At 34.2% G+C, this 72,089-nt stretch overlaps 5 protein-coding genes across 6 annotated transcripts; 1 reads left to right on the forward strand and 4 right to left on the reverse strand.

Annotated features, from left to right (window-relative positions):
• The first annotated feature begins 6,456 nt into the window (after positions 1–6,456).
• LOC133173869 (apolipoprotein D-like) lies at positions 6,457–8,296 on the forward strand. Its single transcript, XM_061308940.1, has 4 exons — positions 6,457–6,480; positions 6,933–7,203; positions 7,750–7,814; positions 8,057–8,296. Exons 1-4 carry the CDS (start codon positions 6,457–6,459, stop codon positions 8,273–8,275), a joined length of 579 nt encoding a protein of 192 aa, XP_061164924.1. The 3' UTR covers positions 8,276–8,296.
• Positions 8,297–8,771: 475 nt separating this feature from the next.
• Positions 8,772–22,191, reverse strand: LOC133173870 (low-density lipoprotein receptor-related protein 4-like). The gene is made up of 18 exons (XM_061308941.1): positions 22,155–22,191; positions 21,994–22,049; positions 21,360–21,437; positions 21,155–21,278; positions 18,185–18,368; positions 17,876–18,054; positions 17,428–17,667; positions 16,526–16,694; positions 14,696–14,823; positions 14,443–14,599; positions 14,249–14,358; positions 13,955–14,138; positions 13,548–13,726; positions 13,066–13,305; positions 12,156–12,324; positions 9,467–9,594; positions 9,232–9,388; positions 8,772–9,049 (listed from the first exon to the last, which is right to left on the reverse strand). Exons 1-18 carry the CDS (start codon positions 22,189–22,191, stop codon positions 8,947–8,949), a joined length of 2,622 nt encoding a protein of 873 aa, XP_061164925.1. The 3' UTR covers positions 8,772–8,946.
• Positions 22,192–22,626: 435 nt separating this feature from the next.
• Positions 22,627–31,925, reverse strand: LOC133172943 (heat shock 70 kDa protein 12A-like). The gene is made up of 5 exons (XM_061307796.1): positions 31,849–31,925; positions 26,453–26,773; positions 24,611–24,829; positions 24,001–24,157; positions 22,627–23,896 (listed from the first exon to the last, which is right to left on the reverse strand). The coding sequence occupies exons 2-5, from the start codon at positions 26,756–26,758 to the stop codon at positions 22,788–22,790; spliced, it is 1,791 nt and encodes a 596-aa protein (XP_061163780.1). The 5' UTR covers positions 26,759–26,773; positions 31,849–31,925; the 3' UTR covers positions 22,627–22,787.
• Positions 31,926–36,684: 4,759 nt separating this feature from the next.
• LOC133173075 (uncharacterized) lies at positions 36,685–38,924 on the reverse strand. Its single transcript, XM_061307992.1, has 4 exons — positions 38,767–38,924; positions 37,590–37,852; positions 37,405–37,502; positions 36,685–37,229 (listed from the first exon to the last, which is right to left on the reverse strand). The coding sequence occupies exons 2-4, from the start codon at positions 37,840–37,842 to the stop codon at positions 37,095–37,097; spliced, it is 486 nt and encodes a 161-aa protein (XP_061163976.1). The 5' UTR covers positions 37,843–37,852; positions 38,767–38,924; the 3' UTR covers positions 36,685–37,094.
• Positions 38,925–45,108: 6,184 nt separating this feature from the next.
• Positions 45,109–71,995, reverse strand: LOC133173277 (carbonic anhydrase-related protein 10-like). Of its 2 annotated transcripts, none has more exons than XM_061308263.1 (11): positions 71,780–71,995; positions 67,432–67,476; positions 67,114–67,247; positions 65,966–66,151; positions 62,502–62,597; positions 61,540–61,609; positions 61,302–61,456; positions 60,972–61,091; positions 49,516–49,555; positions 48,686–48,783; positions 45,109–45,388 (listed from the first exon to the last, which is right to left on the reverse strand). In XM_061308263.1, exons 1-10 carry the CDS (start codon positions 71,847–71,849, stop codon positions 48,758–48,760), a joined length of 942 nt encoding a protein of 313 aa, XP_061164247.1. In that variant the 5' UTR covers positions 71,850–71,995; the 3' UTR covers positions 45,109–45,388; positions 48,686–48,757. The 2 variants fall into 2 exon arrangements, with proteins under 2 accessions (XP_061164247.1, XP_061164248.1); XM_061308264.1 differs by lacking the exon at positions 45,109–45,388 and adding an exon at positions 47,779–48,023.
• Between the last annotated feature and the right edge of the window lie 94 nt (positions 71,996–72,089).

Genomic DNA, 72,089 nt, shown 5'->3' on the forward strand with positions numbered 1-72,089 from the left:
GATTGCAGATCCACGTTGCCTCGTCTGATGTCATGTCATGTGCAGTGAGCATGTAAGTTAATTATATATGTCTGAAGATTTTTATAATTTTAAAATTGAATTACATGCTGATTTTCATTGATTTATGGGAATTCTCACGGGAATTGTAGATCTGTTATCAATATATTTCGTCTGCATTCCCGCGACTTGTCAACATTTGAATAGGATATAATTATTATTTTCCTGTGTTCGTCAGTTTTATGAATAATAATTCACAAAAATAGCATTTTTGTATATGATTACAACAAATTTTATTTCTAACTAGCCTAATTTGTTTAAGACACAACAATCATCAAGTTATTAGAAAAGTAAGGTGTTCCGCTTGGGTACAAATCAAACTGAAAAAATAACTTGATATTGTATGTGGAAATATCAATAATATTGAAACATACGATTGTCTAATAAATTGAGCAAAATGAAACATAATTGTTCAAAAACTATTCATATTATTGTTTTTTTCCTTTTCTGTATTTTTAGGATAAAAAAAAATGTTTTTTTATTTATGTCTAATACACTATAGTATAAGATGTTATACATGTGGTAGAATCTATTAAAATATTTTCATTCATTTAAGTCAATAAATGAAATGCAGATGAGATTAGTTGTTTAATCTTATAATCAATTTCCATTAATTAAAAAAAATAATCTAAAGGATGTTCATGTTGAATTCTTAGGAGAAAAACAACCCTGCTTTACCCTAGACTAGAAAAAAGATTGGAGGTCAGAATGCAGGATGATTGAGCAAGGGGTGTTGGCAGATGGACTATTGAGGTACATGTATAAGAAATATGGACACAACTTTATCTAACTATCATGTAATGCAGCATCTGTGGTGCTATGTAAAATATATTACTTTTTTTAAATTGTAGGTCAACAAGGCCAAGAACCTAGGGATCAACATCTCCAACAACCTATCGTGGAACCACCATATCAATAGTGTTTGTAAGAAGGCCAACAGCACCACTGCCTTCTTATGGAGAAACCTCTCATCCTGTAAAAGCAACATCAAGGACGATGTTATAAGACCTTGGTCAGACTCCAGGTAGAATATGCATCCACCGTCTGGGACCCTCACACAAAGAAAAACATTGACAAATTAGAAGTAGTGCAAAGAAGGGCAGCTAGGTTCGTGACTAATAACTACACCACCACCAGTAGTGTCACAAGAATGATCGACAGGCTAGAATGGGAGAGTTTACACCAACGCAGAATCAAAGCAAAGGCTATCATGATGTACTGTGTTGTCCATTCCTTTATTGCCATAGACCTGCCTCCCCAATTCAGCCAAACAGGAGCAGCCACAAGAGGACACCAACACTGGTACAGGATCCCATTCTGCCGCACCAACATCTACAAGGAGTCATTCTTTCCTACTACCATCAGGATATAGAACCAGCTACCTGAAGACACCATCACGACCATGTCCCTGGATTCCTTTAAGACCAGGATCCAGGGATATAAAGCACCTTAAAGGAAGCAGGACATGTTTTTATCAGTTTTTAAATTGTAAAAAGATGCATGGACTCCCCCTCCCGCACACGTTTTTAATCAAAGTGAGAAAATGTCACAGCAGCAGCCCTTCACTCCAAAGAAAGAAGAAAAACAAAAAAACTTGGACTTTCGCCAGGTGGACACATGTTCAGCAAGAAATTCTCACAACAAATGAATGATGGATGTCTGTGGAAAAGAGATTTTCTCAGAATATATCATGTCAGAAGCAGGAATAATATATTTATCTGATCAGAGAAAATGTTTTGTAGAAATATGGAAGTCAATGCATGCTATCAAAATCACTGCTGCTTGTTGCATGATTCCATTCTTGATTTTTTTCGCAAAGTTTCAGTCAAAAGTAGTTTTATTTATAATCATATAATGTTTAATTATTTGACTTCCCTTATTAGCTCACCTGAGCTGAAAGCTCAAGTGAGCTTTTCTGATCACATTTTGTCTGTAGTCCATCTGTCTGTCTGTCTGTCTAGCTTTCCGTCTGTCCGTCCGTCTGTAAACTTTTCACATTTTCACCTTCTTCTCCAGAACCACTGGGCCAATTTCAACCAAACTTGCCACAAAGCATCCTTGGGTAAAGGGGGTTCAAGTTTGTTCAAATGAAGGGCCACGCCCTCTTCCAAGGGGAGATAATTAAGAATTGGTGAAAATTTGGTGTCATCGTTTAAAAATCTTCTTCTCAAGAACCATTGAGCCAGAAAAGTTTATACTTATGTGAAACCTTCATTACATAGTGTAGATTCAAATTTGTTGAAATTGTGACCCCCGGGGCTGGGGTGGGGCCACAATGGGGGATCAAAGTTTTACATAGGAATATATAAGGAAAATCTTTAAAAATCTCCTTCTCAAGAACAACAAAGCCACAATTAGACATATTGATATGGAATCATGTTCAAGTAGTGTAGATTCAAATTTGTTCAAATCATGACCCCCAGGGGTAGGGTGGGGCTACAATGGGGGATCAAATTTTTACATAGGAATATATAGGAAAATTCTTTAAAAATCTTTTCAAGAACAACAAAGCCACGATTAGTCATATTGATATGGAATCATCCCTAAATATTGTAGATTCAAGCTTGTTCAAGGCATCCTCCAGTAGTAGGGTGGGGCCATAATGGGGGATCAAAGTTTTACAAAAGAACATATACAGGAAATATCTTTAAAAATCTTCTTCAATCTCAAGAACAACAAAGCCATGATCAGTCATATTGATATGGAAGCATCCTCAGGTAGTGTACATTCAAGTTTGTTCAAATCATGACCTCCCCCCCCCCCCCCCCCCCCCAGGGAAGGGTTTTAGACATATTTAAAATTCTGTTTTAAAGAACAGCAAAATCATGATTAGTTATGTTAAGATAGAAGCATCCTCAGAAGGTTTATATTCAATTTCATTCTAAACATGGCACCTTGGGGTATGGTATGCCTAGAACAGGCGATCAAAGCTTCATATATGAATATATAGGAGAAATATAGGAGAAGAAATCTGCTGATGAAGAACAGCAGGGCCATATTGACTCAGGTGAGCGTTGTGGCTTATGGGCCTCTTGTTTTAAAATGTATTGGAAGTTTGTGGAAAAAAATCCCAAGTACCTGGTACAGTGCATCCTTTGTAGAATGTGATTACTTTACAAAATCTTTGGTTCAAATTTGAAATCTTACTCCTATAGTGAATTTTTCAAGCATTATCTTTCATCAAAACAAGTTATTGACACTGATAAATAAATGTGTATTACAAATTCTCAAAAAGAAATTTCATCCTTGAATAAGTATTTTGCATCTAAATGTGAAATTAAGTTTTATAGCTACATGAATATCATTGTAACAAAGTTCAAAGGATGTGATGTCAAAGAGCATTTGATTGTCACTCATGATGGCTTTTTTGTTATCTTAAAACTCCAACAAAAATTATGCAATATATGATCACATTGAGGAGTTATATTTATTTGTGCTGATCAAACTATATACTTATACTCATAAATTATGTGTAGGTATTTATTGATTTCAAAACTTGTTCGACAAATGTGAAATATCCAATAATATAATACCAGGGATCTATATATGTAGATAACTACATATACATGTATTGGCATGTATTAGTCCCTCTGATTTTGAATTTTTTATATACTGTATTAAGTATTGAATGTCTAGATTCATATGACATGTTCACTGTACATGTATATTGATTTCATGTTTATCTCATAAATAATGTATTGAAATCTTTTCTACTCTATGAAAATTTTAAGTATGATTTTTCTCATAATTTTTTTGGAAGGTTTATTTATTATTCCTGTTATATTGAAGGTTAAGTTGCTTTGAATTTGTCCTGTGCATGTGAAGAATGTATGTGACAATTTTTTGTAATTGCCACCAGAAAGTTGATGTATTTTATAAAATTGTCACACATAACTTGTTCATCAGAATAAAATGACAGAGGAAATTCGAAATGAATATTTTAAATATCATTGGTGTAAAATACCATAAAAATGAAATGTATAGCTGGTAGAAATGAATGTATATATGTCAATATTACAACAAATTGCTATATTTTTGGGGATTAAAAATCTTACTTATAGATTTTAAAAACCCTCTGTAAATTGAAGATTTCTGGAAGTGTAGAGTTAATTCGGGCTAATTTTGTTCTATAATTTGCCTGATTACCATATCTTTTTTACCTTGTAAATTAATCTTGAACCTTTGAATATTCCTCAGACAAAAAACTAAATATTTGACATTATATGGTCAGTTGTAAAAATTGAGATGAAATTTCATGTGAATTCATGAAAACAGAGAATTTTGAAAAAAATATCGAGGAAATTCGGACTAAATGTATTTGTTGAATATAAAGGATTTCATGTTTTCTTTTCACCAGCTCATTTCATATTAATTAGAGATCAAAAATAATGAACAACTTTAATTTTATGGTGAAAATATTTTTTTCAGTTATCAAAATTTATTCATGTGCACAAATTTCAAAACTTCCCTGTGTAAATGTACTATTTTTAGGACCTATTTTCAAATGACCTTGACCGAAAATCGAGGCTGATGACACCAAAGTTTTTGGATGTTAAAATAGTGTGAACAATCTGAATATTGGGTTTTCAGAAAATCAAGATTCTACCATTATAAGAAATATGAGAAGAATCCATCCTTAAAAAAAATCCCACAAAAAATGAAAATATTAAAAAAATAAACAGGTGTGCTACACACGCCTCACTTATACGTCCGTTATCGTCTAAAATTGATCTCCATTCGGCAAACTGGCGCGTCGACTGCAAAGAAAAACTTTTGTTCTGTGGGTTTTGGAAAAAATATAGCTTGTTTTAAAAGCTGTATGGCTATAGAAGAAAACAAAATAGCTCCACAAAAGATGTCGTTTTAACATAATATATTTTTAATGTCCTACAATATGTATAGAGAGACAGAGAGCATTCCGATTTATTTATGAAAATGAAGGTTATGAAAATATTAAAACTTCAAAAGACAGATTCTTTAAATTAATTAAGAGATGAATTTAATTTTTGAGAATTCATGAGGACATGAATTACGACGTATCACACCGACATATTTCATGAAGCGCGTTAGAGCTTCATGATAAATATGCAGGCGTGAAGCGTTGTAGTTAATGTACCTCATGAATTCTCACAAATTAAATTCATACCTTATATAATTATATAAATTTACATTATTTTCCTGATGACTTGCCACAAATTTTTGCCATTCAACGATCATTTTTTTAAAAAAAGTTTGCATTATTTTTTTTTATTTCAATCACATAACAAAGGAAATGTTCTTACTCATCCCACAGTAGTTCATGAGAAACTGAACTTTTTCTAATTTGCAAAGAATGTTAAGGAAAAACATTTAGAAATGTAAATATTGCGTTAACGATTGCGTATTGTGCCATCTGGTGAGAGATTGAGAATAGTGAAGCAGATTCGGAAAGAACGGAATAGATATCTCGTTGACAGAAGAGTCGGAATGGTGGAAAGGATGATTGCACTTAAGGACATGCGAAATTTGCGACAAAATAAACTTTCAAAACAAGCACATTTTTCTTTTCATTGCAAGAATGGTCAACATCCAATCTACAACTTTATGTAATTACGTTTAATAAAAGTGTGTATTTACGAAGTCCGAATCTGTTTTCAAAGGCAGGGGTCATTACAATTTCTTGAATCTCCGTTCGATAATGAGGACGCCCACTTTTTTTACTGACTTTATACATAGTCATCAGCGCATGTTTGTCTATTGTTCTACTTTTAACAGTAGTTGTATATTTGCATAAATAATAATGTGTCAAAAGGAGATTAATAGGCAAACATGCGCTCAAGGTTAAAAAGAGAAAAAAACTGCTTCTTTTACAATGTCTCTCTGTGTTGTAACCAAGGATTGTGACATGTTGAATATTATAATTCACCACGTGATTTCTTACCTCGGGTAACTTTGTGAATACTAAATTCCGTCACGTGGCTTAATTCATTTTATGATTTAAATTTGGTTCCAAATAGACAGGATTCTTTCATAAACCAACAAAAGTGAAATAAAGTTTAGATATAAAAGCAACAGAAGCAACCGAAAAAGACCCCAAAACAGTGCAGTCATCCTTTGCGATCTTTTAGCTTTAAGTTTTTTACTCTTTTAATGAGCTAACACTTTAAAATAAGAAATCACATGATATTGATATCTAAGCAATATCGATTACTGAAAAAAAAGTTGCATACCATTTTTTTTTATTTTCAGAAGACAGAGACATCTCCTTATATAACATTTTGTCGAAGAAGGTTTGACTTTCTTAGTTTGGCCTGTTTATATAACACTGATAACGAATTCTAAAATAACGTGAGCTCACATGTGAGAAATAGACTGTATATAAATCGGTATCAAATACTTATTCCAATAAACGGAACAAAAATGAAGGCAATGTTTCTAGTGCAGGTAAGTATCTTTTTAATAAAGATAATAATTACAAAAATTGGTTAAAAGAAGTTCAAACTGGTTGCCAGTTTGAATGCATCTTTATGCACAGAATAAAGCAAAGTCAAAGGTGATAAGATAGTTATAATAAAACGATTCATATCCATAAGTGAGATGAAAAATTATTCCGTGTTTTGTTTTAAAAAATGTTTTCACCATTTAAAAAAACCTTTAGTATTAGTAAAATTAATCTAGTCATTATTTTGATGTAAATATACGCAATCTGCTTGTTTGTTCTCTCAAAGGTAGTGTCCTGATAGAACATGACAAGATGAATACACGTACATTAAATATTAAATTTTGTTAATTTAAAATCCTTCAAAGCAAAGTCCCTAAAAACTGAAATAATAGAAATTTATCGCATGTATTTTATTTCTCTTGAAGCGATAAATTAAACTGTTTACTTTTTAAAGGTTTTCTTTCTGGGGCTTTGCAATGCATTTATACTGGGTGCCAATTCCTGCAAGTCCCCACCAGTGGCCACTGGATTCCAGAATGAGAGATATAACGGTCTGTGGTATGAGGTATCTAAGGCACAGACCGCTGGCGGGGGGTTCTTTGAGAAAGACTGCGTATGCACGACAATAGACGTACAACCTGTTCCCTCCTCTACAGCCGGGGACTCCAAAGCCATCAACAGCTGTAGAAAACTGGCACCGAGTGGGGATTTTATGAACGCTACAGGTTTGTATCTCTCCCATCTCATAACAGCAAAACAGGGGGTGCTGCATTTCCCCTTTTTAAAGTATCTCATCTTTAGTTTCTGCTACACCTACAGTGTATTTAGCTTTAAATAGATAAAATGTGCTCATTTCCGACCTCTCTGTGTATACAATTGCGCATTTCTTACACGAATATCTTTTTCAACTCCATTGCTGAATAACTGAAGATTGGTCTCGAAAAAGTGGTTGATCCTTTCAGAAGAGGAGTTGTATTTGCAATCATTTCCAAAGTATTAAGCAATAAAACAATTTCAATTTGACTAGCAAACCAAAGTTGCTGTTGACAACGACATTTCCACTGACTACATGTAACTAGTAGAACGAACGAACTATTTTCATACCTATAAGAGAATCGGAGCCTTTGACATCGCACTTAAAGCATATTGTTAGAAAGTTTATTTTAGAGATGTTAAAATACATATGATGTTCAGATTGCTTCATTCTGTGAAAAAATTAAAGTCTATTTTACTAAGTTATTTATTTAATTTTAATCTGACTGTTGTTACAGGAACACTGTCAAACGAGGGACCACTGGGTCACTGGAAAGAAGGGTTCTTCCCCGGAGCACCTAAAGTAAGTTTGACTTGTGTTGGGCTTTTAAATCATATTGCAAGGACGGAAATTTCAAAATATTTGGTTTAAAATTAACGTACACCATATATGAATAAAATCTGTTCATAACATGAAACTTTCTCACATAACCCGTCTTGTTTATTCCACTGAATATATTTCTAGATTTATTAATGACATTTAAAACTAAAACACTACTAGGGAATTTTAAAAAAAGTTCACATGCACTGTTTTCTTGATTTCAGGCAGATTACACTATTATATACCTAACAGATAACGTAGCTGTAGAGTATGACTGCAGCTCCTTTTTGGGCCTCATTACAAACTACTGCATCCACATCCTGTCACGAACCCCTACCATCACCCCCGACGGGGAGAACGCCGCCATTAAATACGCAGAGAGTTTAGGATTAAACACTCAAAATTTACCTTACCATAAAACTTTACAATCAGGGTGCTGGTGATTTCAAAATCTGGAAACACCACTTATACGTTTACAATTACCAAACGTTTGGTTATTTTAGCGAATTGTAAATCCAGCATACCCTTTTTTATACCTTACATTTGTAAGTAAGTTACAAAAAGCAAGATAGTTCGAAAAAGTGTCATCTTTGTTTTCCTCGACATCCTCACTATTGCAGCTCACATTTAATACAAAAAATTAATTACTGTTAATGAAGATATTGTTATGGTGACAATTTTTCGCTTGGTATTTTTTTTTATTGCAAAATGTAGACCTAAATTTTTTCTTTTATATATTGCCTATTTTTTTTTCTTGAAAGATCACTCTGCATGGATGTTAATTTGGTGGTTTTTTCTCTTTCAAATTAGCACTAGATGATCGCTAAAATTGCCAGGTGTTCGGCATAAAAATACTCATTTTCTATATTTCTGTATTTTATAATCTTTGAAATGATTAGAACTGAAGTTTAAGATGACTGTACATAAATAAATAGAAACGAAGTTTATAGACTTTAATATATGTAAAATATTATGTCGACATACATTCATTTTAATATTTAATAAAATCATCAATACATATCATTTATTTTGATATAGTTATATTTCTTGAAAAAAATCCATTCATCGAACAGAACAATGCCTGGAAAAGCGACTAGTGCAGTGTTATTGTAGATTATCCCCCTTGATGATAGAGTGCAACACCATTCAATTTACCAAAGGATGGGGGCCCGACAGGGGTTTCACCTGTTCCGTCCTTTAACAATCGTTCAACTCCACTAAAATTGTGAAAAAAAGTTGTTTTCATTATACATGTACATGATTGCAATGCATACTCAGTAGTGAGCTATTCCATTCAGTTTTCAGTTTAAAAATTCTTCAGATCGCTGTATATGTTTCTGGTAAACTTGGCAATGTTGCATTTTAATCTTGACTGTTAACAATATTTTATCATACTTACTCTTTGGTCCAGTCGGACACATAAATATACTGAGAGTCCACGTCGATTCCGAAGAAATGAGCCCCAGCATCCTGGAAAATGAGTTGTCGGTTCTGGCCATTCGTGTCCATCTTCTCTATCTTGTTTGTGCCAGCATCGCACAAAAATAACTTGTTGGCTGAAAAACACGGGCACATTCATTCTTTTTTCAAATCATGGATGAATGCAAGGATTTTGATAGGAAAATAAAACTCACTGGTTGCGTCATATACTAGTCCATTAGGATATTTCAGTCCGCTGTCGACCAAAGTTTGTCGATTAGATCCGTCGTAGTTAGCCTTTTCAATCTTTGGATGAGCTCCCCAATCCGTCCAGTAAACAACTCTATATAAGAAAAAAAACATGATGTGTTTGTGAAACACTGATGCCCCCGTATGGCAGCTTATGGCGAAGGTTAAGGTTTCTCAAATGCAAGTCTAAATCCAGGCCAAAAGATAAAAAATGTTAAATTTGAAAGCCCTAGCTGCAACTGTTCAAAAGTTATGGCGAAGGTTAAAGTTTTTTAAAAGTAAGTAAAACATCAAGGTCAAGATCAAAGTTGTTGGTATCCAAAGGAAGGTCTTGTCACAAGGATTACATATGTAAAGTTTGAAACCCCTAGCACCAACCATTCAAAAGTTATGGCCAAGGTTAAAGTTTTTCGAAAGTAGGTCAAACTCCTATGTCAAGGTCAAAGGGTCAAAGTGGTTGGTATCCAAAGGAAGGTCTTGTCACAAGGATTACATATGTGAAGTATGAAAGCCCTAGCACCAACCATTCAAAATTATGGCCAAGGTTAATGTTTATCGAAAGTAGGTCAAACTCCTGTGTCAAGGTCAAAGTGGTTGGTATCCAAAGGAAGGTGATGTCACAAGGATTACATATATGAAGTATGAAAGCCCTAGCATCAACCATTCAAAAGTTATGGCCAAAGTTAAAGTTTTTCAAAAGTAGGTCAAACTCCTAGGTCAAGGTCAAAAGGTCAAAGTGGTTGGTATTCAAAGAAAGGTCTTGTCACAAGGATTACATATGTGAAGTATGAAAGCCCTAGCTCTAACCGTTCAAAAGTTATGGCCAAGGTTAAAGTTTTTCGAAAGTAGGTCAAACTCCTAGGTCAAGGTCAAAAGGTCAAAGTTGTTGGTATCCAAAGGAAGGCCTTGTCACAAAAAATATACATGTAAAGTTTGAAACCCCATGCACCAACTGTTCAGAAGTTATGGCCAAGGTTAAAGTCTCATAAAATTTTGCAAAAGTGGGTCAAACTCCAAGGTCAAGGTCAAAATAATGATATCCAATTGCAAAGAAAGGTCTTGTCACAAGAAATACACATGTGAAATATGAAAGTCATAGCTCCAACCATTCAAAAGTTATGGACAAGGTTAAAGTTGACAACAGACAGACAAACAGATACAGACAAACAGGACAAAAATCTTTCGATCCCGGGGCATAAAAAGGATAGAAAAACATCTTGTGTGCTCCTCAACTTGACCTATTCAAATACAGCATTTAATTTACAGAAGACTAATTCTTGATGTCTAGCTTGCATGTTATAGCTTTTGATTTTGATTCAGAAATATTAAACTAGTTACTAATAATATAGTTCTGTCCTGTCCAATACGATAATTGCAATATATGAGATTATCTCCTTGGGGTCAAATCTTTTAACTGAAAAAGTTGCAAATAGTCCTCAAGATTCAAAATACTCTGATTAGAAAAGCAAATATGCCTTTAATTTTACGCAGATGAACTATCAAAACCAGTGCTACCCTTTCTTCCTGCACCTCATATTTTAAAATTTTCTCTTAAACGTATACTTTCTTTGCAACTAATTTACACTTTTTATCACTTTCACCTTGCATTATCAAATGAAACTGCTTCACAGCCATGAGGCATTCTAGAGTACAAAACAAAATTTGAATTAAATTGGATCACGCAAAGGTATGATCCGGGTGGGGTTTTTTTTCATGAAGCATTCCGGTTTCTGAAATTGTCTAAATTATCTTGGTTCAGGCTCAGACTCTTTGGACGTGTGTGATCTTTGTTTTGTGAACTGCGTTACAAAGTTATGAGCACAGATTATTTTCTTAGTTCTATATTTATCATACTCTATGAATTTATTCTTGCCATGGTCCAATATTCATCACAGAGCGTGTTATGCAAGCTTCAATTATACCTGTTATGGTCGTTTAAATGACAAGAATCTCAAATAACAGTTTTACTTTAAATTCATTCGTGGAGCACATGACTTAGTTGTCATAGGTGTTTGGTCAGTAACCCAAAGGTCACTGGTTCAAGCCCCGCTGATGTGGGCACTTGATGAGTCCTTAGAAAGGCACTTTATTTGCATTTTCTTAGTCCACCCAGCTGCAATGGGTACCGGTGTAAAGACGAAGAATGCTAAGGGGTCATTTTTCGATGATCTCCCGGTCATATTTCAACGGGGGTCATCATTCGTCTTTACACCGGCTTACGCTGCGGGGTTAACCTGCGATGGACTGGTGTCCCATCTAGAGGGAGTCAACGACTCTCATCACTACAGCAACATAGAAACCGGATTTAAACCGGAGCCTCATGGCTCGGAGAAAGATTTTATCTTAAAATTCATTCCCGCAAAGTTAAACATACAGATACTTTTCCTACATCAGCTTCAGCACCCTTTCATCTTAAAACTGAACACTAAAACATTAATATATATTTTGTATGGAACTATTTTTGCTGTAATTTCTACGCCTTTTGTATATGTGGTCCAGGAACTACATGTACTTTTGAGAGGAGAAACAGAAGGTGTAAGCATAGCGCGTCCTCAGGTGAGAGATTTCCTCTGGTCATGCAGTCCTACATGTAATGTGACATCTAATAAGTACTGAGTAATACAAAGCCAAAGTGTACACACAAAAAGCCCTCACTGATTGGCAACATCCAGGGTCACAGCTCGGGGTTCATCCAGATTTGTATTGGTAACATTAACCACATTTGAACCATCCAAGCCCATTTTCACTATGACGTCATTTCCGGTGTCGGTATAGAATAACAATCGGTTCTGTACATCTATAGTTAGACCATCTGGAACAGCAACTGCGAGGAAAAATACCGAAATTATATTTTTCAGTCAAGTTTTTTTTTATTTTACGCTAGCCATACACAATGGTTTGAATTTATAATAATAGTTGCGCTTGGAATTATACCGTTTCTTTTTTTGAGTTAACTTATGTAAACTTAAGAACTTAAGAGAGAATCTTACTTTAAATATTCTTCAATACCAGTAGTTCAAAATTGATATACTATTTTAAAATCGGACCGAAAATGTAAGAGGAGTTTTGTTATCGACGTACGGATACTTTACCATCGCCTATGCTCCTCTGGTCCACATAGAATAAAAATAAACAGACCTCTAAAACACCGATAGTCATCAGTCAGCGGTCATCACTGCACTCTTAATGTCATGGTTAGCAACATTTATAAAATAAATTTCTTTTTCAATCAACAATTAAACAGTAATTGTCTGCTCGAGATCCTCAACACAGAATTTCAATACATCGTGACATTAATGTTGAGAACATTTTTGCCAATGACCTCAAGTCTATAATATTTTGCATATATACCTTTTAAAAGCGTACAATTTCATCAACTTTTGAATACATTCCAGCGAAGGACTGTTAACAGGCACAAGTCCTTGATAATGTATAATTGTTCCATTATGACTTTGAAATAAAATTTGTAAACTCCTGACAGACAGACACCAAATCGACCATTTTGTGTCCAACGTGACACATAAATATGTATGATAGGTTTGACTACAATTGAAGAATAACCCACCAGAATTAAGCTGTTTAAGTATTTTTTCGTTGGTTCCATCTAAACTGGTGCTTTTAATGCGATGAAGGCCTACGTCTGTGTAGAAGACCGTGTGAGTCACCGGGTTGTAGTCTATTGCTATAGGAGTGTTCACAGAGTACTGCGGGATAGCAGAATAACTACCACTCTCCAAGTCCATTCTGTAAATCTCCTGGATATAAGAATCGGCCACCAACACAAAGTCTCGAATAGTGGCTGCATCTAAAATATCGATTGGAAAACAATATTGAGTACAAGATATACCGTAATACAGTCGCTGTACTCAATTGTAATAAATATAATACAATCATCGTCTTAGAATATATGAAATTTAAATGATACCGAACACCACTTTTCTCTTGTTAAGCGCACTTTTTGACAAGAAGCCCTTTAGCCTTAACGGTACTAGGATATCACGCATTAACGACACGAGTAACGTAAATGCCTGAACTGTGAAGACGCACTGAATGTACAGTTAACCCCTGCGTCCTCGTTATGGCGGCAGTTGTGAAGACCCCAGTCTCCAATCTTAGTGCACTGAGCGATGTGGGACTCCTCGCCTGTACAATTGACATCATCAAGGAAAATGATAACGGAGTTGTCTGTCCCATAGTAGGCTCGAGAAACGGCCTTCGCTCCGGTCCTGGTTAAATATTCAAGTGATAATTGAAAAGTATAATAGTATATATTATATATAGTGGCTGATCAAAAGTGCACATTTAATATCATAAAAGCATGCACAACAATACTAAGAAGACAGAGGAAGAGAACACAGTAGGCAAACTGAATACTGATAACCTAGTGTAACTCTCTCTACCATGCATGTTACAAAATGTCGTTAAACATGAAAGATAATCAAACCGAGGCCTACTTTCCAAATCCCAACATTTCACAGACGACCTTGGCCTCTCTTTCGTCCCACATGTCGTCACAAATTGTCCCCCATTCTCCGTTAATGTAAACCTCTACCAGGCCTTCGTAATGCTCCCCCTTACCCACGAGTCGAACAAAAATATGGCTTTCGTCTACTACAATGGGCGAGGGTGTAACCACACCTATAAATAAATTTAGTTATCTGATAAATGAATAATTATCCATGGTTGTTCTACAAGATATACGTTTTGCATCTGTGTTTCCGATGAAGTTTAAAAAAGAAGAATTTTACCTGGCATTCCGTATCCGTACTTGTGGACCCTAATGTCCGCTAACTGCCGGAAACCGGTAGGTCCGACATTGGTCTTACCAGTACCATCCTTATTGACTCTCATTACCGTACTGAAGAGCAAATTTACAATAAGTAAGCACGCTTACGTCATTTAGTATACTTAACTTTAATAGACAATAAATAAATATATTCACTGTTGGTTCCAGTCGGTGTAATAAAGGTACTGTTTATAAGGCGACAAAGCGAAGAAGTGAGCAGCTGTGTCGGTTAAAAGGACGGTACGGCTACTTCCGTCCGGCTGCATTGCTTCAATTTTATGCGTACCAGCATCCACGAAATAAAGCCTATTCTCTGTAAAGAAGAAAAAGATAGTAAGATACCACGATAACCATACTATAATTTCTATACTTTAAATAACCTGATTAAGCATCATAAATGAATATTTACCTTGATAATCATATGCTAGACCGTTTGGCCATTTCAAATTGGTTGTTGCGAGAGTTTGCCTGTTTCCTCCGTCATAATTGGCTTTCTCGATCTTTGGACTTTTCCCCCAGTCTGTCCAGTATATTGTTCTAAAAATCATGAAGTTACTGTCAAATACGAGCACAGGTTGCAAGTAACCATGATTCCTGCACGACAATTTTATGCTAGCGCTCTGAATAGTCTTTTTTACAGGAGTACACAGGCCCGAATTCACGGCAGGGCATTATTGATTGATTGTAATTGTATGTTGTTTTAAGTCCCGTTGAACAATTTCTCACTCATATAGAGACGTTACCATATACTGGCGAAGAGCTTCAAATTTAGACCTTTACTCGGCACTCAGGCCCATTGAGCTGTGAGAGTTTCTATTGCCAACGCCTACCGTGACACGGGACCTCGGTTTCTAAGGTCTTTCTCTTCAAAGTGCTGAAAGCTTGGCAGTGATAGTGAGCGGCGCAAGGCCGCTCGTCACTGCGAGCTCTTTAAGCAACGCCTTGGCGAGGAAAAATTCGAACTTTGCATATAGATCCAAATGATTTTTTTTGCAGTTACCTCGAGACCCACATGCATCGCATGTGGTCTCTCGCTGCTAACTTCGTTCGAGCAAAAACAACTAAAAATTCACAAATTTTATAAACTCACCTTAATTTAATGGATATTGCATACAGATACAATAGTAGAGTAAACGTTCTTTTTTAAACTTTTGCACTTTTCAAACTGCAGCAATCGAAACTTCTCGGGTCTTTCCGACAAGCGGATAAACAACCTCGAATGTGTTACGTAGGCGTCCATGACAACCTCCCTTTTCATAACTTTAAAATAAATGTAGGGAGACCTCTTATCTGTTGAGTTTGGAGCTCAACTTTATTGAATGTAAAGATATTACCTAAAATATACTACAGGAGTGACTTTTAACCCTGTCTTTCCAAGTCGCCCGCGTGGCGCAGTGGATAGAGCCTTTGCCCTAGAGTCGCGGAGTAAGGAGTTGATCCTTGCGTCGCGGGTTCGAATTCCACTGTGGGACGTGGAGACCGGTCCTTTGGATGAGACCGTATAAACTGATTCGCAGTAGGTGCTGGCACGAAAAAGATCCCTCACTGCTCAATGGCCCTAAGTGCCGAGTATAGGTCAAAATTTGCAGCTCTCCACCGGCAAGTGGTGGCGTCTCCATATTAGTGAAAAATTCTCGAGAGGGACCTTAAACAAAAAACAAACAAAAGCTGTCTTTCCAATGCTTTAATAAATAGGAAGCGACTCCATCTTGTATAAATTTTTAACATCCGATGATGTTAATACATTCGATGTTGTCTTTCCGACCTCTGACGGAAAGGTCTGAGATGATGCGATATGGAAATGCAGCTTCATGTAACATACGACGTCATGTGACGTCACAGTCTAGACGTTCCAAATGTCTCGTGCGGTTAGAGGGGGATCTTGAAATTAAGTAAACAACTGCGCTCACGCAAACGGTATCAACGTCAACATATTAGCAACTATTATAAAGATTTTTTTCTATATTTACATGGTCAACAGAATGCATGCAAACATTGAAATTTTTGTTTATTCTTTTGTCCTCCCTTTATATGGTATATCACGGGCGACGTAGAGCCTACTCGAGTTTTACCATTCTGAATTGAACCCCCCTCCCAGTACTGTCTAATTAATGATTTATGGATTCAGCAAAGTAAACCAGTGGGGTTCAGAAAACTTCTGTTTTATGATGGCTACAGCGCTAGCTAACTTATCCCTTTAAAATATACGCTTATACGAGTTACATGCAAAAAATCTTACTGAGTGGCGGGAACAAGAGCCAAGTCACGTGGTTCATCCAAACTCTGATTCACAATAACTTTGTATCCAGTGCCATCTAAATTAATGGTTCCAATAAGATTGTTTCCAGTGTCTGCGTAGAAAAGCCTTCGGTTGATCGGATCGACCTGAATTTTCTCTAAATCAGCATCTGAACAGGAAAAAAATATGGAAGAAAATCATTTCAGTTGTTGTTTACAAACCATCAACAGAATTTTCTATAGTTGAAGATAACCATGCTTGTCCAATTTAAACTTTTTTATCCATGCACGACCTAGAAATAAAAAAAAACCCTAGGCAATAAAATATAATCTACAAATGTTTAATTTTTAGCGACCTACTGAATTAAATCTACAGTCGACGTCGAAGGTTGTATATTGATATTCGACTGTACTCTTTTTAAAGACAAAATTTACATATTACAAATGATATAAAAATTCCTTGTAGAACCATGACGCAAAAAACCCCCCACCAATTTGAAAAAAAAAAAAAAAACATCGGAAAAGCTTAAGGCTTAATCTCAAAGAAATCATGTTTAATTTTAAAAAAAATCTATCATTTAGCTAGCTCACCATAATTTAAAATACTTTCAAAAATTGGATTGAGGACCTATACATCCGTATGTTATAAATGTGGCAAAGAACATGGAAATGGGCTTTTTTTCATTTTTATTTGTGTACATCCTATCTTATAGCTGAATATTTAAAAGATTTTAGATTTTACAGCAAGAATAAATTGTTGACTGATATAAAGAAACTTCATTGTAGTTCAGTTTGATTTTTTGCTTCGTATTCGTCAAATTAGGGACATTTTTATCAGTTTATCCCACCCTATTCTTTCTTTTAAACGCTACAAAATCTAACAATTGTTTCGTTGATACGTACTTGCATCTAGTTGTTTAAGTTCTCTGACGTCAGTTCCGCTGAAATGTACGCTCATCAGCTGTCTGAGTTTGTAATCCACAAAGTAAATCCTTCCTTCTGTGGGATCATAATCAAAAGCTGTGGGGGTATATAAATTGTTCATAGGAATGGGCACATAACTCTGGGTGTTTAGGTCCATTCTGAAAATCACTCCACCAAGTCCGGTATCCAGCAGAAAAATGATGTTATCTTCTTGACTGGCTGTAGAACGAAATAATCCAGAGAAATATTTTCACACTTTATAAAAAATTACATTATGCTCTTCAGCACAGTTGTTTTGAAAAAAGTAAAATATGGAAGTTCACTATCACACGTACTATAATTCATACACTGTAACTTATCATAATTTCTGCATAAAAGATATCTTGTGAAGTCCCCACTTAGAACTGGACACTTATATACTTCTTACCTGAGTTACAGATAACCCCTGCGTCTTCGTCATGTCCACAGTCGTGAACCCCCCATCCATTAAAGTGACACTGGTCAATGCTTGCTTCTGTTCCTGTACAATTTACTTCGTCCATAAATATCTTGGCATATAGTGGAGCTCCACCGAAAACTGCTCCTTGTGCTCCGCCAGATCCGCTCCTAAAAACCAACACCTATCTACAATTACTGGAGAAATTGAAGCATTGTCATAGTATTTTTAGAGATTTCTCTCGGTTAATTGTGGAATGAATAACCGTACAGAAGATTAAATAACGTCGTACTAGGGTACCTGCTATATCCCAGCATACCGCAGATAACCTGGGCTTCATGTCCACCCCAGCCATCATCACAAATTGAGCCGAATATACCATTATGGAAAACTTCAACACGCCCCTCATAAGCATTGGATCCTCCGACCAAACGAACATATGTAGGACTAGATGTGGACACCGTTGGATTAGTAGTACCTGACCCTATGAGAATAACAGTCAATCTTTTATTCATTCTTGTATCATTCCAGCATTGATTTGGTTTTTGTAACTCATCGGTCTGAATTACACGAGATGTGCATATAAATTAAATGTTACATTATTTCAAGTGCAAGTCTCACTTTAATTTTATTTAAACTTTGAATTTACCACTCTATCCTTTCATGTTACAATAATAAGATCTAATCAGTACTGGTCACAGACCGTCCTACCACAACAATAGCATTTATGAAAGAATAAAGACAAATGTTCTAAAATACTACTGTCCCGTTAAAGCATTTCCTATACGACAAAACAATTGGGATGACTTAAAATATTCTTTCTCCCATTTGTTATCCCCCTCCATACAGGGATTCCTTCTTTGTTTCTCTAAATTGTTAGAGACACCCTAGTGATTATTTGGTTGTTTGCCATGATCCATGCAGCATTTGCATAATTGCTTCATAATCCGAGAATTATATTGTACGTATATTTTTTTTTTATCAGTTTCTTCAATTCTCAAAAGACACTCGACAAGACACGCAAATAAAAATTTAGAATCTCGAGTTGGAGAATAACCCTAACCCGCAAAATGTATGAAACTAACATTTTTCAATGTACGTTTTTTTCGTGCAGAGCATTCCGGTTTTACATTTCATAGACAAGTTTATGAATAGTAGACGACACGTATCTTACCCCCAGACGATCTTATGGAGAACTGAGGTAAACTGGTGTCATTGTTATGTAAACGAACGACCTTTGACAAGACATTTTGATAACTCTTAATGCATAGTGCGCCATCAATGCAGATTTGACAGTTCGCCAGTACATATTCTCACTACAGTTATACCAGTTAAAAGGCAATACGCGAACCATCTATCCTTTCGTTTTCACTAAATTGGAGGTTTTAAAAGACTAAAAAGACTATACGAACAATATGTTATGGTTCGAGCAGATAAGGCTTATAACAATATCGTCTTTGTTTGTAAGGTTCATTATTATAACTGTATTTTTGAAGAACTCTACGTCTGGAAATCCAACTTGTACTCACAGTTCACTTTAAAAAAAATTCTTCAAAAATCACATTTCAGTCTTTAATACTTTTAACATTCCTAAACTTCATTAAATTTTTGCAAACAAAGATACATTGCTGGGTCCAACAAATGCCCTATCTTTACTCCTACAAAAATATTAAGTGCTGTAAAGGAAAAACTTTCAGACATACTGTGCCACAGCACATTCGAGAAGTAGTGTAAATCAAATATGGATTCTCAAAACCTTCAAAGAATTTTTAGAAAATTTTAAATCACCAAGTTTTCAAAAGACAACAACTGCAAAACGTATGGTATTTCTACACTTCATACAACCATTTATCACGATATATTAAAAACTAGCCTTTTGGTACCATAAACTTTTGCTTCTTCAATAAAAATGGAACTCGAAAACTTTCATATCTGATGATTGGTTATCAACAAAATCAGTTTGTTAAAAAATAACTCTGATTCCACACACTAGTACTCTGAATTTGATATTAAAAGGATGCTGGAGTTTCTCATTGACTACATCTATGTAGTCTTTGGAGACCAGGTCTTCCAACAATCTGTTGGAATATCGATGGGCACTAATTGTGCTCCTTCATTTGCCGACCTGTTGTATATTCCTACATGTTGTTTGTAGTGTTTTTTAAGATCGATCACTGTTCGTTATCATCACATTTTTTATTTGTTTTTCTGGACTAAACACAGAATTCATTACAATTAACTTTTGGCTCTCAGAGATTTTTTTTATATATAACATTAATATAACTACTTCCTCGACGAATAATCCCAGTACAGTTATTTAGCTAATCACCCCAACACATATTTCCTTTACAGTTCTTTTAAGAAAAAAAATAAAAAGTCATATTTGGAAGTATTATTTAGCATAAAACTTCTCATGTAGTGTTATCATGGTTAAATGGCGATTCTCTTAGTGTTGGATATACTTTTAGTAATTGTTGACTTGTTTAGTACTAGTAATAAAGTAAGAGACTGATTCCTTTAATAATTATACGACAAATTACCTCATCAGAGAACTGTCATTTGACTGCTCACCTTAACAGAGATTCTTTTTTTTTTTTTTTAAATTTATTAATGACTAATCCTCACATTGATAGCTATTTTATACCATATCCATAGGTTCCTATTACAATTGGTCAACTATTCCTATTAAGTTATTTATCAATTATCCTCGATTCCTACTTATTCCTAGAAATTAAGTTATACGTATTTGATTACTTCAGTTCAACATAGAATCCCATTACAGTTATTTGATACTTACCTCCAAAAATATTACTATTACAGTTATATTTGATGCATCAACTACACTGATTCCTCTTACAGTTTTTGTAAACTCATCTGTACAAAAATTTTTATTAAAGTAATCTGAAGACTGGGTTTGCGCGGTTTATTATTACGGTTATTTTATACTTACCTCCACACAGAATCCTATAACAATTATTTGTATATTCACCTCAACACAGAATCCTATTACAATTATTTGTATACATTATTTACCTCTACACAAATTCCTATTTCAGATATTTGTATAATAACCTCCATAAAAATTTCTATTTCAATTTGATGTGTTTGTATACTCATCTCCACACAAATTCCTATTACAGTAATTTGTATAATAACCTCCAAACAAAGTCCTGTTTCAAGTACATTTATCCACAAAAATTCCTGTTACAGTTATTTGTATAATAATCTACACAAAAATTCCTATTTCAATTACATGTATTTTATGCTCACCTCCACACAAATTTCTATTACAGTTATTTGTTCTACAGCACTGGTTGCAATTGGTATTCAGTTGACGTGTGTTTCTTTTTCGTCCCACCGCTCCCGCTCCGCCTCCAGCAAGGGCATTGCATAACTGCATCAAAATCAACGTTCTTGTAAAGGACTTCGTTTTATATTATAGATTAAGAATTCAGAAAAGTAAGATTACACTTACCGACGTTGAACGACATCCCATAGAGTACACAGTAGATTGGAATATAGATGAGGTCGAATGAGACTGTGTGTAACATTCCTACAAAAAGGTTCAACAGTCAAGATGTTTTATTCGTTACAGATTGTGTAGTGAGATACCTGATCGAATCGAATCAAACGTCTTATTTTTATTACAGTGGAGTCGACTCTGACTTAAATTAACAAAGAACTATACCGGTTTATTTAGAGCAAATCTCTTAAAGCAGATTGTCACATTTTTATGCATTTATAAGTAAGTTTGAATGATGGTTTTAGTGGTAACATTAAATACTACATCCTTTTCAATTTCATGACGTCCAACTGTATGACTTATTAAATTCGTTTCTCGTTTCATAGTCCACGTACTTAAATCAGCTGTTGTTCGGAACATATGAAGGATCTAGCCTTTATCACTTTTTTGTTTACCTCGTTAGCATTACAAGTTATCACTCGAGTACATTGGGAGGGGTCTGCAATATTGTTGCATTCATAACATGACTTTAAGGCTGAAAAAAAGAAAATGTTTATATATACTTAAGTTTTCAAATGCTAACAGTAGCTCTGCTCTAACTTGAAGAATGTGTCAAAATAAAGAAAAAAATTATGATGTGACAAACTGCCTCCTCACCCTTCTTATCTCTGGATAATGCCGCAGAACAAGAGGCCAGAAATCCTGAAAATAAAAATTAAAAAAAGGGAAAGCTGTATGTATTTTAAAAAATCAAATGAAATCGTTAAACGGTGGAAAACCAAGTCCAAGCTCTAAGAGGAAACAAACCTGCTATTAAGATAAAGCGGCGTACTGTCATGGACATGTTGTCTTCGAATGATCCGTACGACACCAGTTGGATGACTTTATATTCAGATAAGAAATTAAAAATATAGGTCTCCGAAGTAACTGTAAACCTTGTACAGGTTTACTGTCATCTGACGTATGCAATAATACTTTTAAAAAAAACATCAATCAAAGCTGGGTTATCATTAAAAGCTGCAAATTCATTAACTTTTTAAATGGTATCATAGATAGTCTATATGTTAAATACTTTGTGATAGTTTTGAGTCTCGTTTCTTTTACTTTACTGTACACTTATTTTAAGTATGACACATAAAATGTACTCTGCTCGTCAGGTTATCAGACTACGAACTTCCTTATTGCAGACTGTACTGTAGAACGTAGTTAACCCACAAAAATAATAAAACCTCATTATCAAAAATTATTTAATTGTATATATACATATAAAAGAAAATACTGAAATCATAATCAGAATATACCGGTAATTTGGGTACGGCAAGCTACATTATATTTCCCAAAATATTAAGCGATTAAAAAAATTAAAACTTGTCCTTTTTATTTTCTTTTATTGTTAAAGAAAAATGCACGCATAGTTCGTTCTCGAAGCCTGAATAAAAATTACTCCAACAAATCAAATGAGGCTTCTGTGTATTCTCCACCTTCATTCCAAGCTTCGACCTTAAGCTCAGTTCCGCTGAATGTCATTGCAGCAGTTGCTGATCGTCCCAGTCCCTCGCCTGGGATATCGATGTCTAGTTCTCCAAGATAAATGCATTTCTCTTGCTCATTAAACCAGTCAATCTCAGAGTCATAGCTGTCGTCATCTCCATCTTCATCAACGTACATTGGATTGGGATCTTTTGAAATATAAACTTCTAATGTCATTCTTGTTTGGTGTGGTTCCGTGACAGTATATGTTTGTTCTGCTTGTGGGATTCCAACTTCGATTTGTTGATTGATTTCCACGTGCTTATGAAATACTCCCGTGCACAACACTTCTCCAGTGCTAGTCTCCATTCGTCTGGACCAATCATGTTCGTGTTCGTCAAATGGAATTGATGTTCCAATACCATATGTATATTTGCTCACTCGGCATTGAATTGTGGATGGCTCGTGGCCAAATATCACGGCACCCTTCAAAACTGATAATCCAGCCTCGTTAGGAACGACGACTTTCTTATTTTTGAAGGCCACCATTACTGCATCGCGGAGCATTGGCGATTCAGAATAACCGCCAACCATCAGAATGTAGGTTGCTTTACTGACTTCCGGGATCTGTGCAAGGTTTTTCAGATGCTCCACGATATGGCTAACCGAATTACTGAAAAGACCTTTAGCGATATTTGCACTCATTCTGAGTTTGTCGCCCATCCAGTTTATTTGATCTTTGTATTTTGGATTTCTCTTCAAAGTATCTTTGATGTCGCACTTGTTTGCAGCCTTAAAAGTTTCATTCAAACTAATTGGCACCTTAAATGTTATCTTCTCGTCCAAGTCTGGGGTAATCGTGCGCTTTTTTACTTCAAAATTTCTAAAAAGTTCCAGCATGTCGTATTTGTAATCCTTACAAAATTTCTCCATGACTTTCTTTCCCACGATGTCTTCTAGCAATTCTCTGAATGCTTCATCAACTTTTGTTCCACCCCAGTCTCCTCCATTTGCCTTGTGAATTTCTTTCAGGGTGCCATTTTGCTGCACCTGATGCACTGTTATATCAATGGTACCTCCTGTAAAAAGTATTGGAATATGTTAAGTTGTTGCCGGTTCAAACTGCAGTTTTTTTTTCCCAGACGTATCAAAGACATGGAAAGAATGAGCGAATTTTATATACCTCCGGCATCAAGTACGATGTATGCCGAACCCGGAGAGAATACGTTGAAACCTTTTCCAGAGGACCCTGTCATTTTCTCTATGGGCACGTGTTTACAAAAGAGGGAAGCAGCCTCGGGCTCCAGTGCTATCACCAAATCATCTTTATCAATGCCTGCCTGAATTGAAATGAAGGTAACAGTGAAAAATCTTCATAAGGCCAACTTTTTATTACCAACATTTCAAAAAAGTTAGTTTGAGAGAAAATAGCCATTTCTAAAATGATTTAAGTATCAGTAAGTGAATGCAAAACAATAAAATCTTAAGAAAGAGGCAACGAAATATTATTGAGCAATGACAAACGTATCCTTCATTAAAGCATGGGCATTTAGACAGAGAATGTATAAGCTCAATCCTCAGCAATACTTCTTAAGTCGCTAGGAAATTAACAAGGTATAAGCAAGACTGTAGAGAAAATGGTGATTGGTAGAATCGTCATTGAAGAAAGAGTGGCAATGTGTATCAGCTACTTCGAAGTAGCGCCCGTCTCCTCCATACAAATATGACACTGAATGTAATAAATAAGGCAAGTATATGCCAGTGAAAAACGTTTACATGTTTATATTGTTTACCATTTCAGCTGCTTCCCTCATGAACTGCTTGGCAGGGTCAGTCCAGATGGCGGGAACGGTGATCACGAACATAATGTCTCCTACATCCAGCGAGGTTTGCTGGCTCTTGCATTTCTCCACAAGGTGATCTTTTAAGTATTCGATAACTTTGGAAAAGACTTTCATGGCATCCATCTGTTTACCGTTGTCAGCTTCCAGCTTAAAATCTCTCCTTATTCCCTACAACAAAATCCGCAAAACACCGATTTCAATCAGTACTGTGTCTGTAGCCAACTTAAAGTTGCAGATTAACAATGAGTCAAATTTTAACTTGGTGTATAGATTTCTTTAACACCAATACTGAATATTATACTATCAAATAATATATAAGTATTATAACTGTAGTCAGTTATCACTAGTATCTTTATTAGACGAGTGGTATCATATGGGAGAAAAGCTTCTCTTTGTAAAATATGTTTCATTTTGAATATTGATACAAAGCCACTTTATCGATATATGGAGACATTGTTCACGTCTAAATGCAGTCTGAAAACGTTTCAAGAAGGTGAAACGTACATGTAATTATTTTTTTGATCGGCTTCGACCGATCACAGTTGTTTCCATATAAGGCATCCGGCAGATTAGACTATCTACGCACACATTACGCCCCGCACTACTTTGTTTACTACGCACTGACGGCTTCATGTAAATCTTTCATAACATGTTAAGCACTAACGAGTATTTTTTGATGCATTTACCTTGAGATGCAAACGTCCATACAGTTACATGATGAATAAACTTACATTTTTCTTTACATGCGTAAGAATTTCATTCGGAATTAAACTTCCTCTAAGGGTGAAGTGTCTTCTTTCATTGGTGTTTCGGAAAGCAAAAAAAAAAAATATTCAAGTCGTATCGAATTAAGAAAGCGCGACTTATCCTATTCTGTCTATTTATAACCATAGCATTGTGGACTTTCAGCATATTATCGAGTATAAAGAAGTTTCAAATCTCACTGCTTTAAGTAGATGTATTTTGAATTTTACCGTAATGATGATTTAAAAAAAAAAATGCTTGACACAACACATAGCCACTATTAATCCTGTTAATAAGAAAAAGTCGAAAGTTGACTAGGTGTGGAACGGAGCAGAATACCTGTATGAGTACTGAAGTTTTATTTCCTTGCAGCTTTAATTAAAAACTCGGTAAAAGTTTGATTTTTCTTTACAACGATTTGCCCATTTGATTTCATGTCTCTCATTCAATTTCACAAAAAAAGTCAACATTTCATCTTTCCAGTTACCAAATAGTTTTAAAGGGAGCATAATGTGGTCGTACTACTCTATATAACAACATTGTCCGATTAAAATTTGTTCTTCAATTTAAATTTGGTATGTTAAAAAAAGCATTTCTTTACACATCATACTCAGTTGAGAAAAAATGTAAAATTATATAATATATATCTTACCCTTTTATGAGCTTTCATTTACATACATTGTACAATTCTATAGTGTAGAAGAGGGCAGTATCAAAGATATTTTATTATAATATTGAATTGTTTGAATGTCATTCAAAAGGAATCTTTAAACTTCTATGATCTTTAACGCTTAGAGTACCAATAATTAGTTCTATGTATAAAAAGCTCTCTAGACAAACAACAGAAAAAGATTTATGGATCAGCCTGAAACACATATTATTCTCACCTAATAAAAATGGCAATATATACTTATAATTGACCTTTTTTCATTTCTTATATGGCACTGCATTTCATGATCAACACATACAACTCATTTCTCATACTAGGAATGTTGATTTTCATAATTGACTCTTCATGAATCTTAATATAATTTACCTAAACCTTACAATTTGTTTGTAAAGATTCATCTTGAATCGCTTAAAGAACATCCAGTCATGATGCTCCTCGTCCAGAGCAAGTTCGGAATATTTGTCCTCAGCCTCGAATCCACAAGAATGGAAGTTTCCATGCTTGTCAAAGAGGACACAACTAGAGGTCTTCAGTGATTGGAGGCCCCCGCTTCCCGCCGTCCAGGTAAATGTGGAACACTTCGTAGGATCCTTTTGGTATTCATGTAAGAACGAAAAGGCATAACCAGAAAATGTGGTTCCAAAATCAACAGCTGCCACTATCAAGTGATCGCCTGACGCCATACTGGAGTTATGATTCTAAAATGAATCGAAATAAAGATTTCAGTCTGTTAGACATTCTTATATTAAAGATGAATGAGTTCGGTAGATGATCACTAGTCTTATAAGCTCTGTCAAATTCTTGCAACGACCAAATCTCATAATAACTGAATTTCCTTTTGCATAACTTTGTGTCAACAAATGTTAGATTTTAGCTCAATTGAGTTATGAGCTCGAGAGCTTTTCTGATCACCTCGTTGCCCGAAGTTCCGTATGTTTATTCGTCCTTCCGTTTGCAGACTTCTGAATTTTTCAGTGTCTTTTCTAAAATTAACAAGATGGCCCATGGGCCAAAACGTTCATCTGAGTCGCTATGGTCCTGCAGTTCTTTTTTTGTTTGTTAGTTATTTATAATTAACGTCCTTCTCCAGAATTTTTCACTCACATGGAGACGCCACCACTTGCCGGTGAAGGTGCAAATTTATACCTATATTAGTACTCAGGGAGATTCAGCAGTGAGGGATCTTTTTCACGCCAGCATCTTTTGCGACACGGGACCTCCATTTATACGGTCTCATCCGAAGGACCGGTCTCCGAGGCCTGCAGTGGGATTCGAACTCGCGACGTAAGGATCAAATCCTTACACCGCGACTCTAGAGCAAACGTTCTAACCACTGCGCCACGCGGGCGACCTCAACTGCTGAATTGTTCCCTATATATTTCTATGTAAAACTTTGATCGTCCATCAAGGGTCCCACTCTACCCTCGGAAAGGGGGAGGGGCATTATTTGAACAAATTTTAATCTAGACTACTTGAGGATACTACCATATTAATATGACTAATCATGCCTATGCTGTTCTTGAAAAGAAGATTTTGAAATATTTTCCCTATATATTCCTATGTAAAACTTTAATCGTCCATTGTGGCTCCATCCTATTCCTGGGGGTCATGATTTGAACAAATTTGAATCTACACTACTTGAGGATGCTTCCATAAGAAAATAACTTATCATGGCTTCGCTGTTCTTGAGAAAAAGATTTTGAAAGATGTTTTCCTATATATTCCAATGTAAAACATTAATCATCCATTCTGGAACATTGGAATTATTGTTTGCATGAAATAGTTGAAAGTGTTGAAACTTACAAACAATACAAATCTGTGAACAGGGCATAAAACACTTTTCTCAGGAAATTCCAGAAGTGGGATCAGTTGCCTAGGAGGATTAAACATCCCCTATCGACCGGTCGAATCGCCATGAGCCCTGTGTATTGTGATTTTTGTGATTTTAAATTTTCTAAAAGTTCTTTGAAATTTTCGAGAATCGGCATTTGATATGTACCACTTTTCGAATATGCTATAGCACAGTATGTCTGAAGATTCTCCTTTACAGCAGTTAATATTTTTGTGAGGAGTAAAGATAGGGGCTTTGCTGGACCTGGCAATGTATCTTTATTTGTCAGGATTCGTTTGAAGTTTAGGAATCCAGTATTGGTAGGGTAGATTCGTTGACTGGAACATTAAGGAATGAAATGTGATATTGAAGAATATCATCCTTAGAAAGTGAACTGAGAGTATAAGCTGGATTTCCAGACGTAATTAAAACTAAGTTCTTCTATGAACCTTACAAACAAAGAAGATATTGTTATAAGCCTTGTCTGCGGGAATCATAACATATTGTTCATGTTGTCTTTCTAATTTTTTATCACCTCCGATTTGGTGAAAACGGAAGGATAGATGGTTCGCATATTGCCTTTAAACCTTCCAACACGATTCTTCAATATTTTTCTAAAACACTTAATCCAATCTGACAAAGTGTTCAGGTCTTCCTCTTCATTTTTCGCCTAACGTCTTGCATAATCTTCGACAGAATTCATAATAGAAATATTCTCTTGTCAATTGGAAGATCGGTGCTCCCTGTATTTAGGACCTCTTAAAATGATTGCTTTTAGGTCGTAATTTTCACCTATATTAACATCACCAGTAATGAAGTGTCCAGCGGGACCATAGTTGAAAGAAGAGGAAGAGCAAGAAAACTTATGAGAATTTTTGCTTTAGATGGTCAACATCTAGGAACTGTAAGGTTTGTTTATGATTGAAAAGTTTGGAAGCAAAAGTTTGTGAATATCTGCAAGAAATACAGGGTGTAGATTTCAACTTGAAATTTGATGGAATGCAAGAGTGAACTTTTTATGATGGTTAATAACCCGCTTAAGGTAGTCCGATCCTCAGGTTCTGAAAATCAGGCATTAAATAATTGAAAATGTTCACAAAAATGTCTCTGACATTCAAACTTTATCAGTAATGGATAAATAACGAGATGGTGTTGAATAGTTTAGAGAAAACATTCCCTCCGAGGGCCGAAGGCCCGAGGAGGGGATGTTTTCTCTAAACTATTCAACACTATCGAGTTATTTATCTTACTTAAAAAACTTCCCTACTGTGGACCCCAAAGAAACATTTACCAATTCATATATCCAACTTTGCTGTAATACAATAGGATCTAGCCCATTTAGATATCCAACAGTGACACAATACAATAGCCTAATCGAACACCCCTTTTATTCATGGACTAGTGAGCGTGAAACTGCATGGTGTTAATGTCATTTCAAACCTTTCCATTGTACTGAACAGTCATGAAATCAGATGAAGAATAGTTTTAAATCCAAAGTAAAATTAGAGGGGTTCAGATAGTGTTCTAAATACTTTTGACCTGAAAGCAGAAGAAAACTACAGGATTTTGATAAAAGGTTGGAAATCTATCATTACATATAAGATGATGATTTGTTGGGGAAAAATGTTTGAATCTTATGGAGTTCCACTCGGACAATACTTCTAGTAGTGCTAAAACAGATGAAAAGATTGTCGGTGTTATGCGGAACCTGCTTTAAAAATATTCCATATCAAGATCTGCAATAAAAAAGGTATCAAAAATAGATGGGCTGTCAATTTATTAAATTGTTTCGGGAAGTATGCTGGAAAAGTATGAGAACAGAGATGAACCTCTAATAATCTGAGAGGATTTGCTGATAACGGACCCCTGAAATAATATTCAGCAACAGGAAGTGATGTGGTTTAAGGTTCAAGGTGAAAATGTATTTAAAAGCGTGTCAAAATGTGATATTTTCAAAATTTAAGACCGGAATATTCTGTTAAAAAAACCATGGATAAGTATTGGATATTTTATTGACGACACGAGTCTAACAATGTGCAAATTCGGAGTAATTGTAATTTTTGTGAGCATTGGAAGTACATTTTTAACACGATTCTAATGATGTGATAAATGCAAAGTGATTAATTCTGTGTGCATTGGACAAATTCTAATAGTGTGACAAATTTTGAGTTATTGTTTTTTATTTGAATTGGAAATACATTTTAAACTCTTTTATCTCTCTTTTTTTCATTGCTTAATTATGTTTGTATGCACAGTTGGATATTTAAATATCCAACCGATGGGCAGTTGGATATTTGAATATCCAACTGATGGCCAGTTGGATCTTAAAATATCCAACTAGTGCTGGTTGAATCGGTAAGATATACGTAGACTAATAACAATGGGTGACGTCATTGAAGTTTTTTAATTTAAGTTCATCATGTTATCAAGGAAAAATTAGTAAATCTCAAATAATATTTTAGGAAATGTAAATAAAGACACCTACTATGCATATTCTTATTGGAAATTGATCAACAAAAACATTTTAGGATAAAAACTATAAGTATCCAGGCATTTGAAGAAAATTGCATGATTTTTATACTTAGACAGTACTTTAGTTTCTTCTGTGTACTTCGATTATTTTATAATGCATAGTTTATAAAGTGTTCCTATCAATGCAAAGCATCATAAATCATTTCTAATTTCATATCATGCTAATTAGCATTGGTATCTAAGGCTAAATTAGAGGAAAAGTCGAATTCTTCAAATCTGTATTTTTAACATACCTTTAAGGGTAAAAATATCAATGTTTTAAAAGGCTGTTTCTGAAACTTCAAAGAACTTTAAATCATGTTGAGATGCATAAAATGAAAATTGTTGCATGAAAAGATTACATATTTCAGCTTCATTTTGAGACTTTTTGAATTAAATAATAAATTAAAGAGTTATCCTTCCTGGCTGAGGATCGGATATCCTTAAACGAATTATGTATTTTTTTTTAATTCTGCAATGATTACATTGCTTAATGCCCGAGGAACAGAGAAAAATATTGTATTGTTTATATTTATATCTGTATAAACTATTTGTATAAACTGGTTGAAACTACATAGAAAATTGTATAATTGGTCCTTACGTAACATTAATGGAAAACCCCACTTCTTACGAAACTTTTTTAAAAAGTTATAGCTAGTTTAGAGTCAATCAACTGATACAATGTAACAAGTTTTCATGAGATATAAGGGAGAAAATATTAAGTGGATGAAGATGTATACTAATATAAGCATAACCCCTGTAGTGTGGATTCAAATTTTCAAATCATTTATTCGCTCTTCTCCGTGCTCAAACTCTTCAAAGTTTTACACAGAAAAATTCAAACATCTAAAAGAGAAACAAAATTGTAAATTTGATGTAAACTATCAATTAAATGTCAATTAAATTATTAAAATCATAACGTTAAAGTTATGGCTAAAAAAATCATTTATTTTCATATTTTTGTGACTCAAGTGAACTTTGTGGCGCATTGGCCTCTTGTTTTGTGATGTGAAATATATACTTCTATCCCTTCTTCCCACAACCGGGACAAAGAACTAGCATTTTCCTTATTGGAAATAAGAGTCAAGCTACTAGTATACGATAGTCAATATGAATAAAACTCATTTCAGAAAATAATTCAGACTAAAAACGAAAGTAAAAAATATTTCTCAATGAATTCTGTCAATATTCAAAGCCAAGCAAGTATTTCTGTAGAATATTTTACACATCTGAAATTCTTTTTGAGTTTTTCTTTCATCGTTATTTAAAAAAAATATATAATAAAATAAACGGAATGAATTACTATTGTAAAGGTACTTTCGATTTGTAGATTAAACAATGAATAAATAATAAACAATTCTTAAATCTTTAGTTCATGTGTCGGAATGCCAATATTTTGGTCATTAACTAGATGACGTTCGTTATACGTACCTCCTTTCCTCATCAGAAATTTCTTCTATAGGAAATTTATAATAGTAGATCGAAGAAATCTATTATTAGATCGTATTATAATATTTATCAAATTGTTAGAATTTAAAGGTCTTACACAGAACGGAAACCCAATAACTGTTGTAAATCTTAATAAACAAATTATCAAAAGTTAAAAATAGACTATGGGACATTTTTAAAAGTGTCTTCTCTGCCACAGAAACTTGTTTCTGTATTAAAAGTTTATCCCAATAGTATACAAAATAATATGTTATATAACTCCAAATTACATGAATTAAGATCCTCTCGAGAATTGCACAGAAACAATGCAAATTACAACCATTCTGTTTACTTACAAAATGTATGACATGCTTGTCTAATTTTATAGACAAAAAACACCCATTTTCTGCTTGAGTGTTACATGTATATTATACTGAAGGGGTAAACTTTTAATACAGAAACGATTGCCAGTGTCGTCTACATAGCACGATATTGGTAGAATTATAAGGATGACTGTTTCCCGGTCTCCGTTCATCTCACTATCTGCATGGAAGGAGTCGCACTGTTACCAAAAGCCAAAAAGCTTCAAAAGGATTTACATAAACGTGAAAAGATAAACACTACAAGTATCTCAACAATATGCAAAACAATATATGGAGTCTGCATGGTCGGTTCAAATGGAATGTTTTTAATTAAAAATATCTGTAATTATACCAATCCCGGCGTATTTGATTTATTTCATCAAAAATAGATTGAAGTATAATTATTGCTATAGATTTATTCTAAATGTGAAAATAGATAAAAAATTAACATGTGAACTATAATATTAGGACTCGTTTCATCATCTGTATTATTCATCAGCAGAGGCAGGCTTTGAAAATGCACTCAGAAGTCGCATTTTTTTTTTTTTGGTTAAACGGATAACAAAGCCCGAATTACAAAAATGATTTGAGTTTAAAACCAATGGGTAGGACAAAATTTCCCATAAATGGAAATTTTATTAATCTATTAAAATCTTCTAAATTTACTCATGGACAATCCGTTTGCTTACTTATAATAAGCACTTAGCCCTCTACCACTTGTTTCAAAGTGATGCAAAGTTGATTGCCCGTTAAAATAAATATTCCTCTGAAAAATCTTTATTTCTGGACATTCAGCATATCTGATAATAATAAGTTACATGACCCAAATTATGCCAACATTTTCATGTTTATTAATAATTGAAAAGTTGTGCTGACGTCATCATGTATGGGATGTTAGATGTTTGAGAAGCGATAGCGGATTCGGGGAATCTAATTTTGTTTAGATTGATTATCTTCCTTCTTAAAATTCGTTATCACCAACTATATTTCTGCGTTTCTGATTTCTTTGCCCTTGGGACATCTGACCCCCGGATCATGAAACAGACTCTTGGAATTAAGTCAGAATTTGGCCACTTCTTTGTCTTAAAAGTTGTTAAGAAGTGTTATTAAAAGTTGTTTCTCTTCAGTGATTCATTTTGATGTGCGTCCTGCGTAAATTACGCATAAATTTTGCTCAGGACGCATTATTTCAATAAATGTGCATCCCAATGGACGCATTTTATTTATAAAATGAAAGGTATACTTTTTAAATTATTTCGGTATATTTCCATTTCTATTTGTTTTCTCTGTGATAACTCTTCGAAAGTTATGAGAGTTGATTTCTTGATCATTCTACCGGAATGCAAATTTCGCCAAGCGAAAGGTTAGGAGCTAAGAAGGCCTAATATGCACTTAATTCTCGTGCGGCTGTCTTTGTGTCTGACTCTAAGGAGGCCTAATACGCATGTAATTCTCGTGCGGCTGTCTTTCTGTTTGACGTCAGTGGCCGGGACTTTTGAAGTTGACATGTGTGGCCTCGTGTAATTTTAATCTATTAGTCTACATTTTTAAAATCTAACTTTACAATTTTATTTCACAATGAAATGGAAATATAAGGAATCACTGTCTAGTTAGTAGAGTATGCCAGGGACATCAACGATAGTTGGAAACGTGGGATAATTTATGCATAACGGGCTTCGCCCGTTATCAGTCTGGTCGAACCCCCGAACGGGGGTAAACGGAAATGGGAAACCCATACCCCCAAACGGGGGTACGAGCATGCGCAGATGCTTAAAAATGTGCGTATTTCACGCAAAAAGTAGGAGTTTAAAAAAATCGCCGGTGCAAAGTAACGGATTATTTGGCAAATGTAAAACCACTCGGAAATGATAGATTAAAGGTGTTTTTAGAGTTTGTATTTTACAAAAATACAACTTTATTGTACAAATCGGGATTTATTCACTGGCAAAGTTGGCGATCTTTTGCTCTTTGACATGCAGGTATTTAAGATAAAACATTCGATAAACAGACATAAGCAACTAATACTAAATTGAAATTATATATAAAAAAAAGGATTATTCTACATTATATCTTTTATTTTCATAATAAAATGCAAGAAAAAATGTTGCCAATATCGAATTGTTTATGATCGTGGGTTTCAGTCCGCGTTTCCTCTGACTAGCAATCAACGGTCTTTATTATCGATAATCATGCCCAGGAAGTGGAACAAAACTACATATAAAAATAAAATTCAAATGAAATCTATCGTATTTATTGTCTTTTATATCTTATAAGAATTAAATAAAATGTTTGGCAACATGTTGTTGTAGTTTTTTTTTTTTTTAATTAATAAATATGATTGTTTGAGAAAACACGATTGTAATTTTTTTATTTAAATCTAGGTTCTAAATGAATATTTTCCTCATTCTTAGAATATTTTTCCTTGTGTTTTAAATTCCACAATCTTAATTGAGACGTCCTACAAAATAATAAATAATTTCATGAAATGACGGAAAATATTTCGTTATTCCTACAGTATAAATTCAAACTATGGAAAACTTAAACTGTTAATTTTTTTCTGTTGAAATTTTACCAATTTCATAGCAGAAATAACATTATTATCGATCTTTTTCCTTAGATAAATGATATATAGGCAAGTTTGTTTATATTGGATACGGCAAGAGTTACTGTTCTTGCGCATTGCATGACGGGACGGAAAACCCTCGTTTGGGGGTATACCCCCGTTCGGGGGTTCGACTAGACTGGTTATGTAAATTATCCCACGTTTCCAACTATCGTTGATGCCCTGGCATACTCTACTAACTAGACAGTGATTCCTTAAATAATCTGCCTCAAAACTTGGCTGATTGCATCATATCCACGTGCTAATTTAAGCGATATGCATGAGCGATTTTAACAGGTATAAGGTTGTCTGCAACAGGTAAGATTTCACACTTCACTATTAAATTACATTTATTTTAACAATGAAACAATTATCAGAAAAAAGAAAGTTCAATTTTGTCTGCTGAAGCGTATACTATACGTTTGTATTTTATCTGTAACCTGAATCATTTCAATTTCTTCGAAGCTAATAAGTATTTGATCATTCTTCTTTCAGGCTATATTTCTCCTTTTTTTTTTTTTTTAAAGAAAACTTTCTTTACTTCATTCAATAGAACAACTGGTCTGCTTCTGTGCATTTTATGACAGAATTGTATATATCAAAATACAAATTGTGTGAAATCGTAAGTACGATCTAAAAATAGAAGCAAGGTGCACAGTTGACAATATATTATTTACATGCCACAAAATCATTTATTCTTACTTCCAAATTGATAGTAATTATAGTATAAACCACTCACAGCTTCAATAAAACAACTGCACTTTCGAACAAAATCCTTTCCTATTTCACCAGAATTTCCTCTGCAGTATCTAATATACGCTACCATTGAGTACCTTTGGATTTGGACGCATTGGTTTTGGCATGGGACTCATTGTTGTTAGTAAAAGGGGTCCTTTGGACCCATGATAACCATTTTCAAAATGAATCACTTTCTCTTACATGTTTTTAATTTTAATTTCAAGTGTCATTTTACAATAAATTCCATGAATGCCTGAAATTTTTACTTACGTCTTAGATTGTTTCATGATCCTAGGGTCAGGTCACCAGAATAATGTTAAATCGTATAAAGAATAACTTAAGAAATATTTGTTAAACACATATAGGATGGTGACAATTATCAAGAAATGCGAAAATGAAAGTAGAAATAAAACTTGTGACAAAAAGCGCTTCTCTTTATATACGCTTAGCGCTTTAAAAAATGCATATATTCTAAAAAATCATCTTTACTCTTTGGCATTTATTATCCAGCTTCATGCACTTTGATAGTAAAGAGAATCCTCTTCCAACATGTAAAGTTCATGTCATTTTCGTCCAACGATACATGTAGTACTAAGTGTGGCTCTGAGGGTCTAAACATGAGAAATTAAAGACAGTAGGTTCACCAGACTAACTTAAACTTCATATATATATATATATATATATATATATATATATATATATATATATATATATATATATATATATGATATTATATATATATACAACGGCTGTACAAACTTCACATTGTAGCATTTTGTACAAAGAAAAGGGATGGGGAGTTTCCAAGGAGTCATTTCTATATTTTGCCCATATCATATCTCTCCTAAAAAAGAAACGTTTGATCTATTTCTTTAAGATTCTAATCATGCAAAAGTGCGAATCGTAGCAGCTATCTCCATTATATCCATTAGATATGAAAATTGAAATTTTGTATACTTGATTGTGTTGCTTCTTAATTGCTTTCTTTTGAAAGTAAAAATATTTTTTTAAAAAAATTCTGCAGTGAAATCTTGCGCTTTTAGGTATTTAAAATTGCTTCTTCTCTACTAGTTGCAACGAAACATTTCATGGATGTTGAAGAGACAAAGTGACGGGAAAATTTTTGAAAAAAAAGAATTCTTGCAGAGTTCAAGCAATTTTTATTTTCAGTTCTTTAAAGTAGTAGGTTGGATTAAAAAAAATACCCTTAAAACAAACAAGTCACATGGCCTCAACTCACTATCTGAATCAACTTAGAGCTAGTTCTATGTAGGTTTATCCTTAATCAAACAAAGTAATTCGCAATATTTAAGAGGCAGTCCACCAGAAAACCAGGCAGCATTTATTTTTACTCCACAGGTTACATACATGTAATATCAAAAACTTTTTCATTAAGATAAAAAATTCCACTTAAAAACGGTAAAATAATGGTACATTTGTATTTTGTCCTACAGTATATTTCACTCAGAACTGTCGGTCGCTCGTCTGAAGCGGTTACCAAAAGTTCGTCATACTTCCTTGCAGGACAAATAAATCTTTGTACTTAATTATTTCCGTGCGTTTTTTCGTGCTACCATCCATTCGGAAACCGCCTTGTCGTAATCTACATTGTCTTCAGTGATGCCCACCGTTCGTAATACCTCGGTGAGATCTGGCCAATCAGCCGGATGATTCTCTTTGTGCTATAATAGGTCATCATAAAAATAATTTTGTTAACGTTTACAAATGGGAAAATATTTAATTACACGAACTCTTCGAATTTATACCATACTGAACTTATTTTTTTATTTATTCAATGAGAGAGAGAGAGAGAGAGAGAGAGAGAGAGAGAGAGAGAGAGAGAGAGATTCTCAAAACCTGAAATAAAGTATTTCCACTTTGGTCTAGAAGTACAGTGCCCCCTTGAATCCAAGAATCCCCTGCCAGATGCCTACTTTCCATTCCTAGTCTGACACCTGAAAAGCAAAGGTAATATATAATCTGTTATATTCTTCATTGAAAGACCCCCCCCCAAAAAAAAGGATTTAAACATGCCCACTTACCCTCCATTATACCACCAAAACCGTATCTTTTGGCACCGTGCCATAGAGGCAAAACAAGGGACCGGAAACGCCCACTCTTCATCTGGAAGATCTTATACAAGGAAATAGAGGGGTCTGTGTATAATTCACCGGAAACAGGAACTGTAGGGCTGCGAAGAAACTCTTCCATCTGTTCATGAGTTGAAGATCCGACAAACACAAGTCTTGTCTGGTGTTTTTCCAGTAGGTCCGCCAGGGGAAACATGGCTTGCATCTTGAATTGACTGTTCAAAGGTAACGATTTAAGTATAATTTGGATTTTCTATACTAAATACGAAACACTCCGTTTGTTACAATCAAGATTAATAAATATTAAGGACACATGATATGAATAAACAAAAAAATTGAAAGCATGTGGATTCGCAAATATTTTTGGACTTTTTTGTTGTAAATGATGCATATATGAGGCCTATCAAACACCTAAATTATTAAGAAATTGTAGACTTTCTATGATGTTCAAATGTCTTCCTTTTTGTTATCAATTTTATAAATGTATACAATTTTTTATCAATATATCGGACATATTATTGAGAAACTGAATGAAAAATGAAACTTTATGTGGTTAAACTTTTTTCATTGTACTTTTATAAATATATATACTAGTATACTGAGTCGTTATTTGCATGATTTTTGGAAAAAAAAGTTTATTTTTAAGCACCTGACTGTCCTGTCCTGAAGTTATGTAACGTCTTCTGACAAGTACGATTTTTAACAGTTCAGTTGTGGACATTGTCAATGATGGGAGAACCTTTCCTAAATATCCTTAAAAATCTTCTTATAACCAATGCATGATTTATACTACTGTAAGATTTAAAACTTTTATTTAATGCAAAATCCTATGTGAAGTATCAAACCTGTCCCTTGGGAATGTCAAAATGCCAATCAGATTTGGAAAGGGGGGGGGGGCTTGTCATAAATTCTAAACAATTCTTTCTGTACTTACTAAAAGTCAAATTTAGGTTATTTTGGGGCATAATCCACCATCCCCGTTCTTTCTTTCTATTGCCTTGATACTGCCTTTACTGGTATGAGATATTTCAATTTGCTACTTTTTTACAGTCATAACGCTTTTTTGATCAGACCTGTACTTGTGTTTACAATGTCCAACCAGCTGACCTAGAAAAAATAGGGATCTTACCAAGCAATTCAAGCAAAATTCCGGAGAAATACAATGAGGGTATACTTCATGTCTCCTGTCGGCAAAATATCGGCGCCATTTGTTACTCCTTTATTGTGTTTAATGACGGATACTTTGATCAGTGCTTCTTCAAGCGTCTCCGCCATATTCCTGGTGATTGTTTGTTATATACAGCTTCGATCGAAAAACATTGTCAAATATACGTCAATAGGTAAACGTCATTTTTCTAACAGGTGAAATAATTACTCAGAGCGATCTGTATTTGAATATTTGTTCCTTTTTTTTTTTTGGTAAGACTGCGAACTGTTTTTCTTTCTTTAAGTAAATCACAGGTACTTGTGGACAGGACCCCCCCCCCCCCTCCCCCATATTCAACCCCGGGGCTTGTTTTTTTTTTTTTTTAATTTTTATTTTTATTTTTTTATTTTTTTTTTTTTACAAATTATATTTATTGCACTTGTTCATCATGTGTACCATAGGAAAAAATCGTGAAAAACCCAAAATAATCGTTCCACACAAAAATACCCCACTATTCATTATAAGAGAGAAAGGTATGTCACTCCGGTTTGTTTACGTTGTACCCCCACTGGTCTTTCTGGGTTTAAAAACATGTATTTGTTTCATTTTAACCTAAAATGTCGGTTCACACTGTCTCTAGATATATTTCTGTCGAAAACACCATTCCCTTGAGAGGAATCCATTTTAAGAATGAAGTACGGCTAATACTAAATCCACCACCCAGAAAACAGTCTGCACCATAAGCACTACACTGCTTCCATAGAAAATAATTAAAATTGAAACATTTCCAGATTTGATTTGAAATACACTTTCAGGTCGAAGTTTGGCTCGTGGCTAATCCAACACTCAGGACACAATTTGCATCTCACCATTACACTGCAGCAGTCAATATATCCTCAAAAATTGATTTGAAATAAAACATTTCCAGATTTGATTCGAATTTGATTATCTGTCGAAGAAGAAATTCATTTTGGGGTCAAAGTTTGGCTAATATTTTCTTTTACTCTTACTATTCTCTGTTTCCAGGTCCAACTATCACTGATTTTGTGCATCTTTTAGTTCATTAGATTTTGATTCTGTCATATACTCTCTCTATCGGAGGAAAGCATGCATGCCTTTTCAACGCAAACTATAAACTGATTTTGAAGCATCGCATCCTTGTATAAATACTAGTATCCCCCAAAATCCACCTTTAACTGTCCATTCTTTAGACAGAGACCTTTTGTTATTTGCATTTGAAAACACAAGGACTATTCAACAAATTGCTCTGCATCCCAGCTTACCTGTGACTGTCCATTCTGTAAACAATGAACTTGTATGTGTGCTACCTGTCACATCTGATACACATCTGATTAAGTAGGAAAAAGGCCTCAAACCGTCCATTCTGTGAGAGAAAGAACTAATCGAGAGCCGTACTTCGATCTAAAAATGGACCCCCCATCCCACCAAATGATTTTTCTGAAATTCAGATCAAATGTGGAAATGAGTCAAAAATTCAAGCTTTGACGATATATTACGGCAGCAGTGTGAAAAGTATTGAAATAACATATATTCCAAACTCTCCATTCTGTTTGTTTTAAATGTCCATTGTTTTTTGAAAAAAAAACTATCAACTCTTTAAGTCGAATGGACGTTTTTTTCAAAAAGAAAGGATACTAACAGGTCACTTAATGGATTGTTGGGGGAGTAAGTATAACAATAAATTATAGAATGGATACTAACAGGTCACTTAATGGATACTAACAGGTCACTTAATGGATTGTTGGGGGAGTCAGTGTAACAATAAATTATAGAATGGATACTAACAGGTCACTTAATGGATACTAACAGGTCACTTAATGGATACTAACAGGTCACTTAATGAATACTAACAGGTCACTTAATGGATTGTTGGGGGAGTCAGTATAACAATAAATTATAGAATGGATACTAACAGGTCACTTAATGGATACTAACAGGTCACTTAATGGATACTAACAGGTCACTTAATGGATTGTTGGGGGAGTCAGTATAACAATAAATTATAGACTGGATACTAACAGGTCACTTAATGGATTGTTGGGGGAGTTAGTGTAACGATACATTATAGACTGGATACTAACAGGTCACTTAATGGATACGAACAGGTCACTTAATGGATTGTTGGGGGAGTCAGTATAACAATAAATTATAGAATGGATACTAACAGGTCACTTAATGGATACTAACAGGTCACTTAATGGATACTAACAGGTCATTTAATGGATACTAACAAGTCACTTAATGGATTGTTTGGGGAGTCAGTGTAACAATAAATTATAGGATGGATACTAACAGGTCACTTAATGGATACTAACAGGTCACTTAATAGATTGTTGGGGGAGTCAGTGTAACAATAAATTATAGAATGGATACTAACAGGTCACTTAATGGATTGTTGGGGGAGTTAGTGTAACAATAAATTATAGAATGGATACTAACAGGTAACTTAATGGATACTAACAGGTCACTTAATGGATTGTTGAGGGAGTCAGTGTAACAATGAATTAAAGAATGGATACTAACAGGTCACTTAATGGATTGTTGGGGGAGTTAGTGTAACAATAAATTATAGAATGGATAGTAACAGGTCACTTAATGGATACTAACAGGTCACTTAATGGATACTAACAGGTCACTTAATGGATTGTTGGGGGAGTCAGTGTAACAATAAATTATAGAATGGATACTAACAGGTAACTTAATGGATTGTTGGGGGAGTTAGTGTAACAATAAATTATAGAATGGATACTAACAGGTAACTTAATGGATAATAACAGGTCACTTAATGGATTGTTGAGGGAGTCAGTGTAACAATAAATTAAAGAATGGATACTAACAGGTCACTTAATGGATTGTTGGGGGAGTTAGTGTAACAATAAATTATAGAATGGATAGTAACAGGTCACTTAATGGATAGTAACAGGTCACTTAATGGATACTAACAGGTCACTTAATGGATTGTTGGGGGAGTCAGTGTAACAATAAATTATAGAATGGATACTAACAGGTCACTAAATGGATACTAACAGGTCACTTAATGGATTGTTGGGGGAGTTAGTATAACAATAAATTATAGAATGGATATTAACGGTCACTAAATGGATTGTTGGGGGAGTCAGTGTAACAATAAATTATAGAATGGATACTAACAGGTCACTTAATGGATTGTTAGGGGAGTCAGTATAACAATAAATTATAGAATGGATACTGACAGGTCACTTAATGGATTGTTGGGGGAGTCAGTGTGACAATAAATTATAGAATGGATACTAACAGGTCACTTAATGGATACTAACAGGTCACTTAATTGATACTAACAGGTCACTTAATCGATTGTTGGGGGAGTTAGTGTAACAATAAATTTTATTATACCTCTATTAAGAATACTCAAATTTGATTGGCTTGTTAGAAGGCTTTTAAACTCAATAATGACTCCAAAAAGTACCGTTTACAACATTAATGACCTAGGAATCATTGCACGTGGGGTATATTGACCGGTCAATAAAATTAATGACCGCTAAAAATGACCCGTTAATCCAAATTCCATTCAAATTAAAAAAAATATGCATACAGTAATGATTGTACATTACAAAAATTGCCGTTATAAAAATATGTATAGTATTTTTAGGATACGGAACACGATTGGCCTTTAGATGCGTCATAACATTTATCGTTTTCATTGAAATTAACTTTCGTTACAATACAATGTCAAATTCAACGAACACAGACTCGGCTCTCTTGTACAGTAAAAGTCTGCACCAGATTGTCATTGTAGTCGGGAATGGTATCTGTGAATTTATATAAAAATGCAATGTTACTGACAATCACAGAGTGTTTAAATAAATCGGCGGTGCAAAAACTTACAATACTAGCAGCCGAAAATTAAACAACTTCAATAGCGAATCCCGATCCCGATGGAACACTGATAACAGTTCGTAGGTCTTATACATGTAATTGATTATTTTAGTAATTAAGCTTACAAAAATTGCCTTAACTTATATCGGTATAATAAAACAATTGATTACCCCTTATGAGTTCAACATGGTAAAATAAGGACCCTCGACCTGGCCCACTCGCTGACCTGACCTGACCTCGGCCGCTAAGCGGCCTCGGTCAGGTCAGGTCACCTCGTGGGCCAGGTCTCGGGTCCTTATTTTACCATGTTGACCGCATAAGGGGTAATTAATTGTATAATAGAATGGATACTAACAGGTCACTTAAAGGATACTAACAGGTCACTTAATGGATTGTTGGGGGAGTCAGTGTAACAATAAATTATAGAATGGATACTAACAGGTCACTTAATGGATACTAACAGGTCACTTAATGGATTGTTGGGGGAGTTAGTGTAACAATAAATTATAGAAAGGATACTAACAGGTCACTTAATGGATTGTTGGGGGAGTCAGTGTAACAATAAATTATAGAATGGATACTAACAGGTCACTTAATGGATACTAACAGGTCACTTAATGGATTGTTGGGGGAGTCAGTATATCAATAAATTATAGAATGGATACTAACAGGTCACTTAATGCATTGTTGGGGGAGTCAGTGTAACAATAAATTATAGAAGGGATACTAACAGGTCACTTAATGGATTGTTGGGGGAGTCAGTGTAACAAGAAATTATAGAATGAATAGTAACAGGTCACTTAATGGATACTAACAGGTCACTTAATGGATACTAACAGGTCACTTAATGGATTGTTGGGAGAGTCAGTGTAACAATAAATTATAGAATGGATACTAACAGGTCACTTAATGGATACTAACAGGTCACTAAATAGATTGTTGGGGAAGTCAGTATAACAATAAATTATAGAATGGATACTAACAGGTCACTTAATGGATACTAACAGGTCACTTAATGGATTGTTGGGGGAGTCAGTATAACAATAAATTATAGAATGGATACTAACAGGTCACTTAATGGATTGTTGGGGGAGTCAATGTAACAATAAATTATAGAATGGATACTAACAGGTCACTTAATGGATTGTTGAGGGAGTCAGTGTAACAATAAATTATAGAATGGATACTAACAGGTCACTTAATGGATACTAACAGGTCACTTAATGGATTGTTGGGGGAGTCAGTATAACAATAAATTATAGAATGGACAACATAAACAAAAGGTTTATGTCACAATCATGTTTTAATTTTAAGTAAAGAAAAAAAGGTCAATTTTGGAATTGATTTCAGCATATCTTGGGAAGTATACCGAATTTCAGAATGAACTTTTGTAGTAATGTAGATTGTTTAAATATAAATAGACATGAATAGAAATTAAATTTCAAATCATTAGATTAATTAGTATTTCATTTGCGAATTCGGGTACCCTATCTGAGAAGTTCCACACCTTTATTAATTTTTTTTATATACCCACCATTTTACCAGTGGGATTGAAGCGATATAAAGGGCCTGCGGTTCTGGTCTCAAGATTTTTGTTTTCTGGAAAATGACCATTGCAATAATATGTCTAAACTTTTACATACTTCGCTCTTTAAATAAAAAAAAAATAAAAAAAAAAATTTTAAAGATATTACAAATAGGATTGAACTCTGTTTATAACGCAAACAATTTCATTACAGATAGTTAGTTGAAAAAGATAAAATGATGAAAATATTTCTTTAAATTTTATCTTATAATTTATATTAATGGAAAAAAATAACAATGCGATTATTACCAAGGAATTAAGTCCCATTCTGGTATGATTTTTTAATTACGAAATGCCAACATTACTCATGTATGGTCGATAAAAAGGACAATAAATCAAGTGATTGACGGTTATTTTTGACAGTGATGTAGCTTAATCGTGATAAGAGAAGAACAAGATGTAGCAGGTAGCCAAATCAAGATGTTTTCTCCAGGCCAGTCAATGAGGTTATTGACCAATTCGCCGACAGCACAGATTAAACAACTTTGATTATTAGAAATTGAATTAAGTTGGAGGCATGATGATTTTTTCACATGAGAGTGACGTGATTCGAGGGATGGATAATGAGTCTCGATTCTGTAGACTATTTTCACGCCTCTATTGTGACTAAAAGAGAATCCTTTTGAAAACCAATGGTTTTAATTCAAATGTTTCCCTTCTTGAATTTCTCTCGTTTCATTTCCTAGGCGCTTTTAATTTCCGGTATAGGTCGGACAAGATCGTGATGAGATAACAGTAGATCAGAACAGGAAGTGACAGATATTACCAGCGAATTTCATTTACAATCCAGTGCTTTTGTACAAAAGAGAATTCTGCTTACAAATAAGAAAATCACAGCAATGGGATCCTCAATGACTGATCAACTTCCGGGAACTAATCCCTCCGAAAGGAAAAGAAGTTTTTTTATTCGAGCTCAAAAAAAGACACTTTCTCTTTTAATATCAGGACTAAATATACATACATTCACAAAATTGCACAGATAAACACAAAAGCCTTAATAAAATTATAATCTTAAAAAAAAAATAGCACCAAGTTGAATTGAATGATGGATCGATGAAAACACAAGGTCACCGGTGGTGGTTAGATAGAGCGGATACTAGTTCAGTATTTGGCAACTGGCGGAAAACAGGAATGGGAGGTCACCTACAAATAGTAGAAAAAGGTGGATTCATTAGAACAACTTTCTTTCATGCACAATGCAAACACCAAAAGTTTCGATTAATGATCTGGAATAAGCATAGTCAGCTATGATGATAAGCTCTCCTTCTTACAAGTGTAAGAAATCATCGTTTTAAAGATGGAGAACAAGGCGAGAGAGATGCCTAGAGTGCGACAAACATGAAGGTGAAAAATTACATCTCTATTATTACAAAATTTTCTTTGGTATTTCATCTAAAAGAAAGTGTACACTTTCTGTAAAATCTCCATAATTTGCAAAAATCTCACAAAGTTGAAATAATTTTCCTATGAAATAGCATACACACACTAAAGAGGGCATATTTTTCGATGGATGTCGCAGGTAGGCCGATTGGTCGCCACACAGAAAGGATTACAAGGACTAAGTTCTTTGAATTAATCACATTTTATTGACTTAATACATAGTTATTTAAAAATTCGGAATGCTTCGCTGTTTGGATTAAATGGCTTCCTGGACCAAATGGAATCTCAGAAGAGATGTGAATATCTGGTCAATTATACTTATCTTTATGAAGAATAATACATGTATATCCAAGCAAGTGAAGTCCGTCTGCTCTACTCGATTGCTACGCCCAAACTGAATTCAAAAACGCACGGGATTTAAGAACATTGGCAAGGTTCCTGATAATTGTATAGAATTTTTCAAGAACTTTTGAGTAGGTTTAAATGTACTAAACAGGTTATTTTCTGGATCGTTTTACCTACCAATCCAACATTCTTTTTTTTTTTTTTTTTTTTTTTTTTTTTAGATTTTGTCAAATTAGTGTTTTTACAATTCTTAATGCATTTCCTATGAAAAATGTTGATAAAAGGGACCTACACAATTTTTCACCATGACATTTCTTCAAAACCCTTTTATTTCATACAGTTTTTGTATCATGTACATTATTGTATCCTCATTTCCTATGACTTCTAGATATTTTGGCTGAAAATGTATATATAGAAACAAGACATGGCTATACCGGCACCGATCATCATTTTTAAGTTGCGTCCCTTAACAGCTAAAATTGGTCAAGAGACTGGTTGATTGATTTTATCATGAAATATATGGAGATAACGAACAGTATTCAACCTCAAAAGTCCATTAACCAATACAAAATAGGAGCAGAGCAAACACGGACCTCCAAAACATCAGAGGTGGTATCAGGTGCCATGGAGGAGTGAGCATCCCCTGTCAACCGGTCACACCCGCCGTGTGCTTCTTGTCATGATCGGGAAATAACGTGAAAATCCATCGACAATTCAGTGTGTAAATAATGGACTAACAATTAGTGTGAAAAACGTCAGTCAGCATTTGACTCAATGATAAATTGTATTTGCTGACAAGGTCATTGATTGAATTTGGTTGAAACACATTGTCATGGATTTATTTTAACTTTTATCCGTAGTTACTAGATGCTGATTCCTTCACACGACCTAAGAGCCTGTTCTCAGTCGGCATGGTCGAATACCTTTCAGCATATGTCACATCTTCGCCCTTCCCAGCATGCTGAGCATAACTATGGTAAATGACGACCTGTTGGCTCTTTGTCCCTGAATACAATGTACAACAATGCCATTACTATTTTTCTTTCTTTCTATATAGATGATTCTACCCGTTGAAGGAAGTACATGTGCTTCTGTTTATACCTCTGTAACATACGGTTTATTTGTTTTCACCGCTTAGAGAATTCTACACGGGAGATCAGTCTCAATCACTAGTTTATAAGTGAAAAATCCCATGTATTAAACCTTTTTTTCACCGGAAAACCCTGACTTGCCAATGTCCTTAAACCCGCCAAGTAAATGCTAGTGAACAAATAAAGTGTTATGGAACACAGTAATAATAGCGAAAAATTGTATGTTAAAATATATGGAACCATGTTTGGACGTTAATTGTGACAGTGGTCTTCGCTCCATATTTTTGAAAGTTTTCCTCAAATTAAAGTTTACATAAAAATATAAGTTTTTTGTTTAACAAAACATGGAGCAAAGACCCAGTGTACCTTAAAAATACACTTCTGTAACACAACATTCGCATCTTTCCAAGAAATACTCCAAGTCCATTTAGTCAAGGGTCATATCACAAACATGATTTAAATGCAATCATTCATCAGGAGCTGTATAGCGTAGTGGTTAGCGTGTTAGTCTCAAAGGAAAATGATACTCAAGATTTTAATTGCTAGGGTTTGAACCCCACGAATACCGCATTATTTTTTTAATGACAGAATTATTTTACCGAGAAATTTTTTCTCAGAAAAAGTTTTGTTTATCATAATTTCATGATTTTCAATAATGAGACCTTTACATTAAATATCAAATTAACAAACTGAAAATAATTTTTATATATCCGAAGCTGTAGGCATTCTGCACGCCTTGTTCACCCATCTCCTTTATAGTTGCACATCCAGATCTCTTAAGGATATCCGCTCCTTAGCCAGGAAGGATAACTCTTGAAATTATCATTTAATAAGAAAAGTCTCCAAATTAAGCTTGAAATTGAAATCTTTTCGAGCAACCATTTTCATTTCATGCATCTCAAAAGGATTCAAGGTTCTCTGAAGTCTTAGAAACGGTCTTGTAAGAAGATGACATTTGTACCCTATAAAAGTACAAAAATAAATACATATGTACATTTTTAGAGGAATTGAATTTCCTTTAATCTAGCCATAGTTACCAATATTTATTAGTATGACATGAAATTAGAAGTGATCAGTGATGTCTTACAATGGTAGTACAAAGGTTTTACCTTATGTATTATATAACAATTGAAGTAGATAGAAGAACTAGATACAGTAACATAAGTATAAAAACATGCAATTTTCTGCAAATGCCTATTTACCTATAATTTTTTATCCTTAAACATATTTGTTGATCAATTTTTGATTAGAAAATGCATAGCATGTGCATTTATTCGCATTTCCTGAAAATATATTTGAGATTTGAGAATGTTCCCTATATAAATATGATTAACTATGATGATGAACTTCGAAGAAATACCATGGGTAAATACACATACTTTTAAGAATTCAGAGACATTTTTGTGTGCATTTTCGATTACCCAACTCCTGATTTTTTAGAACCTGAGGATCGGGCTACCTTAAGTTGAAAGTGGAATATAACAGTGTGCTTCATAAATTTGTATGTGTACCCCCGATTATCATTTATAAAGTTTTATTTAAATGTATATTATATATATTAATAAATCCTTAATGCATGGTATCCATGTAATCCATTAATTCTGAAACCAAATAATAACGTTACCTAAGGAGACTTGTGTTGGGCAGTTGGATGGTCTTTCTGATTGAGGTAGAATTGGTCTAAATTTCGACTGTTTCATTGCTTTATAACTTTCTTATTCACTGAAATAAAGAAACAAACCAATATCGTTAATAATCAAAGGTACAAATTTCTCTACATAAGAAACATGCCAATATCTCAAATAAAGAAACATGCCAATATATCTAATAAAGAAACATTTCAAGGGCATGTCAAGGTTTTATCACTGAGAAAATCATTCAAAAATAAATCAATGTCTTCTGAAGAAGTCATACAGAAAACATGTCCAGGTCATATAGACTAGTTCAGGAATCCACACAGATAACATGTCAAGGTCATATAGCTGAAGAGGTCATACTGAAGACATGTCAAGGATCTATCACTGAGGAAGTCATACAGATAACAGGTCAAGGTCATATAGCTGAGAGTCATACAGAAAACATATCAAGGTCTTATATCTGAGGAAGTCATACAGATAACATGTCAAGGTCATATAGCTGAGAGTCATACAGATAACATGTCAAGGTCATATAGCTGAGAGTCATACAGAAAACATAATCAAGGTCTTACATCTGAGGAAGACATACAGAAGACGTTTTGAGGTTTAATTTGAACATATTTTATTGTCCTTAAACTTTACAACTGGGACTGGGCAAAAGTTCTGAAAACTTAAAAGACCCTTTCCCTACAAGTGAATTTTATCAAACATATTTATTCATATGGGTCTCAGCTTAAAATGATTATAAACACAGAAAAAACATAATAATCAGAGGATCTTATTTGTGAGGAAGAAATATAGAAGATCTTTGACTTACCCTTGTACCGAACCTCTCTCCTGATTGGACATTTAGTATTCTGAAAAGTGATAAAAAGACTTAGCATAATTTTAACTTATAGGAGTCAATCTCAACTAGAGTTCCGAGAATTCGAACTCCCTAAAAATGGTTTTCACCTTTTCAGTATTCCTTTTCAATACTTAAGAGTTACCTAATGTTTAATCACTAAACAGAAATATTGCTTTTTGTAATATTCTTTTTCAATACCTAAAAGTTAATTATTTGTTTAATACCTAACATGAATATTGCTGAAAATACGCAATAGTTTAATTTTTGAAATCAGCCAATCGTCGTCCTCCATCTTTGGTATTCTTTTTATCCAAGAAACTTTCTTAATGAGTTTACATGAAATGTGATGGGGAGAGAGAGGAGATTGGACAACACAGTCTATTGCAGTTTAATTAGTTATTACACGCATCCATCTTGTGTTTTATTAAACAATGAAACCGATTCTGAATTTTGTTTCGTTCAGTTTCGGTAAGGTTTGTATACTAGAATAATTTTCCTGAAGTAGCAAGATAGTTTATACCTGCTGTATCACCCATTGCCCGATATTTGTTTTATACATCATTTTTCAACATTAAAAAAAATATTTGCAATTATAAAAAATAATGGGACGGGAGTACTTGAGGTACACCTCACTAATCCCTCTAGGCTTGGGTATTTAAAAGTTAGCTTCAGCCACAAATACACGGAGGAAACTTTTCTTTTCCTGAGATAAAATTCTTTATTAAAACGAAATCGTTACAAAAATAGGTTTGGTTTTTAAAAAAATGTCACAAGGCTCATTTCCAAACATGATTTAAAACTTCTTTCAGTTTTGATTTTCTATAGAAAAACCATTGCTTCGGATAATATACAAGTGGGTTATCTGCCGATTTCTAATATGCTCAGGTTAAATTATGCAAACCAACTATATTGTGTTTTTTTCCTCTAGTACAAAACCGTGTGATTATAGAAGTTTATTACTTGACGATTGTTTATCTGCGAGTCGATAGCTTATCGTACATTTTCTAAACACCAATTTATATTGATGTTTCTTGGTAAAAGCGGCGATGTTCCCTTACATCAAAGTTATCTGTCATCTCCCGAAAGATGAAATAAACAGTTTAAGGTTTAAATTAAAGGGAGACAAATATCTGGCCGGCCAATACAGCGACAGTACTTCTGGTTGAAGATGAAACGCAAATTGTCTCGGGACAGGGTAATTACAGTCCCCGCAGATGAAAGTCTTCGATCCAAGCAAACCATAGCGTGACCACTCTGTTTAATTAATAACTGCAAATAAAAAATGGCTAAAAGTTGCACTTTCTGTGTTTTTAAGAACAATCAATGTTGAAGCTAGCTGCCGAGAATCTTGTTGTTTATGCATGGCATAATGTACTCGTGCGATAGGGACATCCGAATCAAAATTAAGTGCTTACAAAATATACCGATATTGCTTTGCATTTTAAAATCAAATGATTATAATCAAAATTTGTTAACAACATCTATTATTTGAATTGCCTTAATGACCAGAAACAAGATTTTCTTCTCCAAGACACACAGATTTCCTGAGATTATAAAGTTAATCACCTTTATGGCATCTCAAATGTAGTTTAATCCTAAACAGTAATCGCGTGAAAAAAAATTCACACCAGTTAAGCATCAGATAGTCAATTTACATACTCTTTTGAATAAATTAGAAACATTATTATCTGATGATGAATATTTTACTGTAATTGCATAATATTACATTATATCCATAGATGTCAAAGTGGAATTTTTATTGTATTCATAAATTTATATATTAATCATTTTTCAGCTATGGTTCTCTCTGACCCTCTCTGACTGTAATGATTTGATTTACTGTCGCCATATTGTGGGTCTGCGTATCAACATATTTCATCAGTGACTTTGTATCGTTACGTATTATCCGTTTTTTGATGCTACTTGTCACGTGCTTGTTCCCCGTTCTGATAAATGTTTTTCCTGTTGACAGTGATACTGTGCCGGTACAGAGGTTAATGCCTTCTATATCATTAAAATCCATTACTCGTAATATCATCATTTTTATTAAATAGCTCCAATATTCTAAACTTAATTGTGATCACAAAAAGTGTTCAACAGCGCTGGGTCTGCGTGATTATTCACCGGAAGCAGATGGAAAACAATTGAAAATAAGAACACCTTCTTTAACAAACATTTTATTAACTAACAATCTGACACCTTTCGTTGTTTTCAATGCACTCTTTGTTTACGATACCGCAGATACATTGTACACTTTATTTACGATACCGCGGGTACAATGTACACTTTGTTTACGATACTGCGGGTACAATGCACACTTTGTTTACGATACCTCGGGTACAATGTACACTGTTTACGATACTGCGGGTACAATGTACACTTTGTTTACAATATCTCGGGTACAATGTACACTTTGTTTACGATACTGTGGGTACAATGTACACTCTGTTTACGATACCGCGGGAACATTGTACACTTTGTTTACGATATTGCAGGTACAATGTACACTTTGTTTATGATATTGCGGGTACAATGTACACTTTGATTACGATACTGCGGGTCAAGTTCAATTTATTCACCCAAACCAAAATATTGGTACATGGGGTACAATGTACACTTTGTTTACGATACCGCGGGTACATTGTACACTTTGTTTATGATATTGCGGGTACAATGTACACTTTGATTACGATACTGCGGGTCAAGTTCAATTTATTCACCCAAACCAAAATATTGGTACATGGGGTACAATGTACACTTTGTTTACAATACCGCGGGTACAATGTACTTAAACTAATTCGGTGTATCCAGCGTTGGGGGCAAACAGAATTTACAAATATTTAAATCACAAGAACATAACTACTAGCATCACATAAACTTCTTTGAAAGACTTGCATCTTTTGATCATTATTTTCAACAGCAGGTTAAAATTCAGTGACATTTTATCTGGCGAGTTTGCCTACTACCACACAGCGCTTTCAGTTTCCCTGCGGTAAGATTTCAATCATCTTCTATGCCAAAAATGACCTTTATTACTTCTATTAGTCTCCACTGGAATTCTAATCTGACCTTTAGAATATGATAAAAATGATGCATGTTGTTAAAACGTAAGATACTCTTAGGCAGCCTTGACACAAAGAAGATGAAAGGATAGATGTAATTATTTAAAGACATCTGCAAATAGTATAGGAGCAACATAACTCGCGGTGCAAGGTTTTTCTACAATCGCACTCTCACTGAATTCGCAAATTCTAGGAAGAGTGAATAAATTATTTATGAAAAAGTCATAAAAAAGATTTTTGTATACAAACTTTATATTTGCGCGAATTAATTAACTTTTCTCTCTTATATGCAGAGATATTTTCAATAAAGATTTAAAACAGTAACGATGTCAAGGGAATTCAAATAGGAAAACTGAATTTTTAGGTCACCTGAGTCACTCAGGTGACCTATTGCTATCCGTTTTCGTCCGTCGGCGTGCGTCGTGCGTTAACATTTGAACATTTTCAGCTTCTTCTCTGAAACCGCTCAACCAATTTCAACCAAATTTGGCATATAACATCTATGGGTGAAGGGGGACAAAATTTGTGAATTTCATGGTCCCTGCTCCCCTGGGGCCTGAGGGGTGGGGCAAAAACCACTAAAATTAATGCAATCTTTAAAAATCTTCTTCTTTACTCCTGGACATCAAGCAGTCAAACTGTTAGCATGATTGTAATAAGCATTGAGCCCTCTACCAAAATTGTGAAATTCATGGCCCCAGGGTAAGGGGTTCTGGGGCTAGGGTGGGGCTATATAGATCATATAGTAAAAGTGCATTATTTCTTCAAAAATCTTCTTCTCTGCTCCTGGGTATAAAATAAACTAACTAAGTACACAGTTATGATAAGCAAGAATGCCCCTTCCAAAATTGTGAATTTCATGGCCCCTGGGTCAGGGGTTCTGGTGAAAGGGGGGGGGGGCTCTATTGATTATATAGTGAAAATGCATTATTTCTTTGAAAATCTTCTTCTCTGCTTATGGGTATGAAATAAACTAACTAAGTACATAGTTATGATGAGCAAGAGTGCCTCTTCAGAAATTTTGAATTTCATTGCCCCTGGGTCAGGGGTTTTGGTGAAGGGGGGGGGGGTGGGTTATTGATTATATAGTGAAAATGCATTATTTCTTTGAATATCTTCTTCTCTGCTTATGGGTATTAAAGAAATTAACTAAAAACATAGTTATGATGAGCAAGAGTGCCTCTTCAGAAATTGTGAATTTCATGGCCCCTGAATCAGGGGTTCTGCTGTTAGGGTGGGGCTCTATTGATTATATAGTGAAAATGCATTAATTCATTGAAAATCTTCTTCTCTGCTCCTGGATATTAAATAAACTAATTAAGTACATAGTTAGGATGAGCAAGAGTGCCTCTTCCAAAATTGTGAATTTCATGGCCCCTGGGTCAGGGGTTCTGGTGTTAGGGCGGGACTCTATTGATTATATAGTGAAAATGCATTAATCCTTTGAAAATCTTCTTCTCTGCTCCTGGGTATTAAGTTCAGTAACTAAGTACATAGTTATGATGAGCAAGAGTGCCTCTTCAGAAATTGTGAATTTCATGGCCCCTGGGTCAGGGGTTCTGGTGTTAGGGTGGGGCTCTATTGATTATATAGTGAAAATGCATTAATTCTTTGAAAATCTTTTTCTCTACTCCTGGGTATTATTGAAACACATTAAATACATAGTTATGATAATCAAGGATGCCTCTTTCAAAATTGTGAAATTCGTGGCCCCTGGATCAGGGGTTCTGGTGTTAGGGCGGGGCTCTATTGATTATGAAGTGAAAATGTTTTAATTCTTTAAAAATCATTTTCTCAGCACCTGGGTATTATTTAAACAAACTAAGTACATTGTTATGATAAGCAAGGATGCCTCTTCCAAAATTGTGAAATTCATGGCCCCGGGGACAGGAGTTTTGGTGCTAGGGCGGGGCTATATAGATCCTATAGTGAAGGTGAATTATTTCTTTGAAAATCCTCTTCTCTGCCCCTGGGTATTGCTTAAACAGACTAAAGTACATTGTTATGATACACAAGGATGCCTCTTCCAAAATTGTGAATTTTATGACCCCGGGTTTAAGGGTTCTGGTGAGGGGGAAGGGGGGGGGCTTCTATTGATTATAAAGTGAAAAAGCAAAATTTCTTTGAAAATATTCTTTTCTTCTTCTGGTTAAAAAAGCAAAGAAGCTAAGTGTATAGTTATGATGAGCAAGTGTGCTTCTTCCAGAGTAGTGAATTTCATGACCCCTGGGTCAGATGTGCTGGTGTGAGGGTGGGGCTCTTGATAATTTAGTGAAAATGCATTAATTCTATTAAATAATCCTGTTTGCTCCTTAGTGTTAAGCAGATAAACAAAGTGATGATGAGCAAACATATGGTCCCAGGGTCAGAAGCTCTGGTGTTTTGGGGGTGGGGGGTTGGGGGTTGGGGCTCTATTGATAATATAGTGAATCTGTAGTAAAAATGCATTATTTATTTAAAAATCTTCTCCGCACCTGGGCATATCTGAGGCAAACAGAGTAAAAGTTTTTATAAGGAAGGGAATTTTTACCAGATTTTTGAACATCTGGACCATTTGGTCAAGTGTTCTGGTCCTGGCCAGGGCTCTATTAGTTTGTATTCTACTGAGAGGAGTTATTCCCCTTTGCCATTTACTTTTGATAATTTATCACTGTAAATAATGTACTTGAAAGGTAAATAGAACAAGAGAATTATGCAAAAACTTTTATTGTATAATACAAAAAGTACTTTCATAGTTTTAATGATCAGATAGACTTGTAAGTAGTAGATAAATAAAAATGAGACAAAAATTACTTGTCTTATCAAATATTCATCAAAGACCAAGAGATGCCAATGTAAGAGATTTCAACAAAGGATTAAAATAGTACAGAAGCATTGATAATTTGTTAATATACTGTATAGTGATAGTGATGAAATGGGGAACAGATTAGAACCTAATTTATGAACTGTTAATGAATATTAAGACCAATTATTTTGTTGATCATGATCACCCTATTTTTCTTGCTTTTGGGCAACAAAGCTTCACCTTTCAGTTCATTTAATACTCTATGCATCCTTGAAATTGTTGTATCATACTCAGGTGACCGTTAAGGCCCTTGGGCCTCTTGTTAATGTTTAAGTATGCTGAAGACATAATGTGATAATGTGTAGATGATTCAGGAAAATTGCTTCCGTCATTCATGTGTGAAATAAATAAAATAAAAGAATCTATGTTTTGTGATTGCGACTAAGATAAATCAAATAAAAACCGTGGTATGAATAGTCATAAGAATAAAGATAGAATTTGTCCGAAAATGGAATTTATTTGGACAGTCATCTTGAAACTTCTTAGCATTTATTATGATATTGACCTCTCAAAGATGACTAGAATCAATTATTACTAAAAAAAAAAAAAAAAGAAAAAAAGAAAAATAAAAAAAAATTGTTAAAATCAAATCAATTGTAGAAGAATGGAAAAAAAAGAAACCTAACCCCGATTGTGAGAATTGTTTTAATTAAATCTCTTCTCAGTTGTATCACAACTTAACCTTTTATATATATCTCCTTACCAACTCTGCAAAGCAGTCTTCTGCAGAACTTAAACAATTTACTCTAGATCTTTAATTTTCTATAAAAATCAAATCTTGATAGAATTAAAATAAAAGTCGTTGCTCAGAAATATACGATTGATAGAGGGTGTTATGTAAGGACAGTAACTCCACATGAAAAATTTTGCTTCAAAATATAATTGATATTAATAATCTAATAAATTAAGGATAAGCATGTTTAGCATAATAAGTGTATATAAACACAATCAGTTTTGGAAACTACTTTCAAAGCTTTTCAGGAAATTCAAGGTATAATTCAGAAATTAAAGATTGGCATAAATAAATTTATCAACCTTCATGGTATACCAGAAATTTCAAAATTGAAAAACAAACTGTTATAAATCTTGATTCAAAAATAGTATAACGCATGTGGTGGATCTCCTAGATGAATGAAGCAACTCTGGCGCTAGATAACCTCCAAAATAAATTTTTAAAAACATCACGTAACATACAACGGTATTAAACAGACAATATTAGCAGATTTAAGGAGCTAGCCTACACTTTTGTAAGATGGATTTATTCAAAGACCAGTGATTCCCTATAAAATGAAAGTATTTATTTTACAAGGAAAGGATCAAAACCTATGTAAGATAAACCAGTAATAAAACCACCGGGTGAAAATAAGTTGGCTAGGTTTTTTGAAAAACATGTAACTGATATGCAATGGAAAACTATTTATAATCTTTCATTCCGTCATCGTCGCAAGCCACGGGTTTTGTGTCCATTCTATTTCCACAAACCCGTGGCTGCCTCCTACGAATTTCTCTCGTTCTCATGAATATTAATAACATACATTCAACCAATGGAATAACATCTGACGCTTCAAGTCAGAACCAATTAAAATGATCAGTCTATCTTGTATTGGGATGTAACCATAACCACGAACTGTACATCAACTTCGGTTCGAATTTCCTTTCTTAACGAGTAACGCTATTCAGCGTTCTCACACAACGTCTACATTCGAAATCCTTTATTTTAATGTAAAACCTTGTAAGTATTTTAGAATATACGTTACTCACCTCTGTTCTTCAGGATATATCGTATTTTTTTCAATAAATCTGCCACGCATAGCAAACATGATTTCATTATGGGCGCCGCCATTTAAGCGTACCAAAAAAATGCTACAGAGTGATTTCATTGGTCAAGGTAAATCTGGCGTCACTTAATAAATATTCAATGATTCAGTTGCGAGAACGAGAGAATTTGGTAGGAGGCAGCCACGGGTTTGTGGAAATAGAATGGACACAAAACCCGTGGCTTGCGACGATGTAACGTATAGGGCAAAAATGGGTTGTTATATTTTAACTTTATCGAATTTATTCGGTTATTATTTACAATGTTATTTCCTCAAAACTGCGCTGTAAATTAGTTTTCCTTTTCTCCCTTCTTTTTTTTCTTTCTGTTTTAGAAATGAGCCGAGATGAAACTTATTACATGGCATAAAATGTCATATCTTTCTAGTTCTGTTTTTGCAACTTTGAGTAAATAAATTTATTATAACAATATTTTGATATTAGAGCCCCCCCCCCCCCATCTCTCTCAATAAATTTTCACACTTTTTCCCTTTATTTATTATTATTATTATTATTTTTTTTTTACATTTAATTATATACAAGCTTGTACAGTCAAATGGTAATTTGTGTGAACATACAATAATTATAAATGATAAGGGGAAATATCGATATAATTTTGAGTGCTCTTGTAGAAGGGTAGAGAATACCATCCTAATTTCTTCAGAAAAAAAATATATAGATACAGCAGCTAGAAAGACTTTTTACAAAAAAAATCTGCGAATGGGGAAATTACATACCGTTGGCACTCATATTTTACTTTGGGAGATAAATAGTTAAGTGATGTTGAAAATGAATACCCTTTTTTTCCATTGTACAAACATTTATCAAAGTCTGGTCGTTTTGATTGATGCAATTAATTAATTAATGAATTATACTCAGTTTGTGTCATATGATTAAACTGTGACCCCTATGTGTAAAAACGTATGATATATTTTACTTGTAAGAAAAGGGCATATGGATTTTAAAAAAAAAAACTTTTGCCCGATCCCACTTGTCAAATTTGAAGGCAATAAAATCTGTTCAAACCAAACCAATGGGGAAAAATCTATGAATTAAACAACATCAATACACCAAGACTCTAACCTATCTTATGAGAAAATATCTTTTACGGTTTCGAATTATACTTTTAAACTCTCTCTCTCTCTCTCTCTCTAATTAGTGCATTAAATTAATGTGACAAAATCTTTTGCAATTATATATTTTCTTAATATGGACAACTCAGCTGAATTATTTTCTTTTGGTCACATCGCCCAGATAGTGTACTATTTACATGTAGTTTGCTGTAAAATAAATCACATTATAAGCTATAAAAATTATTTACAGAAGTCATGATACACCTTTTGTAGAATTTATAAACTCAGGAAAAATAAGCGAAATAATTTATCCGCGAAGTAGAACCCCAATATAATACTTTAAAGATGTTTTTAATTGTAGTTTTAGATGTTAAAAATGATATAAGATTACTTATAAATAAATTAGAAGAAATAATGATACTTTAATTGTTCAGCAAATTATTTACCCGAGGAGTGCTCCTAACTCTGACGAGACTACAGCAAGATTACTACCTCCAAACTGTTAATGGATCCGGTGAATTATTCACGGGCGTATAACTAGGAAGAAGTATACATTTATTGACTGGGTTCGAGGGCAACATGCGTTTTGTCGGATGCGAGAACCAAACTGTTTGCCCAAGGCCGTTGGCCAAAGGGAAACAGGTTCGAGGGGTCGACACACATTTTCCCCGAGAACACAATAAATAAATGTTGGTTTTTTTAAAAATAGGTTTTACTTTTTTTTTTTCAAATCTTAAGATGGCTTCCATGTTTGCGATAATTAATAAAATATAGCTGGTCCCGCCTACAGTTTGACGTAAAAAAAAAAACGTCATAGCGGTTCAATATCTCATCGACAGGTCCAACATCTCGCTCAGCGGTATAAGATCGATTTTTTGGAGGGTGGGTGGGGGGGATCGCCCAGAAAAACATTGGCAATGTTAAACTTCTTCAAGTATATATTTATATAGGAAACAATTTTTAAAGGTATGCTACATAGTGAATAGCATGTGGAAACATGATAAACAGAAAAAATATATTACGTTCCAGTTTGTTTTTTTGTTTGTTTTTTTTAATCATATAACACATCAGTGGATAAATGCACCTCAATTTTTCTTTATATAATCACATATTTTCATTTATTAAATTTTGTAGTGTATAAACCTTTCTTCTGACAAACATGCACGTGTAGTTTAAACGTCATTATAGTAGACACTATGCATTTTCTCATTTCTATTTAAAAGAAGCAGACTATTGCAATATTATGTTTACTGCCACCGGAATTTTTTTTTTTCGAAACTGGTTCTAACCTACAACCTTTGAACGGGGAAAAAGAGAACACATTTTTTTAAATTTTACTTACAGTTACAATTGTCAGGGTATAGGTGCTGTATATGAGAACTAGTGAATTGTACCCAGTATTGGCCAATAACCATGTCAGGTGCGATGTGTTAGACTGTTACTATGTATTATGCGTGAACAGGGGGCAATAAAACAATGTCATATCAGTGAACTAAATAATCCAACTCTCCATATTTATGTCGCCAAAGTTAATGGAATTTTCAAATACTATTTGAGTCCAGGTGACTTCCGATAAAAAGTACATGTAAATAACGCCTACTAATATTAGTGCAGCTTATCATCATGTTTTGCCAATTAGTTCCTTATCAAATTGATCTGTTGTCCTTGAACCAATAGATTCGATCCCATCCAATAGATGTAAAAGCGAGATATTTTTATCAAACCTATCCCAGAGCTTACAAACCTTATGGATTTAGAAATATGATCCCAGTTGGTGACACTTTTTATTGTAATTTTATTTCCAACTAGCGCTAAACGTTCACAATGGGTAATTATTTTCTCGCACAAAATGAAACGCATTCACTTTACGTTCAGCAATGTTCTTAATAATTAAAATTCTTCGATAAAACCTTGCATAATCAAACACGCACCAGTGAACTTTACGTGAAAAAGTTTCTCATAAAACCCTTGAGAAAAATTCTGATAGATTTTCTGTCTTCCTTTTCATGTGAATTTCACATGAGATTCTGTATATTTTTTTTCTCTCTTTTCACAATGTCAAAGATTTGTTATTTGTCTAAGTACCGGGTACATAAGAACAATACCTTGACATTGTGAGAAATGGTGTTTAAAATGCTTCGTTATACAATTTCAGAAATTTGGTGAAAATGTACATTATTCAGAACATCGGGACCAATTAACAGCAAACAATTTGCGTATTTCTGACCCCAATACTCCCTTTAAAATGGCCCCTGTTTCTGTGTCTTTTTTCTTACGTCATACATGCAAAACCAAATCTACGAAAGTCTTTATAGAATTTGGTGGAAAACTTCAAATCCATTTGAATAACTAGGTTCTTATTTTAAAAAGGTTACAGTAAAATATTTTGTGAGTAAGGATTCTGGTCCCCCTTAACCAGACCTAGTATTTCCTTTGGTTCGCCTAAGGATGAGGTACCAGAATTTCTCAACCTTCATCAATGATTTTCCTAAACTATGGAGCTTTCCAACCAAGTATTTTAAAGACATTATCTAAATATCACATTTTGAACAAATGCTACCTGAATGGTAATCTCACAAGAAATACGTCACTTGTATTTTCACTTCGTGGTTCTATACACAGAAGTCTTACCGTATTAATGTTGGTCCTGACCGTCCGTCTGTGTAGGGATTGCACGGGCCGGACATTGTCAAACATAAACGCCTGGGGATTTTCCGGCGTGTCCCTCCTCAGGGTCCTTAAAGCGTTTAACTGTGATCAGAGAAGGTTACCATAGATTAATGGCTGCTATTTTCCAAAACTTTATAGTTATTAATGTATGTTTAACATGGCACTGTATTCATGGTTTTCCAGAAATTACAATTTCAGAAGAACGGAATTCTGTTGATAAAGAAACAGAACAGATAGATGTAGATCTTTCAGATTATGTTTAATAATTTATACAAATCAGGATAATTAAACCTGGTGTTCCCCCATGAAAATTGGTCTGTTGAGAAGGATCCAAGTGACCGTTTCATAGCAACCAGGTTGCGTTACGGACCCCTCATACGTCATATATTGTAGGTTTTCTGGAAGGATGCTTTGAATTGAGAGCTCTTCTATTAGAGTCGTATTACCTGTAAACATTTAAAAATTAGAAACAATTCTAATGATGAGGTCATGATAAATTAAAGACTTGTATCTTTAAAATAATACCTACCTCTGAATTGAATTTTGCTGAGAGCACTGGTTATTTTATTAATTTCAGTATGTGTAGTATCCCGGTTTGCCTACAAGAATATTGACGTTATAGTTCCGGTTGATCGTGTTGCCAATAAATACAGACCTACTCTTGATAGAATGTTAATTAAAAAAAATTAACACATGTATATTGAATTTCATAAATTCTCTCTTCAAGAAGAGTACTAGTATCTATCCCCTAAATACATTTAATGATACATATGAATAAATCACAGTGTATTAAGCAATCAACAACTGCATCCCTTTTATTCTAACTTTTCTATCGTCAACTTCCCTTATTTATGTAGCAATATACAATTAACACCTGCATATGGAGTTTAAGTGAAATATGAAGATAACGAACAGTATTCAATCTCGAAAGTCCAATGAAACGATAGAAATTTGGAGCAGAGCAAACACGGACCTCAAAATTTAGAGGTGGGATCAAGTGCTATGTCTCCATGTTGATTCAATACGCAAGAGCATGCTCTACGTACGAACAATTTCTAAAACGAGGCAACCTAATGACAAATAAGTTGATGACATAATGATATCAACAGTCCCACTTAAAGTCAACAATTCTATGGAGAATACAATGACATTCTTAGCGTATACAATCTATCGTAAAGTGAAATATTGACTGACTTTTTTCATACAAAAGTTCTTAATCTATTATTTTCACACTGTATATTCAGATCTAATATTTCGTTTAATGTTTTTATTTTTGAATGTCATTTTCATTAATTTTCAATTTTTTTTAAGTTTGTATATTAATCCTATGAAAATCTACAATAGTTGTGAAGATATAAAATCATGCATCTTATCAATTTGACCCCGTCTCATTACTTTGATTAAGATAGTTACGGGCGATATGTTCTACACAATTCCTGGTATATTTGAAGCCTTGTACACATAGTGTTAATTATGGGGTATATCCTATACCTTAATAAAAAGACTGATGATCGCCAAACCTCTGGGTGAACGTTCAGCTGCAGTGTAGTTGTGGAAGAGATCGGAATTATACGCCATGAGATGAACCTGTGGTGATAAACAAGATATAAAAGTATTCAAATTCAAACATCAGCCATTTGTCGTATCAATTTTATAGATTAGAAGAAGCCAGTTATGCAACAAAAAAGCATAATACATCAGCGGATATTATCCTTGGTGAAAAATCACAAACAACAACAAAGATTATATAGAGGATATTCAATGTTTTGTAGTTGAATATGGAATTTATTTCAGGAGTGGGACAGGATTTTTTTTTTTAAATTTTCACGAGTGCAAAGCACGAGTGAAAATATCAAAAAATCCTGTCTTAGGAGTGAAATTAATTTCAAAACAAAACATTATTTTTTCTGTTTATTACATGTTCTTTTATTTTCCCTTTGCCTCTGACTTTTCTTAACACAGTGTCATAGACTGTGTCGTTATAGTTGAACGGTTGAGACGTCATAGCTTAGCAACTGTGAGATTGAAACATGGAATATAGCAATATATTGGGGAAGAAATGGTAGTTTTAATCTCTATCAAGACGGTTTAGTTACTATCTCTAGCTTGTGACAGACCAGAAATGATTTTTACTTACTTTTATATAATTTTACACTGTGAGAGAATATCACTTTGGTATCCTTTCACACTGTGAGAGAATATCACTTTTATTCAATAAATAAATCACAATATTTCATTGTTGAAAATATAATAAAAGATTATATCCGCCGTAAATGGAAATCCTCTAGAGAAATATTTGACAAATCGGAACTGGTGAGAGGAGAAGGCGAAGAATGGTGAAGGATCCGAACTTCTGTTCTTATTCACTTCAGTTTTGATCGTCACGGTAGCTCAGTTGGTAGAGCGCTCGCTCCGTGATCGGAAGGTCGTGTGTTCGAATCATGGACGCCACTGACCTAAGTCGATAAAAAATAGGTAGCAACTGTTCCTTCGCAAAGCGCTCGGCACGTTGGAGTGAAAGTTGCGGGTCTTTCGGATGAGACCTTATTAAAAACCAAGGCCCCGTGTTAGGGTAGGCGTTAGCACGATAAAGAACCCTAGCTGCTCATTGGCCCTGAGTGCCGAGTAAAGGTCTAAATTTGAAGCCCTTCGCAGGTATATGGTGACGTCTCCATATGAGAGAAAAATTCTCGAACGGGACGTAAAAAAACATACGATCAATCAATCACTTCAGTTTTTATTGATTACCTCGTGGTCCATGGATTTATCACCCGATAGACCCCCACAACTATTGCTTAAGCATCTTCACGATGTCAAGGTTTTGAGATATCGTTCCTCTTCACAAACCCTTGACAAACGTCTCGATCTAAAAGTTGGGCTTCTGATTACACATGACGTAATGATTAATTATAGACCAACCAATGAGAATATTTTTGTCGAATCCGTCCTTATTCAGTGGCTCAATTAAAGCCATAGCACACCTTTTGTGATTGTAAGGAGAAGGATCTTTAATCTCCGATATTTCATTTGAGGTAACTAGATATCAATCCTACAATATTGGCACTTTTCATTTTAAAAATTATTTTGTTTAAAAACATTCTGATTGTACACACAAGTTCTCTGAAGTTGATATTAAAAAGATGCTCGAGTGTCTGATTGACAATATCCTTGTGGTTTTTGGAGACCAGGTCTTCCAACAATCTATTGGAATTCCCATTGGTACCAATTACGCCCCGTTATTGCAGACCTTTTTTGTATTCATATGAAGCAGAATTTGTTCAAAATCTTGTACGTGAAAAGAAGAAAACACTTGATGTGGCCTTCAACTCGACACTTAGATATATCGACGACGTATTGTCAATTGACAATGGTTATTTCCATTCTTATGTCGATACGATATATCCCGGTGAGCTTGAAATAAAAGATACCACAGAGTCTGACACATCTGTTTCATATTTGGAGCATGCTCTAGGTATGAACATTTTCTGAAACGAGGCGAGTTATTGACAAACAAGTTGATGAATCAAGAATATCAGCAGTCTCGTTCAGAGTCGTCATTTCGTAAGTTCTATGGTCGATACAATGACCTTGTCAGCAAATACAATCTATCATTAAGTCAAATGCTGACTGACGTTTTTCATATTAATTGTTAGGCCATTATTTACACACTGAATTGTCGATGGATTTTTCCGTTATTTTCCGATCATGGCAAGGAGTACACGGCGGGTGTGAGCGGTCTGCAGGGGATGCTCACTCCTCCATGGCATATCCATTGCACCTGATCCCACCTCTGATGTTTTAGAGGTCCGTGTTTGCTCTGCTCCAAAATTTGTATTGTTTAATGGACTTTTGAGCTTGAATACTGTTCGTTATCTCCATATATCTCATTATCTCCATATATTTCATTTAAAGACAAGTCATATTTGTTTGCAAAACTCGCCTACCATAAAGGATATTTTCTGATTCGTTCTCAGTCCTTGACGGGAACAATTGAAATATAAGCGTTCCAGCCCGACTTTTAAATAGCGATTTTTTGTCAAGAGTTTGTGTAGAGAAACGAATATCACAAAACCTTGACATTGTAAAGATGTTGCTTAAGTAGACAATAGAGTAAACTTCCATACTGGGATCTGTACATAATGGAAAACGATAAAAATAATTTTAAAAAAGCATTTTCTTTTATCATATATATATATATATATATATATATATATATATATATATATATATATATATATATATATATATAATACTTTCATGTTAAATACTAAAATCTGATTGGTTTAGACGCATTTAACAATCCTTAAATATTACCCTCAGCGTTAGCAACACACTTGACAACGGGTAACATTACGAAAATGTCACATGCGTTCAAATCATGCGCGTACGGTTCACCGTAGAATTCTCAAAACGTCGGTTGTGCGTTTGATTAAAAGCCGAATAAACGACTTCAATAAAATCTTGTGTCCCATGTAACTCACTTGAAAACAACAAACGACAGACGAACAATTCTTGCGAGCGCAAACTTTAGATGATAAAGGACTTTTTGAGTAGCAAACAAACAATAACGAGGTTGGTAAATCTTTTCCGAAGCTTTCTTATTGAGAAAAATAGAAGCGGGGAGTTTGAAAGCTTTCTAAGCGTGAACTTAACGACGATCTCCGAATTTTTTACGACATCCGAAATCAATAGGACATTCAGTATAATAAAATAAATACTGCCCGTTTTTGAGGGTAACAGTTGAAATTGACACCCCAAGGAAAACCATTGTCAACCTCCGCTGACGCGTCGGTTGACAATGCTTTTCCTTGGGGTGTCAATTTCAACTGTTACCCTCAAAACGGGCACTATTCATATTATATTATATTTTATATATATATATATATATATATATATATATATATATATATATATATATATATATATATATATATATATATAGTAGGTTTGTCTACCTCGGCGTCGAATCTTTTCCCGTCTATGGTGTGTTCTGTTCCCATTCCATCCTTCCTGCCAAAGTGGAACTTAATCTGAGATAATTTATACACGTAAGGTAGAGGTCCCAGAGATATAGTAACCGAGCGAGCACCACGGACAAAAAAAGTTACGTCATTTCCTAAATTCGTCAAATTTCCCATGATCTGAAAGAAAATATTCAATTGTTCTAAGCTTGTGAAGTTGTTAAACAATTATTACCTGCTCTATTTTGGTTTCTGTATCATGTTGTAAATTTTGTATTTATCTCAAACCAGTAAATTAAAAAAAAATTGTTTTTAGTACGAGTTGCACCAGCTGCGGCCTATCATCGAGACTTCCGGTGTTCTGTATCAAATATTTCCCCGGATAATTTGCAAAATAGCAAACCATTGTTATATAGCAAATTTTCCCTTCTTTATAGCATTTCTTCCACCGGAATAGAACTGCTGTACGGAATCTGCTATATAGCAGGACTTCCCTCATGGGGGAGAATCTGTTTTATAGCAGTTTTTTGCTGTCGGGGAAGTTTTGCTCTCAGGCAAATGTAACCATTTACGCGCAAATTACATGAAGAACTTCTTTAGCTGTAAAACCTTATGAAAAATTCTGACAAAAACTATACTTGTCCATTGTCTTTTGACACTTTAAATAAAACATAAGAATTAGAAAAAACCCAGTTACTAAAAAGCACTTGCTAAGGATTTTTCCCTCCCTTATATAGATTTATGCAATGTGTTTCTACAGAAGGGAAGACAGGTCTGTAGTAGGTAGTACAAATAAAAGTGTTGGAAAGCTACTAAACTGAATAGCTAAACTTTTCCAAAGAATTAACTGTAAACTCCACTGTTTTATACATGTATTTATTTTTTTCTGAATTGGAAAAATTCTTCATCCTAGAAAGAAAATGTCAATTTATTGAACAGATTTTCATTTTAATCAATGAAAAATCATTAAAATAAACTTTTAGTAAACTAAAAATTGAAAAATTATTGAAAGGTATATTGTAACTATGATACTCTAACAAGTGCGTCGCTTTAAATGTGAGCAAGTTGTTACATATGCCTGGTGTCAATGGTTGTGATCAGGTCTACGCAATTACGGTATAGTGGAAAAGTTCACATGTTACCCTATTTCCAGTAACTAAGATATCTTTTAGTCCCGGATCGAAGAGTAAAGTCTCAGCCGAGATGTTTATGGGGGACTGCAATTTTCCCTCGCTGCAGAGAATCCAGTCTTTATTGATACGCCAATTAGATGGACCTACAAATAAAACACGTTGAAAATGGAGTGTTTAATGGATGGAAAATAACCATTTCAAAGTGGATCGAAATATTGATAATTAGAGGGACTTTTTTAAAAAAAATACTTTCTCTTTCAATATACTAACATGTACAACTCTACGACTTTTTAATATTATTTTTTATCAAGTTTCTACAAATCTCACCTGAAAAACCGGAATACATCCACCAGTCTGACCATTGTCCGTAACCTAAAAACAAATATACTGAAAAAATCATTGTTCGAAACACACAAACATACTGAAAAAAATCATTGGTGCAGTCAACATAAATTTGTCAAAGAAATATGAATATTAATAACATTTTAACTAAGATTAAAATAATTTTGGAATTGGTTTATTTTCAAAGAAAAAATATCACAGAATTATTATTGTGTTTGATAGAAATATATTGCTTTGTCAATCTACAGCATCTAAACTGGACAAATCAAATATTTCACTTTGCAGTGCATTGTGATGGTCGTCATTTTCTTTTACCAAAAAAGTAAACTTCATTCCATTTAATAAATTTGGGCTACATACTTGCCTTGCACATATTCACGATACTTATTCTATGCATATAATTAATTCAGTAGAATTTATCAATTAGTAAATGTTTTGTGGCTGTAATATATTGAGCACGGAAAACTATCAATATGCTACAAGACTAGAAATAGTCAAGAAATCAATGAAACTATCCAATCTTTCCAATATTTTTTTTTTATCATTTCGAATTTAACTTTATCCTTGCAGGTCATATTTGTAACATTTGTAATATTCATATAATCTTTTTTATCGTTTCCTCCAAATACAGTTATAAACTGCCGCATCATCTGGTGAGAAAAAAAAAAAGAAAGGAAAAAAAAAACCGCAGCAATTTTAAGACCCATCTCCCCCTCAATTAAAGGTGTAACCAGGGATAAATGGGTCTATTACTGTGCTTGAATGCATACTAAGAAGATAAACCATGATTAACTTTATTAGACTTTTTCAAGCAATTCTTAGTTTTTAGTTTAATGAAGTGTTGCCCAAAAAAGAAGAAAGCTTAATGTTCAAATATCACCACGGCTTTATTGTATTTAGTCATCGTATATTTAGGTTTTCACGGTCGTTTTCTAACGTACTGTAATATATATTGTAAAAAAGAAAAGGCCATGTCTTAGAGATTGGCTTATAATGATAACATAAAATATTAGCTACATTGCATTTAAAATTGTCAGCTAAGGTTTCTGGTTTAATTATTGAGTTATTTATGATGCTGTTATGCGCTAGTACCGAATGTCGCCCAAACAGTGCTTTACTTTTTGTATTTTTTTTTCTTTCGGCGGATGAATATTAAACGAAGTTTAATAATTACCGTGTGGGCTTTTATCTGATGCATTTCTTCAACGCACAAGAGGGTAATATCTCCAAGTATAACCAAACTTGAAAATTTTATTTAAAATAAATATTTAATAGGAGCGGATCATTAGCATTTATATTACTACAGCACAAAAATCACCGTATCGCTATACACAGATTGAATCTACAAGAGAAATTTAAACGACATGAAACACGATATTGTTGAACAGTGAGCGAATAATCTGTTTATTTGGTACTTATTTTCCACTCGCACTGATGTTTGTAAAGACCCGTATGTTTACTGCCAAATTATGACCAGACCTTTCCTGCTTCTTGTCGTAAACCTAAGCAATCTGATAGTTTCTAACTTTCTTTGGAAATGTTTTTGTCTCTTTAGTGTAATGGCGATTAGTTACAATACCATAAACAGTGAAACAATTACCAAAAGTCAGGAAATATGGTTCAGTTTTATATTCATTTGAAATAACCTTCCTGGCACTTTAAGATTCTTGTGTTTCTTCGGTTACAAAGCCTTGGGGAAGTTTAAAATCCTAACAAAGTGGTATAATAGGGGGATAACTCAATATAAAACATCGCCATATGGTTATATATTTGCAATGAAGTTGTGATGAGGCTTTTTGTTGTCTGGGTGACAAAAACGCTTGACTGCTGAGTTCTTTTATTGAACAGTACGAATATGTAGCGCGTTAAGATCAAGTTCATTAATTGTCTCAGCACATTTATATCAATCACCCAAACATCTTTTCTTAGCGTAGTTGACAGCTAAGAAGATGCATTGTCTTGTCTTTCTTCCTCTTAGCATGATAAGATGGCGAGAGGATGCCGTCATTAGCTAAAGATGGTTAAAATAGTTCCCTGATGCTAAAATTCAGTTTCATAGGCGTCGCAACTGGAGAGAGGCTTAGTCCCCCTACTTTTTTTGCAAAGATAGAAATAATGTAAGCATTGAAAATTGGCGCCTCAAACGTTTTTTGGTTGGTTTAGCCCCCCCCCCCCATTTTCAATTTGCTTCCGACGCTGATGAGTTTAAAATGACAACACTACAAAAGGTTTTGGTGACAACCTTTTCAGTGGTGTTAATTCTCCTCTAATTTAGAAATTAATATTATTATTTTTTTCATTATTCATCTTATCATTCCCCCTTTCCACCATTGTAATTCCGATGTCTACTGTAAGACTTTAATGTAAAATAGAAAATCTACAGCAATATTCAATAGTTTGCACTATGGAACATGTTGTATGATTTATCTAGAGCAGTATCCAGAAGTACAATAAAATCAATAAAAAGTCAAAGTAAGATAAAGTACAATTCGGATGAACAATGCTAAGTCTGACATTTTTATCAAATGTCGCTTGTATTTACTATTCCTCTACAATTATTGTGTCACCTACAATGATGGATATCTAATGTTGGCGTAACTAGACTGTGTTTTTTCACCCGCGATACTATTCCTTAGGGGGGGATAATGACAAACTTTTACTTTAAAGTCATGTTGTCTCAAGTCAAAACACGACGCCAACTCAACTCCAATATAGTTTGATTAATATTAATAACATTAATAATAATTAAATATCTCAACCTCTAGGATAACACATTGGAAGTTTGCGTGATGAAACTTTACTCTCAATTTGACGCGGAACTTGGAGAGAAACGAGATTTACATCCAAGGGATTAGTCGATTTGTTAAAATTTCTATCACAAACTTCAGTAGACACAAACTTTAGCAGACCGAGTATAGATGAGTAAGGTAACTAAATTAACAAGCATATCAAATTGTCTACTTTTGTCGCACTCATACACGTACTGGATGAAATGCGATCTATATTTATTCAACTCGGAAGCGAATTCCCCCCAAGAGAAGTAAAACGGGCCACCTAAATGGGGAAAAAAAAATATTATGCTTTACGTCGGTACAAGGTACGGATGGATAACAAAAGGTTACTCACATAGTAATTGATTTTATAATGCTTCCTTTGTTTCTAATTCTGCAGATACCAAGTAATTCATTGCATACCAAGGAAAGAATTAATTATTAATTGAGTTTCCTAAATCAATTTTTTATTGCCTTCTAAAGTAAGTCATAAAATGAAGCGAGTAGGAAGACATTAATTAAACAAACATAAAACATGACAAAACAATAATATTGTAAGGGAAAAGCGATCATGAATACCCAAACTGCCAGCATGGACCGTGCAGGAATACGCTAATATATTAAATAATTTTTAAGGGAACAATTACTTGTATCATTAAACTGCTGCTTACTTAACACCAAAAAGTTATGAATTTATAACTTACCTCCTCCCCCCGCCCCTTTCAAAAATATGTGCATTTAAATGTAAAACATTTTTACTCATGTTAAAGTCGTTGCACTCCTCATATTCATTATTGTAGATTTAAAGTAAGTATCGAATTTTAAATCAGAGGAATAGTGAAAGGTATGCAAATCAGAGAAATACCGAAAAGTACGCAACTCAGATGAACACTGAAAGGATAGTAATAGGATCTTTAATGCAGCATATATCTAGTTTATCACTGCTCACCTGTACACTATTAAAGGTACTCCAATTTAATGAAATTTTTCAAAAATTTATTACCCCCCTCCCAAAAAAAAGAAAATTAATTATATTGTATTTGATGCGAAAACATATTTGGATTGAACACTACTTCCGCCTACATCAGATGAAATAATTTCGGAGGTACAGGTTCTGTGCTGGATTTATTTGAGACATTATTGATTTCGATCACAGCCTCTGTCCGTTTTTCTGATTTATTTTACCAGCAGGTGCCCGAACCTAAGGAGAGAATTGTAAGTTGTTGCTAATTATCAGATACTGATGACAAGAAATTTTCCTACGAGCTCTTCAGAGTCAATGGCTGTTGTTAAACAGTGCTCTGGGAATCTGTTCAACAGTAATACAAAACAGAGAATTAAGGCCTTATCATAAACTCTTAAAATATCATTAATTTGTTAATACAACTTAATAATGCCGATAACAGATTCCTTTGTGTTCACTTAATCACACTGATTTACTTTGCACTGTCTACTTTGTTGGCAAATAAAGGGGTCTCATACGAAAGCAAACAACAGCATTGCAGTTTAAAAAAGGAAAATAAAAAGAAATCGATTTTAGATTTTTTAGAAACAATACATACCTTTATTGAAAACAAACAAAGTCATCAGTAGTGTCTTGATGAAACTATTGGCACTGGATGTAAAGTCCATGATGGTAACCTGCAAAACTACCTGAAAGTTTTAATTAATTCCTTATATTTTCTCGATAAAATAACAAGGTCCACTGTACCGTTGTCGGATATCTGGTACTGTAGAGTTTGGCGGCACTAGATGAATGCTAATGTGGAAAATTATATGCATGGATCCTCTGGACTGCCATCCCCTTTCCAAATATTGTCACAACATTTCTAGTTATAATGCAGAACAATAAAGAGCTATTCGATTGGATCA

This window comes from Saccostrea echinata, unplaced genomic scaffold (assembly GCF_033153115.1).
Source record: "Saccostrea echinata isolate AGI-Se365-2 ecotype Australia unplaced genomic scaffold, CSIRO_AGI_Sech_v1 ptg000056l, whole genome shotgun sequence".
Taxonomy (NCBI): Eukaryota; Metazoa; Mollusca; class Bivalvia; order Ostreida; family Ostreidae; genus Saccostrea; species Saccostrea echinata.

Excerpts from the sequence above, each read along its gene's own strand:
- LOC133173869 (XM_061308940.1), top strand. The coding sequence starts at position 6,457 with ATGAAGGCAATGTTTCTAGTGCAG. Across the intron at positions 6,481-6,932 it reads AGGCAATGTTTCTAGTGCAG|GTTTTCTTTCTGGGGCTTTG; the intron begins GTAAGTATCTTT and ends TACTTTTTAAAG. Across the intron at positions 7,204-7,749 it reads GGATTTTATGAACGCTACAG|GAACACTGTCAAACGAGGGA; the intron begins GTTTGTATCTCT and ends CTGTTGTTACAG.
- LOC133173870 (XM_061308941.1), bottom strand. The coding sequence starts at position 22,191 with ATGTCCATGACAGTACGCCGCTTTATCTTAATAGCAG. Across the intron at positions 13,306-13,547 it reads AGGGGTTAACTGTACATTCA|ATGCAGCCACTATTCGAGAC; the intron begins GTGCGTCTTCAC and ends TCGATATTTTAG. Across the intron at positions 12,325-13,065 it reads ACTTAAACAGCTTAATTCTG|TTGCTGTTCCAGATGGTCTA; the intron begins GTGGGTTATTCT and ends TTTTCCTCGCAG.
- LOC133172943 (XM_061307796.1), bottom strand. The coding sequence starts at position 26,758 with ATGGCGTCAGGCGATCACTTGATAGTGGCAGCTGTTGATTTTGGAACC. Across the intron at positions 24,158-24,610 it reads TGAGGGAAGCAGCTGAAATG|GCAGGCATTGATAAAGATGA; the intron begins GTAAACAATATA and ends ATTTCAATTCAG. Across the intron at positions 23,897-24,000 it reads CATCGTACTTGATGCCGGAG|GAGGTACCATTGATATAACA; the intron begins GTATATAAAATT and ends TACTTTTTACAG.
- LOC133173075 (XM_061307992.1), bottom strand. The coding sequence starts at position 37,842 with ATGCAAGCCATGTTTCCCCTGGCGGACCTACTGGAAAAACACCAGACA. Across the intron at positions 37,503-37,589 it reads TTTTGGTGGTATAATGGAGG|GTGTCAGACTAGGAATGGAA; the intron begins GTAAGTGGGCAT and ends TTTGCTTTTCAG. Across the intron at positions 37,230-37,404 it reads GTGGAAATACTTTATTTCAG|CACAAAGAGAATCATCCGGC; the intron begins GTTTTGAGAATC and ends GACCTATTATAG.
- LOC133173277 (XM_061308263.1), bottom strand. The coding sequence starts at position 71,849 with ATGGACTTTACATCCAGTGCCAATAGTTTCATCAAGACACTACTGATG. Across the intron at positions 62,598-65,965 it reads GGAAAAGATTCGACGCCGAG|GTTCATCTCATGGCGTATAA; the intron begins GTAGACAAACCT and ends TTATCACCACAG. Across the intron at positions 61,092-61,301 it reads TTTTCATGGGGGAACACCAG|TTAAACGCTTTAAGGACCCT; the intron begins GTTTAATTATCC and ends CTCTGATCACAG.